Here is a 65000-nt window from a genome sequence, read left to right as displayed (position 1 = left end):
GAAAATAGAAATAATTTTATGAAAAAAGTAGATCCAATATGCAAAGATTTTAAATTTCTTTATGATAGTAAAGATGATTCAATGTTTAATGGATTTTGTGTTTAGAATTCTGGTAAAATGTTAAAAAGGAGTTGGAGGAAATTAGTTGTCATACCTGCAGAAGATTCATCTTCTGAAAAGAATTTGTAAACTTTGGGGAAACCCATCTCTAATCTATTATTAAATTTGTTAATATTTTCAATGAACAATATTGTTAAAATTGCTAAAACGTGTGGATGATGTTCATTCACACTATTATTAATCAATTCCATTGAGACCGACCCTGATGAGAGGTTCTTGTGGCCCATTGGGTTACTGTTGTGTAGAAATGACCCTTAGAAGGTTATTCACAAGTCAGAGGATCAAGAAATAACCAAGATTTTTCCAGAAGATTAGAAAAACACTTTGGAGAAGGCTGTTTCATCTTCTTATATAATAATCTATGTCATTAAAGGGCAATCATGTTACATTGCCTTGGACATAAACAAATGGCGGTACTTGAATATAGTGGAATATTATTCTTCTGTAAGAAATGATGAGCATGATGAATAGAGAGAATCAGGGGGAATACATAAATATTCTTATACAAAGTTAAATAAGCAGAGCCGGGAAAACAATATACACGCTGACTATAATAATTTAAGTTTCCCACAAAAAACCAAAAATATAATAATTTAAGTTGAAAAATCAACAACCACAAAACATTCAAAACTGAATATTGCAAAGTTACATAGAATAAACTTGGCCATAAAGAAGAGATATGAGAAGACAAAGTTCCTCCCCCCACCCCACCCCCAATCCCACCCTATTCCTTTCTAGAAGTCTAGTGGTGTGGAAATGTTCAAATAAAGTAATATTATTTTGATTGTTTTTTATTGTTTTGATATCTTTCACTCATTTTCCCCCTCTTCTTCCTCTTTTTCCTTTTACAACAATTCCTTTACACAAGAGATGGTAGCTCCTTGATGGGGGAGGCAGAGAGGGGAAGAAAGAGGTACTCAGAATAAAATCTATGTGGTATAAAAACAAAAGAAATCAATACAATCTAAAAGCAAAAGAGAAATATTTACTTTTTTTTAAGGCACTTTTGTTATTGACTTAGTTATCTTAAACATTCATCCATTTGAAGTAGCTCATTCTCTGCCAATGCTGGATAAATGAGAAATTGATTTCCTTCATCAGTTATTGTAGATTTGTTTCTATAATAAGGAGCAACATTAGTAAACTTTGGACTCTTTCAGCTCATGCCCTATTTAGCATTGGACATTCTGCACGATTTTCCAGGACTCCCGGGCCTCTTTGTGGCATGTGTATATAGTGCAACACTGAGGTATGAACTTTATGTAATTAATGAAGTGTAATTTTGGAATGCTTTATAAAGACCTTCATATTTCATGAGCTGAGGATGAATTACCAGCAATAGGCATGATAAACTTGCAACTTAGGTATGTATTCTATTCAATACTTCCAGGAACCATGACTTCATCATTGAGTATACTGATACCTTCATAGACATAAATATATTCTCTATATATTTGTCGATGGGCTTTATCAGTTGCTCCAACCAAGAAACATCTCTTCAAGGTCATATATGGTAGATCAGTCTCTTTGGACTTATCCTAGCTGATTATTGGACAATAGTCTTTTGTTGAGACCACACTGGAAGCCTTTCCAACTTAGTCACTCCTAGCAGAGCTAGCATTTTGCTTTTAGAGTTTTAGAAAGTGCAGAGTTGGGGCAGCTAGGTGGTAAAGTGGATAAAGCACCAGCCCTGGATTCAGGAGGACCTCAGTGCAAATCTGGCCTCAGACACTTGACACTTAACTAGCTGTATGACCCTGGGCAAGTCACTTAACCCCAATTGCCTCACAAAACCCCCCCCCCAAAACCAACCAAAACAAAACAAAACAAAAGTGCAGAGTTAGCTCAGTGTCACAAGGGACCCAAGTGTTGTTTCATTATGTAATATTAATCATATCAGAAAGGTGTTTATCCTATCCCCCACCCCACCTCCAGAATGTTAGCAGTTCAGGGGGAGGTTTCATGTTTAATACTGGGACCATCTCCAGTCATCCTGTTGTATATCTTGCCACTGGACCCAGATGGCTCAGGAGGAGAGAGTGAGGCTGGTTACTTTGCACAGCCTTCCCTCACTTAAATCCAATCCAATGCAAGTGATGACATCACCTCCCAATGTCATGGCCCTCTTTGAAAACAAAGGACAACAACAATGGCATTTAATGAAACTCATTCTCGTATAGTATGTTTCCATATTCCCACTGAGGCTTCAATAATAATAATTCAGTGTCAGCAGTTTTTACTTTTCCCTAAAGAATTCACCATTTGTTAAAAACAGATGCCTCAGTTATTTGTCTTAAATATATGTATGGAGCAGCAGCATGAATAGTAGATAGAATACAGGGTTTTGAGGGAGAAAGAGCTCAGTCCAAATTCTGCCTTTGATGTGATTGAAGGCAATTGGGTGGTTGTATTGCATGCCTTCTTGGGTCCCTTCCAGCTCTAGGGCCTGAGATCCCAGAAATAGAATCCAATATCAAGGGTCGATATGAATTGAAAAGATTATTTCCAGTTTCTGTCTTCACAATGTTTATTAAATGGAACAAGGCGAAAAAGGTTTTCCCTTATCTTTTCTAGCACCGTGTCTGCCAGCGTGAATGCTTTAGCCGCAGTAACAATCTCAGATCTCATCAAACCTTACTTCCCATCACTCTCGGAGAAGACTCTGTCTTGGCTTTGTAAGGTGACAAGTAAGTGATCAGGGAATAACTCCACTTTTCCATGTTACATAAAAGAGATGGATATCTGGGTATCAAAAGCTTTCTGGGTCTGGAGATCTGACCCAGTTTGGGAGGAAGAACATTTTTGCACTCTTATGGGATCCTAGATTTAGAACTAGAAAGCAGCTTAGAAGTCACAGAATCTTCTAGGTAGAAGGAATTTCATTGGCCATTCAATTCATCCTATGTCTGAACTGGTGTCCCTTCTCAATTATACTCATCAAATGATTACCTTGAAGACTTTTGAAGGGAAGGAAGAAAGGGAGGGAGGGGGAAGTCAAGGAAGGATGGAAGGGCAAGAAGGGAGGAAGGAGGGAGGGAGGGAAAGAAGAAAGGAAGGAAGGGAAGAAGGAAGGAAAGAGGAAAGGAAAGAAGGGGAAAGGTGGGAAAGAAAGAAGAGAGGGAAGACAGGGGAGGAAGGAAGGGAGGGAGAGAAAGAAGAAAGGAAGGAAGGGAAGAAGGAAAGAGAAAAAAGGAAGGAAGAAAGAAAGGAAAGGAAGAGGGAGGGAAGGAAGGAAGAAGGGAAAGGCAAGAAGAAAAAGGGAAGGAGGGAAGGAAGAAAAGAAAGGAAGGGAGGGAATGAAGGAAGAAAAGAGGAAGGAAAGGAGAAAGGAAGGGAAGAAAAGGAAGGAAAGGAGGAGTAAAAGAAGGGAGGGAGGGAGGAGGAAGGAATAGAAGGAGAAAAGGTAGAATCTGACATTTATTAAGTCTTTTATTATGTGCATGACATGGACAGCTAGGTGGCACAGTGGATAGAGTGCTGGTCTTGGAGTCAAGAAGACTAATCTTCATAAATTCAAATCTGACTTCAGATACTGACTAGCTGTGTGACCCTGGGCAAGTCACTTCACTGTGTTTGCCTCAGTTTCTTCAAATGTAAAATTAGCTGGAGAAGGAAATGGCAAACCATTCCATCATCTTTGCCAAGAAACACCCCAAATGGGGTCAGGAAGAATCGGATGTAACTGAAACTACTAAACAGCAACAATATGTGCACGATTATCTCCAGTGCAGCCCATTCCACATTCAGATAATTATTATTGTTTTTTAGATTATCTAATAATTAAAGAGTCCTTCCTCCTCCCCCCCCCCCCCAGTCAAGGCTGACTTTTTTCCTCTTTGCAACTTTTGGTTGCTTGTGGTTTTGCCCTCTGGAGACAAAAATCTCTTCCAGGTGACAGACCCTTAAATATTTGAGTAGACTATTAATCCCTTTCTAAGTTTCCTCTAATTCCACAGATTATTTTGCTTGATCCTCACCACGACCATGTGAGTTAGGTGCTATCATCATTCCCATTCTGTAGAAGGGGAAACAGACTGAAAGAGATTTAAGTGACTTGCAACGGACCAAACATTGAAGAAGTACTTGAGGGAATATTTGAACTCAGGTTTTCTTGACTCCAGTTCCAACTTTATTCACTATACAGTCTATCTACCTAAACATCCTTAAGTTATCTGTCAAACTGCCTGATTTAACAGGTGAAGAAACTGAGGTTCAGAGAGATTAAGGTAATGACATACAATCACATAGTAAGAGCAGAGACAAGATTCAAACTCATGTTTTCTGAGTTCATATAGAAAAGGGCAGAGACTAGAGGCAGAGACATCAGTTCAGAAGCTTTACGTTAGACCAGTCAAGAGGTAACAAGGCCTGCACTAGGGTGGTTGGGGCTATGTAAGTGGAGAGAAGGGGATGGATGTGGGAGATATTCTAGAAGTTTAATCAATGGGCCTTGGATGTTTATTGAATTTGGAGTATGAGTAGTGTGACTATAAAGAAAGAGGCAAAGCCAACTGAGATTTAAAATCAGGATGATGCAAGAGGATGGTGGTTTCCCAAATAGAAATAAGGAACTTTGCAGGAGTAAATATTTGGAATCCCACAATGATGTAATTTCATCAGCTACAAATGAGGAAGAACCAAGCCAAGGATTTTTATAAATGTTGCTTCTATTATTGCTAAGAGCCAGGGAGAAAAATGATTTTTTTTCAGGTATCTTTCTTTATTCCTTCCTTCCTTCCTTTCTTTTAAAATAATAAACATTATTTAAAAATAATAAACATCATTTAAAGGTTTAAATTCCAAATTTTATCCCTCCTTCCCTCCTTTTCCTTCCCCCTCCCTGAGACAGTAAGCAATCAGATATAGGTTATACATGTGCAATTATGTAAAACATTACCATATTAGTTATTTTGTATAAGAAAACCTTGAATAAAAGAAAAAAATGAAAGAAAGTGAAAAATAGCATGCTTCAGTCTGTGTTCCATCAATATCAGTTCTTTCTCTGGTGGTGGATAGTATGTTTCATCAATTGTCCTTCGGGATTGTCTTGCATCCTTGTATTGCTGAGAATAGTTAAGTCTTTCATAGTTCTTCATCAAACAATATTGCTGTCTCTGTGCACAACATTCTGCAGGTTCTGTTCACTTCACTATACATCAGTTCATACAAGAATGACTTAGTTTTGAAGAAGTGTCATGGAATAATGGGTAGCCTGGTGCCTGGAACATAGTAAGCACTTGATAAATGCTTGCTGACTTGACTCTTGTTGTGTCAGCCTCAACCAATCAATCAATAAACGTTCATTAAGTGCCTACTATGTGCCAAGCACCATGCTTGGTGATGGTAATGCAGACATGGAAGTGAGACATTTCTGGCCCCCAAGGAGTTTGCAGTCTGCTAGGATGAAACCAATCCTATCACCTTTCCTCTGGACTATTCTTAATATTCTTAATGGGTCTCAGGGTGTAGGGTCCTAAAAGTTATGTGTACTCAGGCCTCCTCCTCCTCCTTTCTTGTTGGTCTACCTCCCTTAAGGCTCTTCCCACCCGTCTGTCCTCCATACAGCTGCCAAAGTGGTTTTCCTCAAAGTCTAGGTCTGATCACATCACTCCCCTACTCAATAATCCCCAAAGGCTCCCTATTACTTCTAGGTTCAAATATAAACTCTTCACAATTGTATCCAATTCTGTCTTTACAATTGTCTCACACATCATTCCCCTTAATGCACCCCATGTCATGTCCATTTTGATTAATTGCCTTTTGTCACATGGGGTGGTTTTTCATGCTTGGAATGCTCTCGTTCCTCTCTGCCTCTTATAATACCCAACTTCCTTCAAGACGCCATACCTTCTGTAGGAGGCCTTTCCTAATCCACTTCACTGCTAGCATCCTCTCCTTTAAAATTACCTCTATAAATTTGCCTTTATGCACGTGTTGTCTCCTCTATTAGACTATAAGTTTCTTAAAGCCAGAGAATGTTTTTGCTTTGTCCTTCTATCCCAAGAATCTGACATAGTGCCTGACACATAATAAGCACTTAATAAATGCTTATTTATTGATTTATTTTGACTAATCCTCAAGTACAACCCAGGGGGGTTATTCATCAATTTTGCATATACTTGTTAGGAAAAACGCATCATATGTTTTCACTGATCTATATGGTTATGCCTCAGGCCAATCCAATTTTTTACAGGTTTTAAATCTTTGATGAATGTATTCCATTGAGAATATTTAATTATGTGCATGAAAATTATATTGACTTTACGTCTGCTCCTCCAGGTCTGCTCTTTGGAGCCCTATGCATTGGAATGGCAGCCTTAGCATCACTCATGGGAGCTTTGTTACAGGTAAGAGTTGATCATTGGCAGAGGTCATCTTGGTTATACATCGTATACTCTAGCTTTTGCTCTTTTGTGTTTTATTGGAATGGCCTTTGCCCTGTCATGATATTGTCCTAAAGCTCTCTTCCCTTTCTTAGCAGAGTCTTAGAAACTGTTGTTTACACTAGCTATCTCTACCTCCTCTTGTTGATTTCTCAACCCTTTGCAGTCTGGATTCTGACCTCATTACTTGACTGAAGCAACTTTCCATAGTTGCCAATGATTTGTTAGTTGATAAATCTTACGGCTTTTTTTCTCAGTTGTCATCTTTCTTGGCTTCTCTGCTGCCTTTGGCACTGCGGACCATACTCTCTCTTCTGTGGCCTCTCTTAGATCTCCTCCTACCTGTCTGAGCTCTCCTGTTCAGTGTCCTTTTCTGGTTCAATTTCCAGATCATATATATTGTTGGTATCTTCCAAGCCTCCATCCAGTGACTCCACTACATGCCTTTTTGTTGTTTTTGTTTTGTTTTTACTACATGCCTTTAACATGCTTTCCAACTTATATTTTCTCTCCAGCTCATAGTACCCCATTAAACCACTTTTCCATTTTGGAAAAGCCAACACCTATTGTCATTCTGTTACTGATCTCTAATCCATTCTTTCCTATCCAAATTGCAAAACTAGCTACTTCTTGAGAATCTGCCTCTCACAGCTAATCCATGATATTTTATTCTCATAGGTAGTACTCAGTATCTTTGGTGTGATTGGTGGACCCCTTTTGGGCTTGTTTTCTTTGGGCATCTTGGTCCCTTTTGCCAACTCAATGGTGAGTATGAATATGAATATTGTGTATTCCTCTAAAGTGCAGTGGAAATTAGTGATTTTCCCCAAAGGTAAAAGTGCAAATTCCAGCTCCTTTCCTAAGGGTCCTCTTCCACACTCCTAGCCCCACTTCCTTTTTTCCTTTCAAGTTCTAAAGCACTTCAGAGATCACTGCTTGAATGAGATAGTTATATAGCTCCCTGTGAGGAAGCCTGCTCTTTTCAGACTCAGAGAGGGTGACTTGTCTATGATCATACAGAAGCTAAGTAACGGTGAGGCTTTTGTGCTCTTTCCACTATAGTGCTCCTTAGGTATACACTAATGTAATTATGATGCATATACTTCCTTATATATGTCCTATCTCTCCCAGGTTAAATGTGAGCTCCTTGAGATCAGGGGCTGTCTCACTTTTATCTGTGTATCCTCATTGCCTCCCATAGCACCTGGTACCTTGTAGGCACTGAATAAATGTTGATTGATAAATACATGCCAGGTACTATTCTATGTTCTAGGGATTGACACAGCCTAAAATTAAAACCATCTCAGAATTCTTACTTCTATTCAATTATATCTCTTTTTTTTCTTTTTCCTTTCTTTTTTTTTTTTTGGTGAGGTAGTTGGGGTTAAGTGACTTTCCCAGGGTCACACAGCTAGTAAGAGTCAAGTGTCTGATGCCGGATTTGAACTCAGGTCCCCCTGACTCCATGGCTGGTGCTCTGTCCACTGCTCCACCTAGCTGCCCCTATTCAGTTATATCTCAAGATGACTCCATGGATTTGAGCCTTGGATGACTGGTCAAATACCATCATTTGATAGAGATAAGGAATTTGTAAGGGGCTGCTGCTTGGGGAGAGGTGATGGATCTGTTTTCAAGTGTGGTGGGTATAATCTTGAGTCAAATTTCACAAAATCATAGTCATAGAATTTCAGATTTGAGAGCAACCTCACAGGTCACTTACTAGACCAAACCATGCCCGAACACAAATCCCCTTGGCAGCATTCCCAGTAAATGAATAAGCCTTTCATCATAGAGCTCTAGTGAGGGCAATCCCACTACCTCTCAAGGCAGGTGATTCCACTTTTGGATAGGTCATTTGGGAAGAAATTGACCTCAATCCCCCACCCATTCCTTTTTCCTTCCAAAAGTTTGTGTGTGTGTGTGTGTGTGTGTGTGTGTGTGTGTGTGTGTGTGTGTGTGTGTGTGTGTAGGGGAGGGGAGGGGAGGGGAGGGTAAGGAAGAAAAATAAAGAAATTTACATGATAATTTTATTGTATATTTGAAAGGAAGAACATGTTGTACATAGTAGATTTGCAGTTTCATGTGCAATCATCTTTTTTTATTATACCATATTATGAAAATCCTTGTTTTATTCCATAAATTAAAACAAATTTTTTTAAAAAGGAAAAAATCCAAAACTATTATTTTCCTCTCAAAAGCACTTCTTTTTTGCAGGGGGCATTTGTAGGGCTTGTTGCGGGATTTATCCTTTCTCTTTGGGTTGGAATTGGAGCTCAGCTTTATCCTCCCCTTCCAGAGGCAAGTTTACAATTGAGCCTCATGACAGATGGTTGTAACATAACCAGCTTCCACCACCAGAGGAACTGGACTGCAGCTACAGGAACACCAGGTTCACCAAATGCTTTTCAAGGTCACCACGCTGAAAGGTATTGGAATAAATTTTACAATGTAACTTAGAAAACAGTAACTAAGTGAGAGAAAGGTAGAACATGGAAGATTCCTTACAACTCTCATGACTTTGCTTTGGGGCTCACTGATGTACACTTTGTTTTGCTTGACTATCAATATTTTAAGGAACACCCTGCAAAAAATACAATTCTTAACCCATCAATACTTGCTCAAACTATTTGACCTTCATTCATGTCTTTCCATAAGTCCTACCTACACCTGAGGAATTCGCTTTTTTTTTAGCTTGCATTGAAAAATTTTGAATTTAATCTTTGTCATTGTTATTGTTGTTGTTGTTGTTGCTTTGTTTTCTTTTGGGTGGGGCAATGAGGGTTAAACAACTTGCCCAGGGTCACACAGTTGAATTTAATTTCTTAATGGAAAAAAATTATTTTCTCTCCTGCCCACTGAAAAAAGAACAAAAATAATAAAAACTCTTGCAATAAATACAGACACATACCTACACACTTGAGAGAGAGAGAATGAGAGTCAGGTCTTCCTGACTTCAATTCCCACCCTCTATCCACTGTGCCATATATGACAAATGATGTCATAAAAAAACAATCCCACCTTCTGCAAAAAGCCTTTTCTGATCTCTCTTAACATTACTGCCTTCCCTTTAAGATTATCTCCACTTTATCCTGGCTGTATCTTGTTTATTCATAGATAGATACATGATAACTCCCTCATTAGACTGATCACCTTCAAAGCATGGACTGTTTTTTTTTTTTTCTTGTTTGGTTGTTTTTATTTTGCCTTTCTTTACATCTTCATAACTTACCATAGTGCTTGACACATAGTAGAAGTTTATTAAACATACACATACGCACACATTGGTATGCAATATAGTTAAGCAAAATAAATTCTCTCATTGGCTGTATCCAGATATATGTGTCTCATTCTGGATACTGAGTCCACCTTTCTGTCAGAAGGTAGATAACATGTTCCATTATGAGTCCTCTGGAATTGTGGTTGATCATTGTTTTGATCAGAGTTCTTAAATCTTTTGTATTTGTTTTTTCTTTACAAGACTATTGTATATGTTGCTCTCTTGGTTCTGCTCATTTCACTTTGAATCTGTTAATACTAGTCTTCCCAGGTTTCTCTGGTACCATATTTTTCATACCTTCCTATAGCACGATCGTATTCCATTATTTTCACATTTCCACATGCAATCATTTGTTCAGCCATTCTTTAATTGATGAGCACCGGGGGAGTCAATTTAACATAGTGGAGTGCTTTTTTTTTTTTTTTTTGCAGGCAATGGGGGTTAAGTGACTTGCCCAGGGTCACACAGCTAGTAAGTATCAAGTGTCTGAGGCCGGATTTGAACTCAGGTCCTCCTGAATCCAGGGCCAGTGCTTTTACCACTGTACCATCTAGCTGCCCCCCCTCTTTTGTGCTTTTAATGTGTATTTATTGTTTTTGTTTTTTGGTTTGTTTGTTTTCGCAGGGCAGTGAGAGTTAAGTGACCTGCCCAGGGTCACACAGCTAGTAAGTGTCAAGTGTCTGAGGGCAGATTTGAACTCAGGTCCTCCTGAATCCAGGGCTGGTGCTTTATCTATTGTGCCACCTAGCTGCCCCCACTTTGAATGTTTTATGGAACATGATGGCTGTCTATTGTTTTTTATACAAGATCTTTAGATTAATTTTATAATGAAGCTTTCCTCCCACTTCTTTCTAGAACTCCCCTAATGGATAACTGGTATTCTTTATCATTCCTGTACTTCAGCACTGTTGGAATGTTGGTCACTATATTTGTGGGACTAATTGTTAGCCTCCTAACAGGTACCTGTTTCTGTGTTGCTATTCTTTTGAGATAACTTTTGCATGGCAATTTATGGTCACTTGTATCAATTATTCTTTATTGTGATTTTGGCAATATAATATATGAATTTTTTTCTTTACAGATAGGGAGCCTGAGATTCATTTCAACAATGAGCATTTATTAAACACCTGCTGTGTTTGGGGCAACTAGGTAGTGCAATGCATAGAGTTCCGGCCCCGGAGTCAGGAAGACTTGAGTTCAAATCTGGTTTCAGATATTTACTAGCTGTGGTTTGCAGGTAGTATTCTAAAGGAGAGTCATGCTTCAGATAAGGATTGGATTAGATCGGTGGGGTCAAATCTAGATAGAAATGGGGCCCAGTAAACTGTATATGTAATATGATCTCATTTTAGTGTGTGTGTGTGTGTGTGTGTGTGTGTGTGTGTATATAGTGTGTGTGTATATATATATATATTATATATATATATAATATAGTGTGTGTGTATGTATATATATATATATATATATATATATATATATATATATATATATATATTTGTTTTGTTTCGAGGGTAATGAGGGTTAAGTGACTTGCCCAGGGTCACACAGTTAGTAAGTGTCAAGCATCTGAGGCTGAATTTGAACTTAGGTCCTCATGAATCCAGGGTCAGTGCTTTATCCACTGTGCCACCTGACTGCACTTCCCCCACAATTCTATTTTTTTTTTTTTACATTTTTGCAGGGCAAGGAGGGTTAAGTGACTTGCCCAGGGTCACACAGCTAGTGTCAAGTGTCTGAGACTGGATTTGAACTCAGTTCCTCCTGAATCCAGGGCTGGAGCTTTAACCACTGCACCACCTAGCTGCCCCCCCACCAATTCTATTTCAGTCTGGTTTGGATTGCACTAAGGAATGTTGTGGGCTGCATTCTGTCCAATGGCTCTGTGTAATTATAATGAAAGAATTTACATTTGGATCTGAAATTCTGAAGAATTATTTCACATAGTAATTATTTGTACAGTTATTTTTCCAAAATTACAATGTCTGTTTTTCAGGAGGAAGGAAACAGAATACTGATGATAGAGTCCTACTAACCAAAGATGATTTTTTATCCAACTTTGATTGTTTCAGGAAGGTATGTCATGCTTCATTTTTCTTACAATAGGAGTGGATTATATGGTAGGAAATATAGAAATATGGTAGAAATAAGAGACAATCACTGATCCTTGGATGTCCTTCACCCTTTTGGCAGTCAGTCTTTTGAAAACTGTGGGTGCCCATTCTCAGAATCATGCATCAAATTAATAACATAGGATTACAAACGAAACTTATTGTGTTGAAATGCAGTTATCCAATTGCTGTTTGTTCTCAAAGAGAACTGTGACATTGGGATGATGTGCTGCTCCAAATTGGATTTAAGTGAGAGAAGACCGTGCAGGGTCACCAGCCTCACTCTCTCCTCCAGAGCCATCTAGGTCCAGTGGCAAGAGATACATCAGGATGACTGGAGATGGCCCCACATATTTAAGTGACTTGCCCAGTGTCACATAGCTAATAAATGTCTGATGTGAGATTTGAACTCAGGTCTTCCTGACCCCAGGGCCACTGTTTTATTCACTGTGCTACCTAACTGCCCCATCAGTTGCCAAAATATCCAAAAAGCCAAAAAACATGTTCATGTACTCCAGGATAAAAATCCCTGCTCTAAGGATATCTTCACCAAAGTCTCACTTCAGTGGGGGTCATAGATTATACCATCTCCTCTCCTGCTCCTGACAAGACTCGCAAACATATGAGAGCCTGTGGTGACTTGGGTCATTGGATTTATCTACATAAATGTCAGTCAGTCAGTCAAGAAGCATTTATTAAGCACTTACTACATGCCAGACAGGGCAGCTAGACAATAGAGCTCTGGCCCTGGAGTCAGGAGGACCTGAGTTCAAATCTGGCCTCGGAAGCTTAATATCTGTGTGACCCTGGGTAAGTCATTTAGCCTTGTTTGCCTCAGTTTCCTCATCTGTAAAATGAGTTGGAGAAGGAAATGGCAAACCACTCCAGTATCTCTGCCAAGACAACCCCAAATGGGGTCACAAAGCGTCAGACACAATTGAATAACAAAAATGTGCCAAGCACTATGCTTAGCTCTGAGAATAGAAAGAGAAAAGATGCTCCCTGCCCTCAAGGTGCTGACATGTTAGTGCAGAAGACAACACGCAAAACACTATGTATGTATAATATAATATTAAATATAGGATATATGTTTGTGTGTGTATGTGCATATGTGCTGCAGTGTTGGGCTTGGAGTCAGGAAGACCTGAGCATATATCCAACCTTTAACACCTACTGACTGTGTGACCCTTGGCAAATCCCTTAACCTCTATTTGCCTCAGGCTCCTCATCTATAAAATGGGTTAATATAATATTAAAAAAATTTTTTATACTTCCATCAGTATTCAGGTGCTAATAGTTCTTTCTCTGTAGATGGGTTGCATTTTTCATAAGTCTTTCAGAGTTGTCTTGGATCATTGCATTGCTGAAAATAACTAAGCCATTCTCAGCAGATCATCTTACAATATTGCTGTTATTTTTTATACAGTGCATTTCACTTTGTATCAGCTCATGCACGTCTCTCCAGGCTTTTCTTTCTTTTATTTTGAGGGGCAATTGGGGTTATGTGACTTGCCCAAGGTCACACAGCTGCTAGTAAGTGTGAAGTGTCTGAGACTGGATTTGAACTCAGGTCCTCCTGAATCCAGGGCTGGTGCTTTGTCCACTGCACCACCTAGATGCCCCCTTTCCAGGCTTTTCTGATAGCATCTTGCTCATCATTTCTTGCAGCACAATAGTGTTCCATCCTCATCTCATCTGGGCTAATATAATATTGTGCCTAATTGTTGTGAGGATCAAATGAGACAATACTTATAAACCATTTAGCACATTGCTGGCATACAGTAGGTACTGTATAAATGTTAACCACCACCACCATCACCATCCTCAGCAGCAATATTAATGTCATAATTATCATCATATACATATGTGTGTATAGTAATACACACATCAAAGGAGGTAACCCTAAAGGAAAAAGGTAATTAAGTACCTCTTGGACCTCTTCATCTTTAGTGTCCATGGTGCTTTGGCATGTTTCAAGTATGATTCCCTCCTCGAACTCAGTTCCTTTAGTGCTGAGCAGGAATCGGTTCACAGTATATATCTCATTTGAGGATGCAGGTACAAATGGGATGCTCCTCTTTTTTGTCTTTGGACAATTTGTTGGAATAAAATCTTTGCAACTATCCAGATAGCCATTGATTGTATCACTTCTGATGCAGTATGGTTTAATGATACATGTCTGATCTGTATTGTACCCTTTTTATAATAGGAAAGCAATTTAAGTAAATTTTTTATTTTTAAAAGACCATCAAAAGTGTTTAGTTGTGTATGAATACATCTTCTCCCCTTCCCCTTGTTCCATTCCTTCATTCCTTTATTACACTTCATTTTCTTAATCATAAAATTATTTTATTATTTTCCAGTTACATGTAAAGATAGATTTCAACATTTGTTTTCATAAAATTTTTAGTTCCAAATTCTTCTCCCTTCCTTTCCTCCCCCTTCCCCAAGACAGAAAGCAATCTAATATAGGTTATTTATGTACAATCACATTAAACGTGTTTTTTCATAAGTCATGTTGTGAAAGAAGAATCAGAACAAAAGGGAAAATCCTCCAAAATAAACTTCATTTTAAAATTTTATTCATTTCTTTCTTTCTTTCTTTCTTTCTTTCTTTCTTTCTTTCTTTCTTTCTTTCTTTCTTTCTTTCTTTCTTTCTTTCTTTCTTTCTTTCATGAGACAATTGGGGTTAAGTGACTTGCCCAGGGTCACACAGCTAGTAAGTGTCAAGTGTCTGAGGCCGGATTTGAACTCAGGTACTCCTGACTCCAGGGCCAGTGCTTTATCCACTGCGCCACCTAGCTGCCCCTAATAAACTACATTTTTTTGTTTTGTTTTGTTTACGGGGCAACAGGGGTTAAGTGACTTACCCAGGGTCACATAGCTAGTGTCAAGTGTCTGAGGCTGGATTTGAACTCAGGTACTCCTGAATCCAGGGCCAGTGCTTTATCTACTGCGCCACCTAGCTGCCCCTTAAACTTCATTTTTTTTTTTTTTTTGGCAGGGCAATGAGTGTCTGAGGATGGATTTGAACTCAGGTACTCCTGAATCCAGGGCCGGTGCTTTATCCACTGTGCTACCTAGCTGCCCCTTAAACTTAATTTTTAATGCCTCATCTTGCTAGGGAGTTAATTCTGGGTCCTCAAAGGCTAATGGAGCCAAACTCTGGTGGGTCCACTAAGCTGGAATGGTTTCAAGAATGGGCCTAGGGATTTGTTTTTTCTTTCATTGGGAACTTGCTTAGGTAAATTCAGAGAGCTTCATACCAGAAACTTAGTCACCAAGAGAAGATTTTTGCATGCTACTGTAATTCATGATGACCACCTACTGAGGCAGAGAAGAGTTGTGATCTGCTGTAGGGAAGGGAGAATCTAGGCTGGTGGAGCCATCCATCTTAGAAGTAATCACTGTTAACTTTTCTTTTAGGAGAAACGAGTTTTAAGCCAGCAGCTTAATGTGGTAGAAGATGATGGAACTAAACAGCCTGACTTCAATGAACCAACCAATCAATCAACACAACTTTAAGGGACAACTATAGTTTGGTTCCTATTGGTGTGAATAACAAATCTGTGAAGTGGTCACCTTATTTGAATCTTCATTGCAGATTTCCAATGGACTGGAGAACCAATAACCATTGTTTACATATAATTATTAACTTAGAATAGTACAAATTCAAGTACATTGTGTCCTTGCCCATCGCTGTTTCAATATATCACTGGTTGTCATAAGAAATCAAATTTGAATTTTTGGGGAGTTGTGTGGAAACCACAGATGACACACAAAGGCCAGCAGATGACACAGAAAAAGTAAAAAAAAAATCCTCAAAAATGCATAAAATATGTGTATGGTATTGTATAGTATCAACATTTTATTTTGTAATACCATAGTAATTCAAACTTCTTCCTTTGGTATAAAGGGAGGACCAAAAAATTTTACAAGGATTTTCCAGATTACAGGGGTGCTGTTTCCTTAACCCCCCACGCCCTCCATGGGGAAGGGATAACTGTGATGCATAGGATAGCCACAAAGGATAATAACATTTTTTAAAAAGATAACTTTGAAAGACTTGATTTAAACAGTGACCAACTATGTCCCTGGAGGACCTATGATGAAGCATATTACCAACCCCATGAGGGAGAAGTGGTGGCACTAGGTGCAGAAATACACATTTGTGGACATGGTCATGGTGTGGATTCATTTTGCTATACTATATTTATACGTTATGGAGGAGGGGAGAGGAGTCAGAAGGGGTGGTAATTAGCAATAGTAATGCCCAAAAAAAGGGCCATTTTAATACTTTTGAAACACCACAGAAGAGAACAGACAAAAAGGACAGCTTTGAAAGTTGAATGTAGAAATTGTTATATATTCTTTGGAAAAAGAAAGTGACATGAAATGTAGAAACCCTTTCCTATAGAATCCTCTTTTGTTGTGTTCTACTGTGCATAATGCATTTATTGTTTAAGTTCAGAATAAAATGATAAAATTTAAAAGAGAAAGCAGAAATATCTCTTCCTTAGTTGCCAGGTATGATCAATACTGAGCTTTAACAACAGGTGCATTTAGCTGGAGGGATCAGAAAAGAACTCATGTAGGAGGGAATGTTTGAGCTGAGTTTTGGAAGGAGACATAGAATCTTCGGTGAGGAGGAAGTAGATTCTGGTCATGGGGAATAGCCAGTGCAGAGGCACTGAGATAGAAGATGGAATGTGGATTTTCATCTACATTGTCCTTGGTGTAACACAGTATTCAACCTAATCTTCCTAAAAGAAATGATTGTTTCTCATTATGGAGGATTTTCTTGGAATGCCACTGTCATATAGGAAGAAATTCAAGAGGAGAGTTAGGACTAGAATGAAACCAGGACTCAGACTTTATATTGGTTCTTCATATGACTGACTTCAAATTTCTGGGAAACCTTTGTTCACCTGCCAGTCTGAAAACATGGGAGCCAAAGCAGGATTCATCCATAGAAATGAACACAATGCTATAGAAATTATGAAAAGCTTTAGAACATTATATCTCTCTCACTCTGCTTTCCTTAGAATTAAATGTTTCATGTGACTAGTTTACTGTATATTTTCCCCAAGGAGACATTTGCTGCTTCCCCTAGCAAACCAGTGATTCACCAGTTTTCACCCAGACAGAAACATGTTATTTTTACAAAAGGAGAATTGTGCCCTTAGTAGTAAAAATTGTATGTCTTTTAACGGAGTCATAAAAATGTTGGATGAATTAAGGATTACCACAGTCTCCAAAGAAATACGGTTGTGGATTGCCTAAAGAACAATGGTGGGTGTGAGCAGGCATGTATTACCAAGGAATGATGTCAGGGAAGTGGTTACAGGAAGGTATCAGGGGAAAAAGTGAGGGGTGGGGGGAATCATGAATGAAAAAAAAAAAGATGATTGGGTCATCCACCAGGAGTGGGAACATAACTTGAGGAGAGCTCTTGAGCTCTATAGGTATTCCCCAAGTGTAAAGGGATATAGACACACGTTCTCTAGGTACTTTGGTTAGTTATTCCATGAAAGATTTGGGGATATGAATGTGTCCCTCAGGATGGGCAGACATGTTTGGGTCTGCATCACTGGAGGGAGTAACCCCATTGGGAGATTTTAGATCCATCAATGTATCAAAATAAGCAGAAATCTACCACTGTAAGTAGATACCAGAGGAAATCGATCTCATCCAGAGAAAAGACATCAGAGGAGGTAGAAGCCTCAGAGGCAGTTTTAGAGATGAGAGCTGTAGGGTATAAACTAATGAATACAGTCATAAGCACATCATACCACTTTCCACTCCAAGCCCTTCCCATTCTATCCTTAACTCACACTTCCCAATCTATATCTGACTTCTTCAAACTAAGGATCTCGATCACAACATGATGATTTCCAGTGCAGAAGACCACATCCTGGTTTATGATGTCAATGATAGTTGAGAGACCAGTCTTGACCAGCAGAAGTAAAGAGGATTCTAAAGAAATTAGTTCCAACCACCATGAAATGCCATTTACTCATGTATTTTCCAAACCACACGTGTACCTGACCTAGCATTTAGCACAGTGCCTGGCATATAGTAGGTGCTTACTAAATGTTTATTGACTGACTACCAAGAATACTAAGGAAGGAGGCATAGAATAGAAGGAAGAATGATGGACTTGGAATCAGAAACATCAGTTCAAATGCCTGCTCTGACCCTCAGGGCTCTTGGGCAATTGGCTTAACCTTTCTGAGCCTGTATTTCTCCTTCTGTAATATAGGTAGGACTAGATGATCTATAAGGTCTCTTATGACTCAAAATCTATGATCTTATGTCTTCTACAGTATTACTGACATGGTCATTCAGTCCTTATGCAATTCAAATATCAATGTGTATTTTACATAATTGTGGGTGGGTATAGGAAACAAGCCTTTATTAAGTGCCTACTATGGTTTAGACTGTACTAAGTGCTATAAAAATATCTTATTTGCTCTTCACAAGGAGGTAGAGCCTATTATTATCCCCATTGTGCAGTTGAGAAAATCAAGACAAAAGAAGGTTAAATGACTTGCCCAGGATTACATATCCAGAAAGTTTCTGGGGGCAAATTTCTTTTATTTTTTTAATCATAAAAGTATTTTGTTATTTTCTAGTTACATGTCAAGATAGTTTTCAACATTTGTTTTCATAAGATTTTTAGTTCCTACTTTTTCTCTCTCCCTCCATTCCCTCCCCCCTCCCCAAGACAGCAATCTGATACAGGTTATATATGTACAATCGCATTAAACATCTTTCTGCATTAGTCATGTTGTGAAAGAAGAATCAGAACACAAAGGAAAAACCTCAAAAAAGAAAAAAAAAAACAACCAAAAAGTAGAAACAGTATAGTTCAATCTGCATTCAGAATTCACAGTTCTTTTTTCTGGATGTGGAAAACATTTTCCATCATGAGTTCTTTGGAATGTTTTGGATCATTATATTGCTGAAAAGAGCCAAGTTGATCACAGTTGTTCATCACACAATGTTGCTGTTACTGTGTACAATGTTCTCCTGGTTCTGCTCACTTCACTCAGCATCAGTTCACTTAAGTCTTTCCAGGTTTTTCTGAGATCTGCTTGCTCATCATTTCTTACAGCACAATGGTATGCCAATTACATTAATATACTACAACTTGTTCAGCCATTCCCCAATTGATGGCCATTCCCTCAATTTCCAATTCTTTGCCACCAGAAAGGGAGCTACTGTAAATATTTTTGTACATGTGGGCCCTTTTCCCTTTTTTATGATCTCTTTGGGATACAGACTTAATAGTGGTATTACTGGCTCAAAGGGTATGCACAGTCCCATAGCCCACAGTTCCAAATTGCTCTCTAGAATGGTTGGATCAGTTCACAACTCCACCAACAATGCATTAGTTTCTGAGGCAAATTTCAAGTCTTCCTGACTTCAGTGCTCTGTCCGATGCACCACCTCACTACCATAGGGTAGTCCTAGTTATAACTTTGTTTTTTTACTTTGCAGGTTTTCTCATATTTCTGTGTGTTATTCATCTTTGTCAGCCCCTTCATATTTGTCCTTAGGTTCTTCATTGACCCATTTGGCATTAGTTTTAAAAATCATTGCCAGTAAATGCAACCTTCAGTCTCTTTTCCTCCAGATCCCAGCCACTGACCTGTGGGCAGGGAAACCTGCCATCCCAATAGTAGAAGTCACACTAATCTATAGGCTTCTATTAAGATTTCACTTCCTGGGGCAGCTACGTGGTGCATTGGATAAAGCACTGGCCCTGGATTCAGGAGGACCTGAGTTCAAATTGTGATGAAATAATGGGATTTAGCAGATACTCAAAGACCCACCTGGAGATTAATCAAGACTGATTAAATCAAGTGAGAGTGATTGACTGCTGATTAAGCCTACTTCAAGTTAATTGGATTGTATCAAGTTAATTGGATTGTGATCATACCTGGCTATCCCTTAAGAAGGTATAATTCTCAGAAACTAGACTATGAACTCAACTTGAGAACACCTTCAAAGACAATGGATTTGGATGATGCCAACCAATAACCTTGAAGCAGTGTGTAAGGACCGCCTCTGTTCCAGATCTATAAATAAGCTTCCAAAAACAGCTTGAGAAGGAGTAGCCTTTTTTTACCGGCTTGGCGGGACTCCTGGTAGCGCGGCACAGACGGTCTGACTCACTCCAAAGGTGGCCTAAATCGGTTTGGTGAGTTTTTATAAGGAATATAGACTAAGCCTAGATTTAAGACGATTTGTACTGTATTTCTATTTTCCTATCCTTCTAATCAACAACACCTTGTATACAATAAAGGCTCTATCTAGAAAACCAGAAGCTTCTTCCATTTACTAGTCTGGGAGATAAATTAAGGGAAGGGTTAAGTAGGGGAGATTTATGATCTAATATCCAATTTTAAATCTTACAGTTTGGCGACCACGAAGGGATCTTAAGGACCCTCCCACCCTCCCTAGTTTGGCCATAAGCCGGCTAATTCGGTGGATTTTCCAAATACCCCCCCCCCCCACGGACTTTCCCTTTGTCTAATCTCCCTTAAAGACTTTAAGCCTCTAAAAGTCTTGCTTTAAACAGAAAAGCCAGCCCAGTTTAAAGGGCAAGATGCTTGAATATTCTACTATCCCTTTGATTTTTCTCATCGGAATGTATTGGGACAGCATAACATCCCGACTTAGAGGAATAGTTTACTCAATGGTCCTTCATAACATTATTGGTTTTTTCCTCATTCAGGCAGCAAAAAGTTTTTTGTATAATAGTATACGTGAGAATCTTTGGGAAAATACGTTTAATATAAGTAGAAATTTTATGCCTGCAATTGAAATACCTTTTAATACCACATCCATAGTTCATACGACTAAGGATTTTATTTTTTTTTGTTTATTTTTTGTTATTGTTATTATCATTGTTATGATATGGGGGAAACTCTCACATATGGAGAGAGACCTCAAAATGGCTGTTTCTACTAGAGATGATCCAAGTTCAGAATCAGATCAACAGAAACTACTCCCTCTGCAGGAAGCTATAGAACATAGTAAAAAGGGAGTGCCAATTCAAGTCAGAAAATATAGCCCCTTTAGACCAAGTGACTTGAGCGCATGGAAATCTTTCATCCCTAGTTTTGAGAAAAATCCAAACACTGTAATTTCACAGTTAAGGACTATATTTAATGCATATCAACCCAGTTGGGCTGATGTTACTTGCCTTTTGGAAACTTTACTGTCCCCAACTGAGATTACAGATATTATCTCAGCAGGAAATGCCCTTGTTGCGAAAGGTAAGGCCGATGTGGAATGGCCTCTAAAGGATCCAGAGTGGAATTATAATGATGATAGGGATTTCCAAAGATTAAAAGATGCTAGAGAAACACTTCTGAAGGGAATGGAATCTTGCTCTAGAAAACCGGAAAACTGGCAGAAATTTTTAAGCCTACCTCAGGAGGCTAATGAAAGACCAAACAGATTTTATGATAGACTTTGTGAGGCCGCTAGACAGTACACCAGATTAGATCCAGTAGATTTAAGAGATTCCTATATCGTTCTCAACACATTTGTTTATAATTCACTGCCAGAAATACGCAGATACTTTCTGAAACAATGTCCAGACTGGAGAAATCTCACAGTAGATAGAATTAAGGAACTTGCAAATTATGTCTTTGACTCACGTGAGGAAGATCCAGATCACCCTAAACAGAGCATTCTGGCACCAGCGATTCCTAGTCAGCCATGTGAACACCGGAGCAAGGACACTAAGGTGTGTTGTTACTGTCGTAAGGAGGGGCATGAATTGAGAGAATGTAGGACTTGGAGAAGAAATTCTAATTCTAATTACAGGCGAAATCAAAATAGAAATAGATCTTTTCGGAGGAATACAGAAAGGCAGTATCAGAATAATGGTAACCAAGGTCCCCCTCAGAAGAGGACACAGGAATGACGGTGTCTTGGGGAGGAATGGAACATAGATAATGAAAGCCATATATTCCCAGATCCGGATTTTTTGAATGCACTTGTGCCAGTCCATTCACCTCCCCAGAGTAATGAACCACATGTCACCTTAAAAGTGGGGGAAACTTATTATGATTGTCTGCTAGACACAGGAGCCTCTAAATCAGTATTAGTAAGCAAACCAGATGCTGGGTGTAGACCTGTAGGATTTTTGAATGTAGTGGGAGTCTCAGGAAAGAGCCAGAGAGTGGCAAAATTGAATCCTCGCATGGTATCTATGGGGCCCTTAACAGTAGAACATTCATTTTTACTCATGCCTGATGCCCCTGTAAATTTATTAGGTCGTGATCTCCTTTGCAAGCTTAGAGCAACCATATCTTGTGCTCCAGATGGGGCTGTCTCCTTACAATTGCCAGAGGATACTGTTCATTTATTACCAATTTTACTTACAGAAGCTCAAGGAACAGCAGGGGAGGTATCCAAAATCCCCTCTGACATTCCTGAGTCTTTATGGGCCTCATCCCCTAATGAGGTGGGGCTCCTTAAGTCTGCCATGCCTGTTACCTTTAAAGTTAAGGGGGGACCACCCCCCTCCATTCCACAGTATCCATTGTCTAGGGAAGCAATAGAAGGGATCACCCCTATAATTGAGGCTTTGAAAAGCCAGGGTATTATTATTCCATGTCATCACTCTCCATGCAATACTCCCATTTTGCCAGTTAAAAAACCCAAGCCTGGGCCAGATGGTAAACCTGTTTATCGTTTTGTGCAAGATCTTAGAGCGATTAATAATTATGTTATTCCTAGACATTCCATAGTTCCAAACCCGGCTACGATAATTTCATCGATTCCCTATGAATCTACATGTTTCACAGTGGTAGACCTTTGCTCTGCCTTTTTCTCCATACCAGTACATGAGGACTTCCAATATTTATTTGCTTTTACCTGGAAAAATAGACAGTGGACCTGGACTAGACTCCCACAGGGATTTGTAGACAGTCCCACATTATTTTCCCAAATTTTACAGCAGGATCTGGCCTCTATTACCTTTAAGGGCTCCATACTAGTACAATATGTTGATGACTTACTTTTGGCCTCTCCTAATGCTGAAATTTGTCAGGAAGATAGCCGTCACTTACTGCTGGAGCTGCACAAGAGAGGACACAAGGTTTCCAAGACAAAGGTACAATGGTGTTTGCCCCAGGTAGAATATTTAGGATTTATTTTGGCTGCTGGAACTCGCTCTGTCTCTTCTAAGCGAGTCCAGGCCATTCAACAACTCTCTGCCCCCACTACTAAGAGGCAGTTGAGAGCCATTCTGGGAGCAGCTGGGTACTGTAGACAATGGATACCCTCTTTTGGTGAAATTACTAAACCCCTCATAGCTCTTACAAAAAGTTCTGTTCCAGACATTTTACAGTTGGATCCCCAGCATCTCTCAGCCATAAAAGAATTAAAACGGGCCTTGTTATCAGCACCTGCCCTAGGACTGCCAGATTATAGTAAGCCTTTCACTCTCTTTGTGCATGAACAAAGGGGGGTGGCTTCTGGAGTCCTGACTCAGTCACTGGGGCCTAACCAACGTCCTATAGCCTACTATTCAATTCAGCTGGACCCTGTAGCGGCTGGAGCGCCACCTTGCCTTAGAGCAGTGGCGGCCACAGCGCTTTTGGTAGAAAAAGCCTCTGATTTGGTCCTAGGTAACCCTCTAACTGTGCAATGCCCTCACGAAGTGGAGGCTCTCTTACTACGTCACAGGACACAAGCCTTTTCAGATCAAAGGCTGGCTAAGTATGAAATAACCCTGTTAGGTAATGAGAATATCACTTTAAAACGCTGCACAGTTCTTAATCCAGCAACACTACTCCCTAACTTACCATTCTCGGGGGAACCGTTACATGACTGTGCTTCTTTAGTTGATATGGCTGAAAAACCCCGTGATGATCTTTTTGATACACCTTTAGAAAATCCTGATCTTGTCCTCTATACAGATGGTTCCTCATTTATGAGAGAGGGAACCCGTTTTACTGGAGCTGCTGTAGTTTCTGATTATGACACCCTCTGGGCAGCTTCTCTGCCTTCCCATTTTAGTGCACAGGCTGCTGAACTTGTGGCTCTTACACAGGCCTGTAATATAGCTAAAGATAAGAGTGCCACCATTTTTACTGACTCGAAATATGGCTTTGGCATATGCCACTTTATTGGTATGATTTGGCGTCAACGAGGCTTTCTAACATCCTCGGGCAAGGCTATTGCCAATGGGGACCTTATCAAGGACCTCTTAGATGCCCTAAAACTGCCTTCTTCCCTAGCCGTTGTACATTGCCCTGCCCACACAGGGAATAGTGATCCTGTTTCAAAGGGAAATGCACGAGCCGATTCTGCAGCCAAGCTTGCTGCATTAGAAGCTCCTGAACATGTATTTAACCTTTCACCTTCTGAGGATATTCCTTCCAACCTAACCTATGACGATTCTGAAGTAGAAAAGTGGAAAAAGAAATTTAAGGCGAAACAGATCAATGGCATCTGGGTGTCTCCGGAAGGTAAGCCATTTCTTCCCCGGAAATTCTACCACCAGGTATGCCTCTCTGTTCACAGAAAAGGCCATTTTGGTACACAAGGCATTGTAGACTCTATTAAGAGAACCTGGATAGCACCAGGTGTGACTAATACAGCATCTCGAATCTGCTCGGGCTGCTCCACATGTCAGTCTTATAATCAGTATGCTTTTAAGGCCAAAGCTTATGGAGGGCGTCCTCTAGCATATACACCTTTTGAGCACTTACAAATTGATTATATTACTATGCCAAAAGCAGGACATTATAAATTTTGCCTTGTTATAGTTGATCAGCTCACTCGGTGGGTGGAGGCCTTTCCCAGCCCCCGAGCCACAGCTGCCTTTGTTGCCAAAATTCTTCTTAAAGAGATAGTACCTCGTTTTGGCCCACCAGCCCGCATCGATTCTGACAAAGGCACACATTTCACTGATTCGATTTTATCCCAAATCTACTCTTTCTTGGGAGTGACTCCAAAATTCCACACGCCCTACCATCCACAAAGTTCAGGCCAAGTCGAACGTATGAATAAAGAGCTTAAGAGTATGATTGGCAAATTATGTACTGAAACCCATTTGAAATGGCCTGATGTTCTACCATTGGCATTATTCTATCTACGAAGTAGACCAAGAGGAGAACTTCATATATCTCCTTATGAAATGCTTTTTGGTCACCCTCCTATCCAAGCTAAAACTTTTTCCCCAGTTTATACATCACTGGTGGGAGGTGATACTTCTGTTGCTTCCTATATACAGGAATTACAGACCAGGCTACGTGAACTCCATGAGGCAGGAGCTGTGGTCCAGGCAGGACCATTAGACTTTTCATTGCATAACTTCAACCCAGGAGATAAAATATATGTAAAGAATTTTCAGAAAACCAGTGGAACTCAACCTGCCTGGGAAGGACCTTTTCAGGTATTATTGACAACTCCTACAGCCATTAAAATTGGTGAAAAAGACTCATGGATTCATTGCTCTCATATAAAGCCTGCACCATTCATAGGTGAAGAGATTTCAGATAGACCTGAGGTAGACGCTAAAGAGGTAAAAACCCTAAAGATAGCAACTGTTAAAGAGCAAAGAGAGTTCAGAGGAAAAAGGCAGTTCCCATTTAATAATCCCACTGATCAGTTAAATGCTTTGGGACTCAGTCTTCGTAAAGTATCAGGAGACAGAAATTGCCTTTTTAGGGCTTTAGCAGACCAGCTAGAAGGTCACTGTAGAAATCATCTCAGACACAGACAAGAAGCTGCTTCTTATATGATTAACCATAGACAAGAGTTTGAGTCTTTTATAGTAAATGACTTCCCTTTTGAAGAATATGTTGATGAATTAAAGAAATTTGGAAAGTGGGGAGGAAATGATACAATTGTAGCATTTGCTAAGCAGCATCAGCTGAATGTTGTGGTTCATCAATTAAATCAGCCTTTATTGAAAATCAGTGGCACAGACAAAACTGATGCTACAGAACTCCACATTTTCTACCATAAAGAACATTATGATAGCATTAGAAAAATTAATGACAATTCAGAAACCCCTGCCACTTTGACATGCACAGAATTGGAGAACCAGTTGAAACAATGTGGCATACCCCAAATTCTGACTGCTTAAATACTTTAACCTTAACAAGCTTTTCCTTCTGCAGGTAAACTGTTTTTTTTGTTTGTTTGTTTTTTTGAACCATGAGTTTAATGAGTCTGTTTATGGTATTATGTTTAAAACCTATTGCTTGATTTATCAATGGACATATTGAATATTGACTCATTTCTTTTTGATGAAATTGTTTATCACTTTAAGTATCTGTTACTGTCATACTAGATAGAGAATTCATGTATAAGATAATGTGTTTACTTGCTAAAAGATTATGTAATAATGTCTAATATTATCAGTCATTTACATTCATATATCATTTACATGTCATTGTGACTATGTACATTGTGGGTATGATTTGGAATTATTGTATATATTACAAGTACATCATCAGTTATGCAGCATAACATGCATTTTTACCATCATACTGTCTTTGGTGAAATTAATATGAGATTTATGAATTATGGAAACTTATCATCTCAGAGACTAACTGCTCTTACAATGAGTTTGATATAGGCCCTGTAGAGAATATATGTACAACAGGAGGAGAGACAGGTACATGTAAGTCTATGGTTTGCTTATGATGGCAACTATATAGACCACAATTGCTGGACACAGTCCAGTTTCTTCCTCTCTCCCTTCTAAAAGTTTTCTTTTTCTTTCACTAAGTCTGATGGCATAGTCAGAATCCATCCACCTATGGCCTACTGGATGTCTCGAAACCATGAGATGTGGTATGATAACCTTTCCATAACATTTTCAGGTGACATAAACACGTTACTAAATTTGGCTTTGATCCAGACACATGGTGGTAAGAAGTGTTATAGATTGCATAACTACCTCAACTCTCTATTATATAAAGGAGGGAATGTAATGGAATGTACTAAATTTGATCATTGACAACGCTATGCTAAGGTTTAGTAAAAAATCCAGCAATTCAGTTAAAGAAGAAGAATCCAGCTTTCCAGACCAGAATCCAGCTTCCTCCTGATGACATCTTACCACTCCAAGAAGACAAGAGAACTGAGAAAAGACTTCCAAAGACTTAATTATTTTTTACTGTTTCATCAAGGAACACCTGTTCCTAGAAGAAACAAAGGGGGGAATGTGATGAAATAATGGGATTTAGCAGATACTCAAAGACCCACCTGGAGATTAATCAAGACTGATTAAATCAAGTGAGAGTGATTGATTGCTGATTAAGCCTACTTCAAGTTAATTGGATTGTATCAAGTTAATTGGATTGTGATCATACCTGGCTATCCCTTAAGAAGGTATAATTCTCAGAAACTAGACTATGAACTCAACTTGAGAACACCTTCAAAGACAATGGATTTGGATGATGCCAACCAATAACCTTGAAGCAGTGTGTAAGGACCGCCTCTGTTCCAGATCTATAAATAAGCTTCCAAAAACAGCTTGAGAAGGAGTAGCCTTTTTTTACCGGCTTGGCGGGACTCCTGGTAGCGCGGCACAGACGGTCTGACTCACTCCAAAGGTGGCCTAAATCGGTTTGGTGAGTTTTTATAAGGAATATAGACTAAGCCTAGATTTAAGACGATTTGTACTGTATTTCTATTTTCCTATCCTTCTAATCAACAACACCTTGTATACAATAAAGGCTCTATCTAGAAAACCAGAAGCTTCTTCCATTTACTAGTCTGGGAGATAAATTAAGGGAAGGGTTAAGTAGGGGAGATTTATGATCTAATATCCAATTTTAAATCTTACAAAATGCAGCCTCAGACACTTGACATTTACTATCTGTGTGACCCTGGACAAGTCACTTAACACTCTTTGCCCCACAAAACAATTCACCATTCTCTAGACACCTGAAAAGTGTACCTAAGTACTGAATCTCCCCCCCCCCTCCCCAAAGTGGATTTGTCCCTGCCCTGAAGGAATTTATATTTGAACAGCGGAGACATACATATAGAAGTATATACATAATGTTTACAAAATGAATACAAGTTAGTTTGGGGAGCAAGTGAACTGGAAGCTTGGGGGAGGAGGGGAACTCAGATAAGACTTCATGAAGGAGATTCAATAGAGTATTTGAAGAAATCAGAGATTCCAAGAGGAAGTGGGTTCAGCCGCAGCCTGGGCACAGACTAGATGCTGTCATCATTTGTTGAATGTATTCATCATAATTTATCTTTTTTTAAATTATAAAAGTATTTTGTTATTTTCCAGTTACATGTAGAGATAGTTTTCAACATTTGTTTTTATAAGATTTCTAGTTTCAAATTTTTCTCTCTCCCATCCCTCCCCCCTCCCCCTTCCCCAAGACAGCAACATAATTCGTCTTTTTTTTAAAAGAAGCTTGATACCATTTATTAAACATTTGTATATATTGTGTAATTCTTTTACAACTTTAATCAAATTTACACAGTTTTATCAAGTTTTATGATTTATGAGTGTTAGTGTTACATTGAGTTAGAAATTCCTACTGTCTTTTTTTTTTTTAAACTCTGTTCCCTCTCCTCCATGAAGGAGAAAAGAAAATTATCTCATGGCAAATATCTTACTAGAGTGAATGCTTTGGTAATTAGAAAAATAGCCATCTTTGTTAATGTCCGACAGAATTGCAGCTTTAAGATCTAATCTTAGTGAAAGATTAAAATCTTTGTAAATAAATTCTAGATTACTAAAGATTGCAATCCCAGAGGATTACATTTTTTCAGATAGAGTAGATTCTGGTGCACATCTTTTTTCTCTTGCCACTTTTCAGTGGTTCTCTGCTTCTGCTAGTCTTTGTTGACATACATATAGACATACATATAGAACATAACAGCAGCTTCTGTGACTTGAGTTTTGGAATTAATTTTAGACCACTTGGAGTGAGGGTTTTGTTTTTTCTAAGCATTTGAGCCCTTTTAGGAAATTTTAAAAACGAACAGCCTAAAAGCTGAAACATTTTACAAGTAGTCTCCTTATTAGTTTGACAGCAACAGGATATAAAGAGTGTAGCCAACCAGAAGGAAAGGGATGAGTTTTTGGTGTGTATCTCTCTATTTCTGAACCTCAGTTAGGGAGGGGTCATTGTTGGTTTGCTTTGTAAAAACCATGGGAGGAATTACTTAAAGAAAAAGGGGGAAGTTTGGTCATACTAGCTTTAATTTGGTTTCTTAGCTCTACAAGTGCCATTCAGATCTCAAAGGGTATTTAGGTGGCATAGACAGGAAAATGAAGGTAATAGTTTTGTTTATAACTTGTTTAGAAATTCATTTAGCACTTTATTTTGCCTTGGGAAGGTATGTCTCTGAATATTTGAATCTTCCATGCCTAATTCTTGACTCAGACTTTGTCTTCAACAGGGCAAAGGGGAAAAAAAATACTTTAGAGTCAGTGTGGGGTGACAGTTTCCTTTCTGAAACCTTGTACCCATTTATCAGTGACAATCAGCTGACTCTCAGGATAATAGAATTTTATCACCTACCTGATTAGGCCAAACCCCTTATTTTACAGAGGAAGATACTGTGAGGGAAAAATCTATCCTCTTCTCAATTCTCAGGAACTCAGCAGCGAGGTGACAAAGGCTTTATTTTCTTCTCATGAGAAGGAGGCACCCTAGTGTGCAGCTAGTGGGTGCCATAATTTGTCTTAATAGGATCTCACCTCACTCGTTATTAGATGAGTTGTTGGCAAGTGTGTAAGCCAATTCTTTGTAAATTAGATAATCTTGGAACTACTCAGATCCTAATTCAATTACACACATGGTTTTGACCTTTGGATAAAAGCCAGACAGATGGGGCCTTAATAAGGCGAGGGGACGGTTTAGGACGGGGGACTGGGGATTCTTTTCCCATAATGTAGGTAGTCGCATAGGTAAAACATAAAACTTGGACCTACATTCTTTCCCTCTCGTCCAGATTTGCATCCTACTGCCCCAATCGAGTGGTCAAAACTTTCATTTCCTTCTGGCTAGTTAGGAAAAGTTCAAGGACGCAGGTCTCCTCACAGTGAGCACCAGCCCAAATACCCGGCTTCAAGCCTCCTCAATCCTCAATGCAGCAAGCAGGTAAGTAGGCTACCCAGCCTTAGCGGAGCGCTCAGACGGTTCTTCCCAGACCCGATCTCCTTCCACCTCCTGAGTGGACAGCTCCCTTCCTTGATTCAGAAGGCGTCTCAGAAGCAATCTTCACACCCCTAGCACTACCCTCATAGTCCAGCCTGGGTTCAGAGGAGGGCAGAGGCACCACGCTCCAGTAACTTGAGCCTCCTTAGACAACACCTGGAGGAGCTGGGCTAACAGAGACCAACAGACGGGCGCTCAGGACGCCAGCCCTGCCTGGCCCGGACAGACGAAATCTCCGGAGCAAAGCAGTGCCCAGGACACGGGCTCTACCTGTTTGCAGAGAAGAAAGTTTGCGCAGAGTAGCCATGAGCATCCATCAGGAAACTGGGACCTTCGGGGTGTGGGACTATTTGGTGTTCGCCGGTATGCTGTTCATCTCAGCAGCCATTGGCATTTACTATGCCTTCTCCAGAGGTGGCCGGCAGACCCCGAAGGAATTCATGGTGGGAGACCGGCAGATGACGGCGATGCCAGTGGCGCTGTCTCTCACAGCCAGCTTCATTTCGGCCATCACCGTTCTGGGGACACCCTCTGAGGTCTATCGCTTCGGGGCCATATTCAGTATGTACGCTATCAGCCAAGTCTTAGTGGTCCTCATCACTGCAGAGGTTTTCCTCCCAGTCTTTTACAAGCTGGGCATTGCCAGCACCTACGAGGTAAGGAGACATCTCTGCACACTGCCCTTCCTTTCTGTGCTTAATAAATATGTGGCAGAAAGCTCATTACACTGAGGTTTTAATTTAGAGCTGGAAGGGCTGATAGAGGTCATGTAGGCCAATCCTTTTTAATGCACAGGAGACAACTCTGGCCTAGAAGAGTGACTTGCCCAAGGTCACACAAGTAGTAAGTGCCACAGTGTCATTCCAAATCAAGAACTTTTTTATGTCCCCTGTGCTGCCTTCCCATATATCAAAAGCCATCTCCTTTGCTTCTCCACCATTTCTTGGGGAGGGGAGCACCAAAAAGGCAGAAGGACCTTGGTTAGTTATTTGTCCTCAATCCTGTTGGCTCAGAGGGAAGTGGGTTGCTTTGTTTTAAGCAGCCATACAAACCCTCTGCCCCTGAAATGTGAACCTTTGCTCCAGAGACACCAAACTCTAAATCACAGTTAGAGTGGACTGTGAAAATAAAATTACTATCCCAATTGAGGGAAAAGGGATTGTGACCTGGGCCAGGAGTGAAGAGAGGTGGGCTTTGACCTAAATTTTTTCATTTTGGTTTCCACAAGACAATGAAGCCCTAGTACCCATCTCAATGTCACCATCTGTGTCCTCCCTGTGAAGCTGTCCCTACATAAAACACCTTTCTGGCTTCTCCTTTCCCCATATGTGAAAAGAACAGTAAGAAAAATAACCCTTACCTTATAGCTACCTAAAGGTAGTGTGGCTCAATGGATAGCTATGGAGTCAGGAAGATGGGGCTGTGGTTGGGGGGTGGGGTGTCAAGTCTTGCCTCTGACTGTGAGCTCTTCCATTGTACTGTGAGCTATTTGAGAGTCAGGGCTGTTGTTTGCCTTTGTATCTGCAGAAGTTAGTCCAAAGCCTGGCTCATTGTAGACCTCAGTAAATGCTTATTGGCTAATTAAAATATTAGCTGTGTGACCCTGAGCAAGTCACTTAACCCAATTGCCTCAAACATCCTGGGCCATCTCCAATCCGGATGTATACCTTGCCACTGGGCCCAGATGTCTGTGGAGGAGAGAGTGAGGCTGGTGACATTGCACAGCCATTCCTCACTTAAAGCCAATTCACTGCAAGTCATGACATCACCTCTGACACCTCAAAACTGGATCTGAAAATATCCCTCTATCAAAGAATTACTTACACACATGATCCAATCAAAATTTAAATAAAAGTTTTCATTATCTGACCCACAGAGGTATGACTGGGAGAAGTTTAAACTTCAAGTCCCCAAACAAAGGGGAAAGTGATAATTTTATAGAGGAGAGAAGGTGGTGGGGGGAGAGACTTAGGACTGAAAAGTTATAGCTTTTTTGGGAATGAGGATGCTAACTACTGGGGAGTGGGATACCTTAAATAGTAAATAGACCACTTTCCTAACTTGAGATTGTTGTCATTACCTGGTCCTGATGACATGGCAAACACAACTGGCTCCCAATTAGGCTTATGCTATAAATTTCAAGGCACCCAACTCTCTGGGTGTCCTTGACATGTCTGTTTTGTTATCTGTTTGACTAACCACTATCTGGTTAATTAACTTCTTTGCTTTTCCAAGGAAAGAGTAATCTCTAACTGATCCCAGCAAGTTGATCGACCATATTTCTCCACAGTCAGAGTGTCCTCCTCAGGGTCAGAGTATCCTTAACTGGACCCAGGCCTACTAGACTGCCACTACATTTCCCCACTTTGTCTTTGAATAGCTAAGGGAAAAGAGGGCAGAGGTCTGTCTCCTATAACTGCTTAATTCTGAGTTCAAACTTAAGGCCAACCAAGCTAGTATGTATGGGATCTCTGTGAATTTTCCCTTGTGCCTTCAAGGTAAATCCAATTGTAAAATGGACTTGTGGTCCTGTTTAATGGCCCAAATTCTTGGGATTCCAACTGATATTACAGCCAGGCAGTGTTACAATAAAAGACCTTGCTTTTCTTTTTCAGGTCTGTAAGGTCGAATTAGTCTAATTGTTCAAATTGCATCCCAGAGGGGATTCCCTCCATATATTTTCTCCCTGCTCCATGGGAAGCTGGGCTGTGTGAGGTGCTAGCTACCCAGATATCATCCCCATGTCCAGGGAGATATTGACACCAAGTTGGTGCAGGTAGATAGGTTCAGGAGGGTTACAGCCTTTTGAATCAGGGCTCTGTAAAAATCTATGTAAAATATTTGATTAAAACAATAACTTCAAATAGCTTAGTTAACAGTATTAGTTCTTATTCACAGTACTTCAGAACATGGGGTCAGCAGACCAACTTCCTAACCCATTCATTCTTTTTTTAACAGTATAGGTTTTTTTTCAAACAACATAGAGATTATAAGAGAAATTGCTTTTCAACCATATCTAATGCAATTGTTTACCAAATTTACAGTATAAGAAAATTTAGAAATATAATACCTTAAAACAATATTAGGATTTTTTTAAAACTTGAAACAAAACCAATTAATTACCAAGCAGGTGTTCTTAATTTAGTTGTGTCTACTTTTGCTCTATACTTTACACAGAAAATCATTTATGTAACATTTGCCCTATGGCAAGCAATTTATAGTCATGTGATCCTCACAACAATCCTGGGAGGTAAGCTCTATTATCATCCCCTTTACAGAAAAGTAAACTGGGTCACACAGCTCCTGGATTTCTTAATACCAAATAACAAATCTTTTTAATGTTAAATTCTAATTTGCCATAATAATCCTGATAGGAGAGCACACATTCAGACCATGTTATTTCCTTTAGGGCAGATTTTGGCTTAAATCAAATCAACTGTGGATTTATAATAGTTAATGGTAACACTTTAATTTCTATTGCCCAGTATTCTGCATTTGTAAAAGAAAAATATTTTCATTCATAAATTCACATAATACCTTTGTGAAAGGCACATAGTAACAATTTCCTTGCTATGTAAAAAATTGTTTCCTACTTTTCTCTAATGAGCTAGGATCTCTGCCCCTACCTTTGAAATTTATCAGATAACAAATTGAAGTTCAAATGTGCAGACTTTTTCCCCCTTTTGTTACAGAAGGTTTTTTTTTTTTGTCACAAGGCTTTTGTGGCCTGCAGGTAAAGGGAATTAATGCTGACAGGGCATGGCCTATTTTACAGGGATTGACAAATTCTCAATTTGGATAGCACAAGGAGATATTTAAGATTCCATATAATAAGCGCATTAACAAATAACCAATATCTTTACCATAACCAAAATTTGTTACATTAGATTTAATGTCTTCCTAAAAATTTATCCTAAGAATGATTAAGTAGATGCTTATCTAACCTTACTTGTTGGAAACTGAAGACAAAGTCTGAAAAATCCTTCTTAGGAAAGTATATATCTATCTATATCCATCTCCATCTCCATCTCCATCTCCATCATCTCTATCTGTACCTGTACCTGTACCTGTACCCCTACCTCTACCTCTACCCCTACCCCTACCTCTACCTCTACCTCTACCTCTATCTCTATCTCTATCTCTATCTCTATCTCTATCTCTATCTCTATCTCTATCTCTATCTCTATCTCTATCTCTATCTCTATCTCTATCTGTCTCTCTCTCTATCATGTCTATTTCTATCTCTATCTCTTTAACTATACCTATATATCTTTATCTAGATCTATGTCTACATCTACATCAACATCTCTCTATCTCTATATACATATTTTAAATAAAAATATTTTCTTTGCAATTTCTAGCTCTTAAAAACCAAATCACTGTACTTTATTGAGCATGTGGCTAGATCTTAAAGCCTTAAAATACAAATGAGGATATTTTTAAAGATTCTTGCTGTGCCCACTTCACAGAAAACCATTATTACTATTACAACAGTCTTTTGCCAATCCATAACCCAAAAGAATTTTAAGAATTCACATTCTAACAATATCTCTAGTACAATGAACTATTAAACTATTGGGCAATTTTCTTTTACATACAACTGAGGTAACAGCTTAAAACTATAAAAATTATAAAACTATACAAATTTCCTGATATAGCATCATCTTAATAAATTTTATTTAAAATGAGACCAGAATTGATTCAATTACAACTGGATCTATTTTCCAAATGATATCATACAGAACCTCAATTAATAATGTCATCTTAGTATTATTTCACACAAGAACCATTTATTCCAAGCATTTCATATTTTCCTGGTTTTTTTAATAGACATTCCACTACAAAAGATTTTTTGGGGGGGCAGGGCAATGAGGATTAAGTGACTTGCCCAGGGTCACACAGCTAGTAAATGTCAAGTTGTCTGAGGCCAGATTCAAGTTGTCTTGAATCCAGGGCCCGTGCTTTATCCACTGTGCCTCCTAGCTGCTCCCCACTACAAAAGATTTTAAAAATGGCAGTATATGACAGATTTTACTTTAGTTTGTATGATTCCCCAAATTTCTTAACTACATACCAATCAAATTCAATAATCTTTTTGATGATTTGATGGCACAAAACGTTTCTCTTGTTGGTAAGACCATTACTGTCCTATATCATTAATTGTCCATTCACTTTTTCCCTCTTGAAAAAAAAACACCTGCAGTATTAATGACATTCCATGATTATGTAGGAAAGCTCTGCACTGTTTCTGTTTTGCAAGAGCTCATTAAGATAAACACCCCTGAAGATACAGAAGCCATTCAATAACAATAATAGCTTGTCTATTGAGCTTGAAGGTTTGCATACCTTACAAAAGTTATCTCATTTGATTCTCACAACAACCCTGGGACATAGGTACTATCATCACCCCCATTTTATACATGAGTAAACAGGTCAAATCACTTGACCAAGGTCATACAGCTAGCAAGTGTCTGAGATAGAGTTTGAAGTTAGGTTTTTCTGACTCCAAGTTCAGCATCCTATCCACAATACCAGCTAGCATCCTTTTAGCATGTCCCCCCCCCCCCAATGTTTCTGTGACAGAAGCTGGCTTTTGTTTCTCACTATAATGATTGAAAAACAACCTCCTTTCACTTCAGTTAGCATTTGCCTACACAGGTAAAGAAAAGACAAATACAAAATTGTAGCTATGGAGGTGGTCATTTGCATCACTTATCTGACTTGACCTTTTACAGAGGAGGTAGCTGAGGCCCAGAGAAGTGGCTTGATCCAAATCATACATGTAGTATGTGCTACACAAAGTAGCTGATCTGGAATTTGAACCCAGGTTCCCAACTCCAAATCCTGTACTTTCCTTCCATAGATATCTTCTGATAGAGAGCTGTGATACACACGCACGCACACACACACACTCACATACACACACATTGGTTATGACTGGTCAGCTAGGGAAGCAGCTGTGCCAATCGAAAGGACAGTAGACTTGGAGTCTGAGGACCTGGGTTCAAATTCTGCCTTTGCCACTTACTATCAGAAAGACTTTGAGGTCAGATATGATCTTTGAGGTCCATTCTTGTTAGAAATCATCACAGCTCAGAATTAGCTCAAAGACCTTAACCTCCTCAGAGTGGGCTCATGGAGGGAATAACATTCATACCCAATTGGGAGGAGTAATCTATTTAATCCTACAGGAAAGTAGGAGGGGAAGACGATAAGGAAGGAAGGGTGAAAAAAGGGACTGCAGAGCGGGGGAGAGGATAGTCAAAAGGAAAACACTTTTGAGGAAGAATAGGTAAAAAGAAGATAGAAAACAGAGTAAATATGGGAAGGGAATAGAATGGAGGGAAATAGTTATGATGATTGATTATAATGGCAAAACATATGGTACCTAGTTTCCTGGGCTATTATGAAGAAAATTCTCTGTCAAGTTTAAGGTACTATATACAGGTTATGATGAACAGGATACTATCAGAAAAACCTGGAAAGACCTACATGAACTAAAGCAGAATGAAATGTACTGTATACAAAATAATAGCAATAGTGTAAGATGATCTGCTGGGAAGTAAGTGGTTATTTTCAGCAAGGCAATATAACTCTGAAGGACTTATGAAAATTGCAACCCATCTACAGACAAAGAACTGATAGTATCTGAAAACAGATGGAAATACATTAAAAAATTTTTTTTCTCTTTGACAGTTCCTTAATCTGAAATTTTGGCATTTTTTGACTGTTTTCTCTTACAACCTTGCTAATGTGGGAATATTTTTCATGACTACTCACGTATAACTTATTTTGAATTGCTTGAGTTCTTGTGGGTGGGGAGTGGGAATGGAGGGAGGAAGAGAAGTTGAAACACAAAGTTTAAAAAAATTGATGTTAAAATTTGTTTTTACATATATTTGGGAAAATAAAATTCTATTTTGCAAAAGAAAAAAGCAATCTATAATGCAATGATAGTGTGGGACACTGTTACATGAAACTATTGATCATGCATATTAACCATTTTACCTTTTAAATTATTTTTTAAGTATTTAGAGCTTCGTTTCAACAAACACATTCGCCTCTGTGGAACAATCCTCTTCATCTTTCAAACGGTTAGTAATTCTCCAGTCCCTTTACACACACACACACACAGTGTTTTGGGAAACTAAACACTTTGGTTTAGTTTAGTGTTCTGTCCATAACATCTGGGATGTTTTAAGGAGCTGAGTGGATTTATGGGATGTTTAAATGAAAAATGAAAAGAAAAAACAATGGGGAAAAGCAGCCTCTCATTGCAGGGCACTGACCATAGATATTCTTAAACAACTTTCAGAAAACATTCTTATTGGAACCATAATTTGTTGATCAATTGCCACTGATGAATGAATTTCAGGAAAGCATTTACAATGTTCCAGACCTGTGTTAAGTGCTGGGGATACAAGGTGGTCTATTCCACAGCTGGACAGCTCCAACTGGGGGACATTTCACCTTTGGCAAAGTCTGCCCCTCTGCAACTGCTTGCTACAAGCAAGCAAAAGTGGCCGCTGACTTCAGGAAACTTACCTTCTAATAACAAAAGACAATCTGTATGAGAAGCTAGAGTTGGAAGGACAGGACAATGTGGAGGGTACACTCCAAGTAAAATTGTTTGAAATTGGCTGGGAAGTAGCATGATTGTCCTGGGTTTAATCAAGATAAGATGAAAGCTTACCAATCAGAGCCTGGGTTGCCAGTCTGAATTCTTATGGGAGAAGAATAAAGTAAGAGTGTGACTTGGAGATGACTATGTGTATAAATTTATTTTGGGTTTTGATTAAACATCAAATCAACATACAAATTAATGAGTGGGTTCAACAGTGAACCCACTTGTTCCTGAGAAATGAAACTTAGTGACCTAGAATAGGGAATTAGGGGTTTGAATGAGAAGCTCTTCCTTCACTCTATACCCCAAATATAAATGCAACCATAGGAAGATGGGGAGTGGTATATTTGAATACTAAGAAGACTGTAATAAAACGGTTTTATATATTTAAGAATTCCATGTCCATATTCCACATTCTGGCTTGACTTTTCTAGATTCTATATACTGGGATTGTTATTTATGCTCCAGCTCTTGCTTTGAATCAAGGTAAGTTTTTGCACATTTAATAGTCCTACATGGGGTTAATTTTGAATAAGCTTTTCCAAATGGAGGGAGTGGCCCCAGGGCCAAAGGAGTATTGAGATGTGATTTTCAGAGTTGATGTGATTGTGCAGGAAGATGTGTTTCTAGAGATAATGGTGAAGTCCAGGGGAGCAGCCAGGTGTGAAAGGATGAATGAGGTGGTTATTCTGGGTTTCCACCTCAAATGGAAAATCTGGGAGGAGCCTTCTCAGATGCACAAAGACTAGTTGCAGAGCCAGGATATGAAACCAGGTCCTCTCCCTCCTTAAGCAGCCCTATTTGAACTGCAAATATGTTTGTTTTGTGAAATCTTAATGGAAAAAAGAGAATCTTAAAGAAATTTGGGATGTGGGGTGTGGTTCTTGAGAGCCAGTACACAATTCATGGGTATTAATTTGTATTTCCCTTTTTTTCTTCAGTCACAGGATTTGACCTGTGGGGTACAATCATTGTCACAGGAGTGGTCTGCACTTTCTACTGCACAATGGTATGCCTACCATTTATTTCCATTGGTTCATGTCTCATGAAGTCTACATAACTACAAATTCTAGGACTCAGGCACTGTTCCTCTTCTTTAATTATACATGGATGGAAAAATATATACATGGATGATAGGAAGTATTCAGAGGGAAAAAAGTTTATATTTCTTTATCATGTTTGATGAATTTGTGTGTGTGGTGGTAGTGGTGGTGTTAGTGGGGCAAGAATACTCAGGTTAATTTGGAGGGAGTTAGGGTCTTGTTACAGTGCTATGCATTGAGGACAGTGTGGTATTGTGAGGTAATCCCAGAGGTGTGGAGCCAAGATGGAGGAGAAAAAAGGCAGGGACTCAACTGAGCTTTTCCAAATTCCCCTTCAAATATCTTTAAAATAATGTCTCAAAATACATTCTGGGGCAGCAGAAGCCACAAAAGGATGGGGTGAAACAATTTTCCAGCCCAAGACAATCTTCTAAGATGACAGGTCTGTCGCACAGGGGTGAGAGTGTAATGCAGTTCAGTCCACGCCATGCCAGGACAGTGCAGACCAGGCCTCGCATACCAGTGGGGAGACCATCCTTCCCCCTGTGTCCCCACCACTGGATTCAGAGCCAGAAGACTGGACTTCACACCTTGGCTACACCCCTTACTACAAGTGTGTTAACTTAGACAAGTTATTTAACCTCTCTAGCCCAAATTTCTTCATTTTAATATTGAGGTATTGGATTAGGTGACCCCTTAAGGTCCCTTCTAGCTTCTATGAGTCAATGATCAGACTGGTAATATTTTAAATGTACTTTCCCCAACAAAGGGTGGTTTCAAAGCTGTCATCTGGACAGATGTTTTCCAAATTGGAATCATGGTGGCAGGACTTTTTTCTGTGATCATCCGGGCTGCTGAGATTCAAGGTGGGATCAACAATATTCTAAATGATTCCTATCATGGAGGAAGATTGAACTTCTGGGAGTAAGTTTTCATTTGTCCCTTTGTGTGTGTGTGTGTGTGTGTGTGTGTGTGTGTGTGTGTGTGTGTGTGACAGAGAGAGAGAGTATATGAATGTTTTTATATCTATGTGTGTGTGAGCATGTGTGTTTATATATGTAAGTGAGTGTATGAGTATGTGTTTATTTGTGTTGTTTGTTTACTTATATGTGTGTATTTATATGCATGTGTTATGTGAGATTTAAAATTGGATATTAGATCATAAATCTCCCCTGCTTAACCCTTCCCTTAATTTATCTCCCAGACTAGTAAATGGAAGAAGCTTCTGGTTTTCTAGATAGAGCCTTTATTGTATATAAGGTGTTGTTGATTAGAAGGATAGGAAAATAGAAATACAGTACAAATCATCTTAAATCTAGGCTTAGTCTATATTCCTTATAAAAACTCACCAAACCGATTTAGGCCACCTTTGGAGTGAGTCAGACCGTCTGTGCCGCGCCGCCAGGAGTCCCTTCGTGGTCGCCATCTGTTAAGGGCTAAAATTCTAGCTAAACTGTCTAAAATATCTAATGAGTGGTCGCCAATAAATTATAAGCTTTAGCAAGAGTTAGACTTTTAAGCATTTATTAAGGAGAATAAGAATTTGGTAAAGAGAGAGAAAAAGGCCTAGATTTCTATCTATTAAAGGGAGAGCACATTTCTAGCTCCCTTCTCCACCAGAGTCCAGAGGAAAAGAGACCGAGACTGAGCGCCAGTCTCTTCCTTCCTCCTCCCACTAGCCCGCGTCACTTCCTGACTCCTGGTCTTGCCCTCAAAGACCTTCCCTTCATGGGCAGAACTCTTCTACAGTAAGTATCCAGCAGGTGGCATCATTCCAATCGTTACAGTTATTAGGATAAATTTTCAGTGGAAACAGTAGTTATTTGACAATTTAATTAATTTTCTGTTGAATTGATTTATTTGCTTTTTTGAATTTTGAATAACACATTTTAAATTTAAATTTTAGGCGGCAGCTAGGTGGCACAGTGGATAAAGCACCGGCCCTGGATTCCGGAGGACCTGAGTTCAAATGTGACCTCAGACACTTGACAATTACTAGCTGTCTGACCCTGGGCAAGTCACTTAACTCTCATTGCCCCGCAAAAAAAGCAAACAAACAAACAATAAATTTAAATTTTAACCAGAAGGGGCACCAGCTATTATTCACTGTTGAGTGCTGCAGTTTCTGGATGACACTTTCTCATATCAGTAGAGAAGTAGAGGAGCTCAGCTTGCTTGGTCACATCAGTTACCTAATTTATCTCCATTAGACTTTTCCTGTGAGATCACATGAAAAATATCATGTATACATCAAAGCCTTGAATGCCAGAATTAGAAATGTAATCTTTTCAAAGAATATTTTATAAAGTCAAAAAATGAACTGGAGTGGTGTATATCATGAGATGGTGGTTATATTGAATTTTAACAAGAAATATCAATATATTAAAATTTAAAATAATTAACCTTACAAGGTTTAAAAAATTTTGTAGCATTTGTAATCCTGAAATTATTGAATCTTAAGACTGCAATCGGACTTCTCCGACACCCTGTCTTATCTCGTTTGATCCTCACTACAACCCTACCCATTCTATAGTTGAAACTGAGGCTCGCAGAAGTTAAGTGACTGGCCTAGAGTCACACAGCTAGTAAGTGTCAGAAGGTGGATTTGAGCTCAGGTCTTCTTGCCTCCAGGTGCAGACACTCTGTGGACTATGGCACCATCTGGCTGCCTAGAAAAAGGGCCTTAGTTTTCTTTATTTTTTTCTTTCTTTCTTTCTTTCTTTCTTTCCTTCCTTCCTTCCTTCCTTCCTTCCTTCCTTCCTTCCTTCCTTCCTTCCTTCCTTCCTTCCTTCCTTCCTTCCTTCCTTTCTTTCTTTCTTTCTTTCTTTCTTTCTTTCTTTCTTTCTTTCTTTCTTTCTTTCTTTCTTTCTTTCTTTCTTTCTTTCTTTCTTTCTTTCTTTCTTTCTTTCCAAGCCCTTACAGTTTCAAAGTTCCAAGGGATGATTTTTCATTTCATTGGGCTTAAATAAGAATGGTTTCCACAATGTTAGACTCTGTGCAATAATTGTCTGACATTTTGTCTCTTTCTTTTTCTTTTGACATTTAGCTTCAATCCAAACCCTTTGCAAAGGTATAGCTTCTGGACAATTGTCATTGGGGGGACCTTCACATCAACCAGCGTCTATGGCACCAGTCAATCCCAGGTCCAGAGGTACATCGCTTGTAAAAGCAGGTTCCAAGCAAAAATGTAAGAGAGACTCTGGTCTCAACAGTCTTTCAATGTCCTTCAATTTTTATAAAGGTCTTTTAAATTCTTTATATAATGGTAAATAGGGCAGCAAGGTGGTGAAGTGGATAGGGCACCAGGCCTGGCATCAGGAAGACTCATCTTCCTGAGTTCAAGTATGGTCTCCAACATTCACCTGCTGTGTGACCTTGGGCAAGTCACTTGACTCAATTTGCCTCGGTTTCTTCATGTGTCAAATGAGCTGGAGAAAGAAATGGCAAAGCACTCTGGTATCTTTGTTAAGAAAACCCCAAATGGGGTCAGGAAGAGTCAGACACCACTGGAAAACAACTGAAATGGTAAGTAACATAGCAAAAATAATAATATAATAACATAAAAATAACATGATGTTAAATGCAGATGCTGCTAGTGAGGGCAATGATGCTGCTGACAATGGTAGTGATTATGGCAGTGATGATGGTGCGAATGATGGTGATGGTGATGATCATTGTATTGCTAAGAAAAGCTAGGTCTTTCATAGTTGATCATATTACAGTGTTGCTGTTACTGTGTACAATGTTTCCCTGGTTCAACCCATTTCACTTTGTATCAGCTCATAAAAGTCTTCCCATGTTTTTCTGAAACCATCCTGTTTCTCATTTCTTATAGCACAATAGTATTCCATCATAATCATATACCATTATTTGTTCAGCCATTCCTCAATTGATGGGCATCCCCTCCATTTCCAATTCTTTGCCACCACAAAAAGAGCAGCTATAAATATTTTTGTAAATATAGGTCCTTTCCCTTTTTTCTTTAAAAATATCTTTGGGGATATGAACAGGCAGTTTTCAGAAGAAGAAATCAAAGCTATCTATTGCCATATGAAAAAATACTCTAAATCACTATTGATTAGAGAAATGCAAATTAAAATAACTCTGAGGTACCACCTGACACCTATCAGATTGGCTAATATGACAAAAAAGGAAAATAATACATGTTGGAGAAACTGTGGAAAAATTAGGACACTAATGCATTGTTGGTGGAGCTGGGAACTGATCCAACCATTCTGGTGAACAATTTGGAACTATGCCCAAAGGGCTATGGGACTGTGCATACCCTTTGATTCAGTAATACCACCACTATGTTTGTATCCCAAAGAGATCATAAAAAAGGGGAAAAGACCCACATGTACAAAAATATTTATAGCAGCTCCCTTTGTGGTGGCAAAGAATTTGAAATTGAGGGAATGCCCATCAATTGGGGAATGGCTGAACAAGTTGTGGCATATGAATATAATGGAATACTACTATGCTGTAAGAAATGATGAGCAGGCAGATTTTAGAAAAACCTGGAAAGACAAGTGAACTGATGCTGAGTGAAGAGAGCAGAACCAGGAGAACACTGTACACAGTAACAGCAATATTGTGTGATGAACAATGGGGATAGACTTGGCTCTTTTCATCAATGCAATGATCCAAGACAATTCCAAAGAACTCAACATGGAAAATGTTCTCCACATCCAGAAAAAAGAACTGTGGAAGATGAATGCAGATTGAACCATACTGTTTCTACTTTAAAAAAATTTTTTTTGTTATTGTTCTTTTGAGGTTTTTCTCTTTTGTTCTGATTCTTCTTTCACAACATGATTAATGCAGAAGCATGTTTAATGTGATTATACATGTATAACCTGTATCAGATTACTTTCTGTCTTGGGGAGAGGAGAGGGAAGGGAGGGAAGGAGGTAAATTTGGAACTAAAAATCTTATGAAAACAAATGTCGAAAAACTATCTTTACATGTAACTGGAAAATAATAAAATACTTTTATGATAGAAATAATATCTGTGGGATACAAACCTAGTGGTGGTATTGCTGGATCAAAGGGTACACACAGTTCTATAGTCCTTTGGACATAGTTCCAAATTGCTCTCCAGAATGTTGGATCAGTTGTACTGTAGGGTTTCTAAAGAAAGCAGCTAGTAGAGAGTGAAAAGAAAGAACTTGAACTCAGGTTGTCAAGGTCCAAGTACAGTGGCTCTACTCTTAGGCTATGATGCAGCCTACAGTTTTGATGACAGAAAGATTGTTAAGTCAGAGCAAAAACCCATTTTTGCATCCAACTAATGATAGTGTGTTTTTTGTTTGATGGTTTGTTTTTTGGTGAGGCAATTGGGGTTAAGTGACTTGCCTAGGGTCACACAGTAGTAAATGTTAAGTGTCTGAGGCTGGATTTGAACTCAGGTCCTCCTGATTCCAGGGCCAGTGCTCTATCCACTTGCGCCACCTAGCTGCCCCATGATAGTGTGTTTTTACTTAATGTAACATGGAAAGAAAACTGCTAATGCTATGCTTCCCTCCCCCCATGCTATCCTTCCTTTTACATTCAAATGGTGGAATTTTATTTTATTTTTTGTTTTAGGTCTCTTTATATAAGTCTTGTAGGACACTGGATAATTCTTATCTGCACCATACTTTGTGGGCTTGTCATTTATTCAAGGTACCATGACTGTGATCCTTGGACTTCAAAGAAAGTATCAGCACCAGACCAGGTTCAGTACTGTTGCTCTTTTGTGAATGCATTAGCCAAATTAATCAAGCATATTATGAAATGCCTATACTTATTCCGATAAAATCCTCCATATTAAGCAAAAACCATATGGGAAGGCTAGAAACTTATTTTCATGAGCTGTTATAAAAGATTTAGTAAATTTGTACTTGCAAAGTTATGGCTGACTCTATCAGATTCCTTTATGTCTTGGCGAGGGGGGAGAAGAAAAATTTTGAACTAAAAATCTTATGAAAACAAATGTTGAAAACTGTTTTTTCACGTAACTGGAAAATAATAAAATGCTTTTATGATTAAATTAAAAAAAGAAATAAGAGTTATAGCTGAATGAGGCATCCTGGATCCAAAATTAAAATGCAAAGACAATTTGGGGGGGCAGGGCAATGAGGGCTATTTGACTTGCCCAAGGTCACACAGCTGATAAGTGTCAAGTGTCTGAGGCTGGATTTGAACTCAGGTCCTCCTGAATCCAGGGCCAGTGCTTTCTTCACTGTGCCACCTACCTGCCCTGTGAAGACAAATTTTAAGATCATCTGGTTGACAATAGTTAGACTAGATGGATCCCAGTCATGTTTTAGAAATTAGTCTAATTACAAATAGGAAAGCAATGAGCAAATCACAGAGCCATTTAGCAGCATTGAAGCTTTTCTACCAATCAGCAAACATTTATTAAGCACCTACTATGTGCCAGACACTGTGCTAAGCACTGTATCCAAAGAGAGCCCTTATGGTTCTACAGAACAAGTTTTAGATTTGGATGCTCCAGAGAGATCCTGAGCTAATACAGTTTAGGAATAGTTGCTTTAAAAAGGTGATATCGGGGACAGCTAGGTGGCGCAGTGGACAATGCACCAGCCCTGGAATCAGGAAGACCTCAGTTCAAATCCAACCTCAGACACTTGACATTTACTAGCTGTGTGACCCTGGGCAAGTCACTTAACCCTCATTGCTCTGCTAAAAAAAAAGAAAAAAAATAAATACATAAAAAAGGTGATATCAAGTTTTGGAATAGAGCTAAATAATTATCTGAAACATTTATTTATATGAAATAGCTCATTCTCTGACAATGCTCAGATAACTGAGAAATTGATCTATTACCTTTATCAGTTACACAAACAAACAAATGTATTTTTTGACAATAAGAAGCAAACTTATTCAATCTGGAACTTTTCCAGCTCATGCCCTATCTGGTGATGGACATTCTGCAAGATTATCCAGGACTCCCAGGCCTGTTTGTGGCATGTGTATATGGTGGAACATTGAGGTATGAACTTTATGTAATTCACAAAGTGTAATTTTTGGAATGCTTTGTAATGACCTCCATATTCTCATGAGTTAAGTTGGATTTTAGATATAAGAATGATAAGCATGCAATTCACGTATGTATTCCATTGAATACTTTAAAGAATCATGATTTCATCTATGTCTATATGATAAATGAGATTATATATTTAAAGTATGCCTGGGGGCAGCTAGATGGTGCAGTGGTTAAAGCACCGGCCCTGGATTCAGGAGTACCTGAGTTCAAATCCGGCTTCAGACACTTGACACTTACTAGCTGTGTGACCTTGGGCAAGTCACTTAACCCCCATTGCCTGCAAAAAAAAAAAAGTATGCCTGGAACATAGTAGATACTAAGTAAATGCTAGCTATTTTGTTATGGTTATCATCATCATTATTGTTATGTAGTGAGTTATCCTATTCCCTTTGAGGTTCCAATAATAATGACTAAATGTCAACAGTTTTCCCCTCAAAATTTACCAAAAATTGGTAGCCTAATAACTTATCTAAAATATATATATATGGAGGAGCAGCATGGCATAGTTAGTGGATTGAATTGGTTAAGAACATCTAGATTCAAATTTTGCCTCTTGTACTTTCTAGCTTTGTTACCATGGACAAGTCATAACCTCTTTCTACCTCAGGCAATGCTCTAAAACTTTAAGATATGGAAGTATTGTTTGTGTTGGTGGAAGGAATTCCTTCCTACTCCAATGAAATTCCAGGTTGCTGATTGAAAGAAAAGACTATATTTGGACTCTTCTCAGAGCCCTAAAGGCAGAGAGTGATTCCAGTTTCAGGCCTAACAGCTTTGTGGCCCACACCTGCCAGTAGGGGGCCTCTCGGCACACAAGGCTCTGAGGGCCCTAGGCTCCTTAGGCCTGAGCAGGGTCTGAAGAAGGGCCTGGGTTTTGTGGGAGTCTGGCTGGAATGGGAGTCCATCTGGATAGCCCGAGGTGATCCCCACATGACTCGGAGCTCAAGCCCTGACTTGAGTTTTGTTTTGAAAGGTTATGCTTACACCAGCACTGTTTAGTGGGGAATAGGGACAATCTTACTCCAGCATAGGGTTGGGGCCTATGGCCGCAATCTGATTGGTTGGTGAACGGAGCAATCTGATTGGTCAAACCCCAAGTCAGGTTTTCTTTCTTGAAGAGTTATGTAAGTTAACACAGTATTGTTCTGAGGAGGAGCTGACACTCTTCCCCAAAATAAGCTTAAGGCCTGGTATGGTAGTTTGTAAAATCTGATTGGTCAACTGGTACCACCTGACTAGTTTCTAGGACTGGATGGGGGGCGGGGAGTGTGTAACTGAAGGGTAGTGAAATGCCTTAATGTGATTGGTTGGAGGGGACCGCTTGAGGGGTATAAATAGAGGTGAGGGACCTCAGTTCATTGAACTCTCCCTCACATTCAGAAGAGTGCCCATCTTCATCAACTGCTGCCTGCTTGGAATTTTTGAACAGAGACCTGCTAGCAGCACTAGGGCTGCCAACACTAGAACTGTGCAACACTATGAATGGTTAGCTGCGTTTCTAACACCGATTTATCTGTGCACAGGTGTGACTACAAAATGAAAAGGAAGGAGAGACAGCAAGCAAGCTAAATACAGGATAAATAGGGAATAATTAAGAGAGGGAAGGTACTAGAAACTCTACACCAATAAAATCACAGATTGCCCTGCCCCTTTTACTCCTCAAATAAAAGTTTAGCATATTTTAAGGAAGATGAACTATAATAGTCCTTTCATTAGGAAGATGAAAAAAATCAACCTTTTTGCCTTCATCGCGATCAGTTGTGCCTTTCTGGGAGAAGAGAGATAGTTGGTGTAGTAGAAAGAGAATCAAATTGAAAATAGAGGACCTTTGGTTTAAAAAATTCCAGGTCTGCCACTTGTTACATGTGACCTTGGTCAAGTCAATTCCTTTCTCTCTGTAAAATGAGGGAGGTGGGGTTGGACTGGATGATCTCTAAGAGTCCCTAAAGTTCTAAATGTATGACCATACAGCCTTCCAGGAGCACAAGGGCAGTATTAACAATGCCACAGCAGAATGTAAGTAAGCTCCCTGAGTGTAAGGACTGTTTTCTATTTCTGTCTTTGCATCTCTAATGTCTTACATGGTGCCTAGCCTGTGGAAAGAACTCAGTGAATGTTTGTAGGATTGGATTGAATTAAATCAAATCCTGTGGTACTATGGAAAGAACACCAACTTCCTTTTTCTAGACCATTTCCTTATGTGTAAAATGAGAGGATTGGACAGAATGGTCTCTTCCAACACTAGATATATGATCTTATTTGAGGAATCGGTAGCCTTTGTTTGTCTTCTACTGCTTGGTATTATTATTCTTTGTCTATAAAATGAACTGGAGAAGGCAATGGCCGAGCACTCCAGTAATCTTCACCAAGAAAAGCCCACATGAGGTCACAGAGAGTCAGACATGACTGAGAATGATTGAACAACAACAACAAGGGGATAGACAAGATATTATTATACTGAAAGACTATGGACAAAAGCTTTACTGTGAGAAATACTTCTATTTCTAGGCAGAAAAATGGAGCATGTCTGTGTGTGACCCTGAGCGAATCACTTAGCCCTGCTTGCCTCAGTTTCCACATTGGTACATTGAATTGAAAAAGAAAATGGCAAACCACTCTAGTTTCTTTGCCATGCAAACCCCAGAAGGGGTCATGAAGAGTCATATGACTGAAAATTACTAAACAACAACAACAAAATCTTCTTAAAATGCTTTACAGTAATAAGGTTTTCACTTGTCTCCTTCAGCACCGTGTCCTCCAGTATCAATGCTTTAGCTTTAGTCACGATCGAAGACCTCATCAAACCGCACTTTCAATCACTCTCAGAAAAAACTCTGTCTTGGTTTTTGAAAGGAACAAGTAAGTGACCACTGAAGTTTTATGGTTTTATCTGTAAACCTTTTTATATCCATCCTCAAAAACTTGGATGGATGTCTGCCATTACAAAAACAATTCTTTATTTCTACAGGTCTGGCTTAATTTAGGATGGTCAATTATTTTTGCAACAGCATGCAATCAAATTTAGAAGTGTCACAGAATCATAGCCTCTATGGAGTTGGAAGACACTCCATTGGTCAGAGGGTCCTATTTGTACCTAAAGAATGCCCTGTATAGCTTACTTACTAAGTGATAATCCAGCATTCACTTAAAGACCTTAAGTGATGGGGAACCTACTACCCACAATTAAGTGCTACACATGCACTCAAAAATTATCATGCAACAATACCATCTTCTTAGGGCCTTGGGCCTGTTGAAAACAAATCAAGTTCACAACATCCCATCCCTTGGTCATGGTCTTATGATGGCTACACCAGGACTAAAACCATGTATTATGCTGAATTAACAAATAAAATATTCACTACTCCCAACAAAGGAAAAGAAAGCAATAATAGTTCCAACCACCATCATGGTGTTGCCAAATCACAAATTGCTCAGAAGGTCACAATGGAGACAAAGGCCAGTTGATGATAGAAACTAGAAAACAAAACTGACCACCAGAACCAGGAGCCCTTGTAAGTAATTTTGTGCCAAAACACCTACAATAAATTATACCTGGAAATGGAAACTAAAAGTTTATCATCTCTTTGCTTGAGACATCCTTTGGCCCAAGATGATAGCTCCCTTCCTCTCACTCTATTAAAATTAGATATTTACGGGGACAGCTAGGTGGTACAGTGGATAAAGCACCAGCCCTGGATTCAGGAGGACCTGAGTTCAAATCCGGCCTCAGACACTTGACACTTACTAGCTGTGTGACCCTGGGCAAGTCACTTAACCCCCATTGCCCCGCAAAAAAAAAAAAATTGCAAAAAAAAAAAAAATTAGATATTCCCTAGTTCTCTGGCTAACCTCTTTCCATTTCAGGTACATCTATCTCTAGGGAAGTGAAACCACACCATTTGGCCCAATGTGTAATGATTCCCCTAATTTCTCTAGTGTTCTATATCCAATTTCCTCAACTTTTAATCATAGGCTAGGTATAATAATTAACTGGAAAACCCAACCTCACCATCAGAGACAGAATTGAGTTTAGCAGAGAATTATTAGGGAATGCAAAAATACAGTGGGTAGAACCATTTGCAACCCAAATATCAGAACATTTAAGAGTATCCACATCCTCATAAAATAGTATCTGGGTGTCAAAACCTAAGAGTTGTATGGAAAAAAAGAGCTCACTGAGAATAAACACTTTTAGGTTAATGAAAGGTGCCTGTGGGCCTACACTTAGAGTACTATTGCCCAAGGCTCTTGGCTTTGGGCTCCTGGGCTTTCTCTATTAGACTATGAGGAGAGATAGTGGCCAAGATGGTAGTGGTGTTTTGACTTCTCTGGAACTCCTGCCTCTTCTTCAGACTGCCTTGTTGCTTCAGCTAGGCTGACTTGCCTGCTCTATGTGTGGCACTCAGTTGGAAGTTGGCAGGGATAGCTGTCTCCTTTTCCACAGGAGTTGCTTCCTAGGATGATAGCTATGAGAGTTCATCTGGAAGCAGGACCACTGCTCTGAAGGGTATTGACACTCCCAGAGATCAATAATTCAATAAGACAACAAGAAATATTAGAGCAAAAGACTAGAATAGAAGAAAACATAAAATATCTACTACTAAAAATAATTAATGTAAGATATCTACTACTAAAAACAACTGCTTTAGAAAATAGGATATGTAGAGATTGTTGACTTTAATGTCTTTCTTTCTTTTTTATTTTGGCAAGGCAATGCAGGTTAAGGAACTTGCCCAGGGTCACACAGCTAATGTCAAGTATCTGAGGCTAGATTTGAACTCAGGTCCTCCTGAATCCAGGACTGGTGCTTTATCCACTGTGCCACCTAGCTGCCCCCTAATGTGTTTCTTTAATAATATATTTAATGTATACTAAATACTGTATTTCTCTAATAGTTTATTTAATGTATGCCAAATTATTTGAGTGTGTTGGAAGTGAGATATACCCAACACTTTTTTTTCTAATTCAAAAAAGAGTGAGATTTGTAGGATTCATGCTCCCACTACCCACATCACTTGTTTGTATACTCTTCTTCAGAAGTATACCAATTTGAGAAATAGTTAAGATACATCTAATTTTGACTCATTCATCCTCTAATATATTCCTCTGAGAGGGGTAGGGCATATATGAGATACTATAGTTGTGTCAGAAATAGAATGTCAATAAAAACATAAAAAAATTTAAAAAGAGTGTGGACCTGTGATCTCATTGATAAGCATGACTCCTTGAAAGGATACAGATTTGGGGGCGGCTAGGTGGCACAGTGGATAAAGCACCAGCCCTGGATTCAGGAGGACCTGTGTTCAAATCCAGCCTCAGACACTTGACACTTACTAGCTGTGTGACCCTGGGCAAGTCACTTAACCTTCACTGTCCCACCAAAAAAAAAGAGAAAGAAAGGATACAGATTCATATTTGCTCCACAAAATCCTTAGTCAAAATGTTTTGGTTTTGAATATTTTAAATATTTAATTCAATGATACCGGTGCAAAGGTTGAGGTAGTTTCCACCTAGGGAGTCTCTATAAAAATAAAATCACAAATCCAATCTTTTTTCTTCTTCTTCCAGGCCACCCAGTTACACACAGTAGTTCTGCATAGAAGAACTCTGTTACTGGTGATATAAGTTTAAAAAAAGTGATATAAGGTTTTTCTTAAGCACAAATGTTTGTGAAGGATTAGGCTAACAATAGTCCATAGGCTTATGATCTCCACAGTTAATTCCAGGTATTCTTTACTCAACATACTCTAGTGTTTCAACTAATCCTTAAGCATAACACAAGGGTTTATTGATCAACTTTGCACCTTGCTTTTCCTATAGGAAACAACATCCCATTTTTAACCCCTTTGCCTGCTTTAATCTCTCTGGCCATCCTTGGGCCCAGTCTGATTATCTACTTGCTTGAAAGTTGTGATGAATTGATTCCATTGGAAATATTAATTAGGTACATCAGGATCTGAGCCTGACTGACTTTCAATCTATCCCCCCAGGTGTGTTGTACGGAGCTCTGTGCATTGGGATGGCAGCATTGACATCTCTCGTTGGGGTTTTATTACAGGTAAGAGTAGACTTCCTGCAGTCCTGTTAGTTATAATTATGTGTCTTTTTTTAACCTTAATCATCAATCAACAAACATTTACTAAGGGTCCTCTATGCATGAAGTATTATGCTCAGGTGCTGAGAATTCTAATACAAATAAACAATTCCCTCTTCAAAGGAGAAGGGAGTAGCCATATAAGTGTATACAGGAAAAATGACAAAGTAGATCTTTATAAAGCAGTTTAACATAAGGTAGTTTGGGAGAGGGGGCATGAGGAGCTGAGGGGATCAGGAAAAGCTTTGTGCAGAAAGCAGTGGTTGAACTGCCTCTTTTTTTTTTTTTTTTTGGTGAGGCAATTGGGGTTAAGTGACTTGCCCAGGGTCACACAGCTAGTAAGTGTCAAGTGTCTGAGACTGGATTTGAACTCAGGTCCTTCTGAATCCAGGGCCAGTGCTCTACCTACTGCACCACCTAGCTGACCCCTGGAACTCAACGTTTTTAAAATGTATATTAAAATTTATTTTTGCATGTAATTGGGGAAATAAAATACTAAATAAATTAAAAGAACAAAAGAAAATGGGCTTCTTGCAACTAATTTGTGACTTTTTTATTCTGTTCTTAGGCAGCACTCAGTATCTTTGGTATCACAGGTGGGGCCCCTTTTGGGTTTGTTTTCTCTGGGCATCTTGACTACTTTTGTCAACTCAATGGTAACTATAATGGGTAAAAGTGAATCTAAAGTCTTTATCTAAAGTGCAATGGAAATTAGCATTTTTTTCACTGGTAAAAATGTAACCCATGATAGCTCATACCAGTGGCTTTTCTGGAAGTTTAAAAATGCTTTTCTGACCCATTTGGAATCTTAGAATTGCAGATTTAGAGCTGAAAGATTCCTTATACATCATAAAAACCAGAGGTGTTAAATACTCAATCCCACTCCCAGTTATAAGTATATTTAACAAAATAAATAACATGTAATAAAATATAAATACTATCATATTTTAAAATTCAATCTGTACCCTGTAGGGATCCTTTGTATTTGAGTTTGCCACCACTGATCCAGACCAACCCTCTCATATCACAGATGAGGGGACTGAAGCTTAGACAGCTTACTCAGCCTCCCCAAGCTTTCATGCATAACAAGTGACCAAATATAGGTTCAAATTCATGTCTTTTGGCTCACAGGTCAGCACACCTTCTACGCTTCTCCTCCATTATTTTAATGTCCTACAGGCAAAAAGCTAGTGGAAATCATATTTATACACGTTAAACAGCAACAATATCTGTGCACCATCTTTTTCTATGTTTTAAATATTGGTAGTTGCTCATTCAGTTTATTTTTAAAAATTGTGTCTGACTCATTGTGACTTTTCTTGGCAGAGATACTGGAGTGATTTGTCCTTTCCTTTTCCAGCTCATTTTACAGATGAGGAAACTGAGGCAAATAGGATTAAGTGACTTGCCATGGGTCACACAGTTAATAAGTATCTGAGACTAGATTTGAACTCAGGTCCTCCTGAATCCAGGCCTGGCACTCTATCCATTATTAGCTGTGTGACCTCTCCCTGCCGCCCCCACAGACAAGTCATCTAACCTCTATTTCCTCTTCTGTAAAATAGGAATTATTAATATTATCTACCTACCAGGATGTATGAAGGTAAAATAATATTTATAAAGTACTTTGTAAATCTCAAACCATCCTCTAAATGCTGGCTTATTACCACCACCACCATCATCACTATCATGCTACCATCTAGGGGCTTCACTCCAACTCCAAGCCATGCATGTCCCACAACCCTGACCTTTAATCAGATGTCGCAAATTCCTCAATGTCCAGCATTTTGCTGCCAATGACAGTGACACCTTTGACCTCTGCAGGTCATCATGGAAATGCTTCACTTCAAGCAATGGTATTGTGGGATGGTGGAAGGATCACTTGAGTGGAAGTCAGAGGCCCTCTCTCTCCACAATGCCATGACACTAGTTAGCCTTACATTTGTGAAGGGCTTCTTACTTTTTCAAATGCAGGTAAGTGGCTCTGTGGATAGAACACTGGGTCTGGAGTCAGGAAGATCTGAGTTCAAATTTGACCTTGGATGCTTATTAGCTTCCTAGTGTGACCCTGAACAAGTCACTTAACTCTTCATTTGTCTCAGTTTCCTCATTTGTAAAATGACCTGGAGAAGGAAATGGCAAACCAGTTTAGTTTCTCTACCAGTAAAACTCCAAATGGGGTTACAAAGAGTTGGACATGACTAAAACAATTAAACAACATCAATCTTACTTTTTCATATATGTTATCTCATTCGTTTCTCACAGCTAACCTACAGGGTAGGTAGGAAAACAACAACATTAACATTAATAATAATCCTGATATGTTTAATGTGATTGTACATATATAACCTATATCAGATTGCTTTTTGTCTTGGGGAGGGGGGAGGGAAAAGGGAGGGAGAAAAATTTGGAACTCAAAATCTTGCCGATGGGAATTTTTTCTTCAGCTTCATAGAGGTAGGAAGTTAGAGTCAGGATTCAGCTCCTCATTTTACAAATTCCAAGCTGAGACTATCAGGTTAAGTACCTTTCCCAACATCACCCAGTGTAACAATCAGAGCCCCTGTAACCACTCATTCAAGGTTTTCACCTAGTAATCTGTGTACCATTACAGTTCAATGAGCATTTGACTCTTGGGCATCTAACACAGTGCCTGGCACACAGTTGGTGCTTAATAAATTCCAGGAACTCTACTAAGCTCACATGATACAAACATGAAATGCATCCCTATTGTTAAGGAGTTTACATCCTATTATATCTAACAATGACCAAGGTTTTGAGCCTGGGTGACTGATCAAATCCTGCCATTGACAGAACTAAGGAACTTGTGAGAAGCAGCTGGTTAGGAAGGGAAGATGAATTTGTTTGGATATAGTTAGTGTAACCATCAACTGAATTTCCCAGTCACAGAATTTCCAAGTTAGAAGGGATAGACATCAGAGGCTATCTTGTCCTATCCACACCAGTCCAACAAAATCTCCTATCCAACTTTCCCAAGGAAATGATGATCAAGCCTTTGTGTGCAAATCTCTAGGGAGAGGGAACCCACTACCTTCCAAGGCAGGTCACTTCATTTTGGAGCACCTCTTTTGCGAGGAAGTTGGCCTTTTTGTGATCAATATTCCCCTCATTCCTTTTACCTTTCAAGGATAACTATTCCTTTTTCAAATAATATTTTATTCCCCCAATTACATTTAAAAACAATTTTTTAAATTAAAAAAAATTTTGAGTTCCAAATTCTATCCTTCCTTCCATTCCCTCCCCCTCCCAGAGATGGTAAGAAATTTGAAATAGGAAAGAAATAAATAAAGAAAGAGTAATGAAAGACAGAAGGAAGGAGTGAAAGAAAAAGAAAGGAAGGAAGGAAGAAAAAAGGAAGAAAGAAAGAAGGAAAGAATAAGAAAGACAGAAAGAAAAAAAGAGTAAAGAAAGAAAGGAAGGAAGAAAAAGAAAGGAAAGAAGAAAGAAAGAAAGAGTAAAAAATAGTGTGCTTCAGTCTGTATTTTTCTTTGGAGGCCAATAACATTTTTCATCACGAATCCTTTGGGATTTTCTTGGAGCATCGTATTGCTGAGAATAGCTAAGTCATTCACAGTTCTTCATTGTACAATGTTGCTATTACTATGTACAGTGTTCTCCTGATTCTGCTCCCTTCCCTTTGTAAGATAACTATTTCTTGATGTGAGATGTGCAAATTTAGAAACATCTCCACTCCATATGTTCATATGGGCTACTTGTGCTCAACTATTGGTAGAGCATTCCAAGGTCATATTGGTTTGATCAGCCATAGTTGGAAACACTGTCCCTTAACCCCAACATATTGATGCCATTTTGGTCCTCTTTGAGAATGAAGGATAATAAATGTAAGTGATCTTCAACATATATACAACATTTATACAGCTAAGTAATCCCATAATCCTAGAGTATGAAGGACAATAACCAACCAATTTCTTGATTCTCAAAAGCACTTCTGTTTTGCAGGGAGCATTTGTAGGGCTCACTGCTGGATTTGTCATTTCCCTTTGGATTGGAATTGGAGCTCAGCATTATCCCCCACTTCCAGAGAGGACTTTACCACTAAGCCTCAATACCTATGGCTGTAACATAACTGACTTCCACCACCAGGCGAACTGGAACTCAACCACAGAAACACCATTTTCTACAAGTCCTTTTCAAGTTCATAGTGCTGAAAGGTATTGAAATAAGTTTTATTATGTTACTTTAAAAAATCACACTACATGAGAGATAGGAAGAAGAGAGAAGACTCCTGGAAACATTACTGGATTTGAGTCAGAGGTCCTAGGTTTACATCTCTGCTATACCATTCACTAGCTGTGTATATTGGATAAGTCACTTAAGGTCTCTAGACTTCACCTGTAAAATGACAGGATCAGACTCAATAATGTCTATGGGCCCAGTCTAGCTCTAGATCTATAATCCTTTGTCATATGCTTTAGGCTGACGATGCTTAAACACTTGAATGGACCTGGCATCGTATGTTGGAATACCTTCCAACCGTGCAGATCCCAGGGTATCCCTGCCTCCTCATCCTGTCTATGTTCCCCAATCAATTCCACACAGGGACACCCACCTGAAAGGGTAGGGTCCTTCTTCTCAGTTCCTTAAGACTTAATGGATTCCATGGGAGCACGTGGCCTGTTCATTACTTATACTTCACTCTGTAACGATTGGAATGACGCCACCTGCTGGAGACTTACTGTAGAAAAGCTCCGCCATGAGGTGAAGGTCTCTGAGGGCAAGACCGTATGTCATTTTTTTGGCTTCAGGAAGTAACATTTGCATGGGGGAGGAAGAAGGGGGAGCCTGGCGCTCTGACTCACTCTCTTTCCTTTGGACTCTGGTGGAGAGCGGAGCTAGGAATGCTCTCTCCCTTTAATAGATAGAGGAATCTAGGCCTTTCTCTCTCTCTTTACCAAATTCTTATTCTCCTTAATAAATGCTTAAAAGTCTAACTCTTGCTAAAGCTTATAATTTATTGGTGACCACTCATTAGATTTTAGACAGACTAGCTAGAATTTTAGCCCCTTTACAACTCTTTTAAAAAGGTATTTTATTTTTAATTTATGGAATAAAACAAGCATAACATAGTACAATAAAGATGATTGCATATGAAACTGCAAATTTGCTAGGCACAACTTGCTATTCCTTTCAAATATACAACAAAATTATTATGCAAATTTCTTTTTTTCTTCTCCCTTCTACCCTAGAGATGGTTACCATTTGACACAAATAGGTATATATATATCTATATATATATGTGTGTGTGTGTATGAAAAATCATTCTATACATATTTCTAGTCATCAGTTCTTTTTCTGGATGCAGATAGCATCTTTCTTCATATGTCCTTTATAGTTAATTTGGATATTTATAATAGACAAAATAACTTATTTGCTCAAAGTCATCTTTTTTTTTTCTTATTGAATCTGATTTTTTTGGGGGTGGGGCAATGAGAGTTAAGTGATTTGCCCAGGGTCACACAGCTAGTGTGTCAAGTTTCTGAGGCCGGATTTGAACTTAAGTCCTCCTGAATCCAGAGCCAATGCTTTATCCACTGAGCTACTTAGCTGTCCACCCCCTTTTTTTCTTAAAACTATATGGCTCTTACTGTATACAATGTCCTCTTGGTTCTGCTCATTTTGCTCTTCATTATTTCATGCCAGTCTTTCCATGTTTTTCAAAAACCATTGAGCTTATCACTTATTATAACACAGTAATATTCCATCACAATCATATATCCCAGCTTCTTCGGACATTCCTCAATTGATGGGTATCCCTGTAATTTCCAATTCTTTGCCACCAGGAAGGGAGCTATAGACATTTTAGAACATGTAGGTTTTTGCCTGACTCTTGCCACACACCCACAGACAAATGAATGACAAAGCCCTTTGTTTTCCTTCTAGAACTCCCCTAATGGATAATTGGTATTCCTTATCATTTATGCACTTCAGTACCATTGGAACCTTGGTCACTCTACTTGTGGGAATCATTGTTAGTCTCCTAACAGGTACTTGTTTCTAGTTACCGTCATTTGAGGTAACATTTACATAGCAATTAAAAGTAACTTGTGTTGATTATTTTTGCTACAGTTTTGTTAGTGGAATATATAAATTATTTCCATGAGAGATATACTATTAATTTAGTGCTTATTATGTTCCCAAGCAACAGGCTTAAAAATACAAGCAAACAAGATAGTCTCTGTGCTATAATACAAGAATCTTATATTTTAGTGGCATGAACTGAATTAATTAACAATCTAGGAGCTGTTTAAGAAAGTAAAATAAAGTCTCTGAGATCCCTATAAAAACCTGAAGTAAAACATCATGTTAGATTTTAAGTTAATCTCTTAAAAGAACTTTAAAACAGTTTAAAGTAACTAGGAAAAACAAGAGTTATGAAAATGTTGAAAAAAAGAGGGATAAATTGCAAAGTATTCCTGCTAGGCAAATTATGCTCAGTGAATGTAGTATTTCTAACTTCTTCAAAGTGAAAATAATCTGGGAGCATGCACCCAAGACAAAATATTCACAAGTATTTCAGAAGGTTCCAACTATTCCATGAGTTTTGGATATAAAGCAACTAATTACTTTTTTACTATATTATATACAATATAAGACAACACCCACTGTTGCAAAATGCTTGTGCTCTTTAGTATTTAGAAAATCATCCCATGTGTCCCCACATCCCCATTGATACCTACAAAACCACTAGATTTAATTGAGTAACAAATTTCTTTTGGGATTAGAAATCCAAAATTGGCTTTATTTCACAGACTAATAACTGCAATTCTGTTTTCTAAAAATGTTTTTCAGGAGGAAGAAAACAGAGTTTAGACGATAGATTGCTTCTAACCAAAGAAGATTTTTTATCCAACTTTGACTTTTTAAAGAGGGTATGTTGCCTTTCATTTTTGTTATGTAGACACCTGCATTTTACAGTAATAATGTCATGGCTTTTTCTCCTCTGGAAATATGGGGCAAAGGGACAAGTAATGATCTTCTGATAGCTCCACCAAAATTTCATTCCATCGAAGTGAAGGTGACCTTGGTTAAAGACTGTGCCAAATGGGATGAGAACTCATGCAGATTTTATTGATAATGGAAGGCTTGGTGCCTAGTCTCCAAGCCAAGTTTAGCCAAGTTTATAGGGGCAGCCAGGTGGGGCAGTGCATAAAGCACTGGCCCTGGAGTCATGAGGACCTGAATTCAAATCTCACCTCAGACACAAGTCACTTAACCCTGATTTCTATAAACATCCAGGGCCATCTCCAGTCATCCTGATATATATCTTGCCACTGGACCCAGATGACTCTGGAGGAGAGAGTGAGGTTGGTGACCTTACACTGCCCTCCCTCACTTAAGTCCAATTCAGTACAAATCATGACATCACTCTGATATCATGGTCCTCTTTGATAACAAAGGACAAACAACAACAACAAAGGCAAGTTTACAAGGTTTATCATTAGGAAGTTGGCTATCAGATGATGGTTTCTTTTAGTCATAGCAACTTATGAAATCATATATTAAGGGTATGGAAACACATTGTATATCATAATGGAGAGAACCAGCTTTGAAAACAGAAAGACATGGGCTCATGATGTATGTTGGGAGAGTCACCCTAGCAAAGTCTTTTACCTTCTCAGTGGCCAAGGCAGGGCTCCAAAACTGTAAAGTTGCAGAGCAGCTGAAGATCTGAATTGGTAGAGGGAATTTCTTCAGTGGGAATCCCCTACACCAATAAAATCACAAATTTGGATCCCTCCCCAATAAATTAAGGGGTGGCCAAATTACAAGTAGAGAGAATATCTCTTTGTAAAAGAACTTTTGTGATGTTTAATGATACTTGTATGTTTTGTATTATTCTCTTATTAGGATAGGAAATGAGTTTAAAGAACTTCTTAAAGAAGTAGAGGCTCATAATTTGAAATTATGTATATGCACAACTTCTCCTTTTCTCTCTCCTGCCATTCTTCCCTTACAATCCACCCTCAGTAGCTCATCATGGTAGGAAGGAGATTTTGAGTTCTCAAAGACAATGGTGGATAAACTCTGTCCATTTAAGAATTCCAATTAATTAATTAAAATTAATTAAAATGAGTTCATTTAAATTCTTAGTTTGAGAATTGACTTACTGTAGAAGAACATCAACTTTTTTTTCTGAATAGTTTTCTTAGTCTTCCCCCCTTCCCTCCCAGCCCCCCACAGTAACTATCTGGTTTCACAATTTAAATCTCCCCCTCTGGAATGGCTTCGAATATGGGTTTGCTGACAGTTTTGCTGTCAATCCAAGGCCAACCTTGTTAACTTCAAAGAGATTCATCACCAGAAGGATGGAGGTGATCTTTTGTGATCAAAGCAGTTCATAATGACCACCTATTAAGGCACATAAAGGCAGAGATGTGCTGGAGAAAGTTTCTACTGGCTTAAATTTCCAATGTGAGAATATCTGCCTTGGAAATTGGCAGACATTATAAACCAGGGCTTTATTTATTGTTGATTATTTTAAGAATGTGTTGCAGAAAGTGTTAATAATACAGATTAAACTGAAAAGCCTGCATTGGTACTTTTTTTTTTTTTGGAGAGCAGGTTGTTAAACATTTATTACCACACCACTTCATGTAGGGGTTGCAATCCACCCTAGGGGAGATAATAATACACAGATGAAAACCAACCCTCCTTGGAGCATTGATGTAATCAGTGAACTTTTCTTTTAGGAAGAACTAATTTTAAATCCTCAATCTTACAAGAAGGAAGATGGTGGAATTGATAACTGTGCCTTCAGCTGTGTTGAAATGCACTCCACAGATGAGAGTGGAAAAATCAGCGGGCCATATTGATGCAGGATGATCTCGATTTCTGTGTTGGGGTTTTGAAAATACTTTTCTAAATGTATTAAATTGAATTTACATCTAGTGTTTGCATATGCTTTTTTTTTTTTTTTTGGTGAGGCAATTAGGGTTAAGTGACTTGCCCAGCGTCACACAGCTAGTAAGTGTCAAATGTCTGAGGCCAGATTTGAACTCAGGTACTCCTGACTCCAGGGCTGGTGCTCTATCCACTGTGCCACCTAGCTGCCCCTGCATATGCTTTTGATTTTTATTTCCTTACCTGTTTTTTGGCCTTTGTAGGGACCAATTTTTAATTGGGGGCAATATTTAATTGCCGCAATATTGGGGCAAGGAAGGAAACCAACAGCCTCCCTCAAAACAGAGCAGGATTTATTTAACAAGAACAAACAGGATCAATAGGATTAAGGGAAAGGAAATAAAACTGGGAAAGGGAAATTACACAACCTGAACACCACCACCACCCAGGAATCAACTGAGAACACACAGCAGCATCCTGTCGCCTTCCGGCTTCCAGCTAGAATGGTGAAATCCTTCCTTCTTCCCAGCAGACCCCAGGCTGACCACACACAGCCCCCAGCCAATTGGCTGGCCACTCTGACAGTCACATGACTGCCCTCATTGGGCTTGCAATCATTATAATTTTGCCAGGCCCATGTAGGCGTCAGCAAGTGGTGATGACATGAGGTGCCAGCACCATGGCGACAGCTACAACCAGTGGGTGGAGCACTGTGCTCAGATCATTCCACTGCATCTAAGCAAACTGAGGTCCCTGAAAATCTCACAATCATTTAAATTTGGAAAGTTTTCCAATGCTCAAAACCAGTGACCTCAAATTCAAATTCAAGTTCAAATAGAAAAAGGGGCCACTAACCCATACATAAGGATCCCTGTGGGCTGCAGATTGACTTTAGTTTTCAAATGTAACATTATGTTTTATTCTATTTTTATTTATTTTGTTAAATATGTCCCCATTGCATTTTAAATCTGCTTCCCTAAGAGTATTGTGTGTTCCATGTAGCCCAGTGACTGAATGGTGGACACCTCTGTTCTAAACCAAGTAGTTTCAGTCACGTCCAACTCTTCCTGACCCCATTTGGGGTGTTTCTTGGCAAAGATGGTGGAATGGTTTGCCATTTCCTTCTCCAGCTAATTTTACACCTGAGAAATTTTTACATGACCCCAGCCATGTAGGTATATAAAATAGGTAGACATAACCTTTTACTGTTGCCAAATTTTTTGCAACCCCCACATTCATTTATGTGATCCCATATGGGGTTGGGACCCAGAATTTAAGAAGTTAGGCTGTAAACAACTCTGAACTGATGTCCCTTCTCAATTATACTCAACAAATGATTACCTTGAAGATTTCTGAAGGGTAGGAGGAAGGAAGGAAGAAAGGGAGGGAGGAGGAAGTCAAGGAAGGATGGAAGGGCAGGAAGGGAGGAAGGAGGGAGGGAAAGAAGAAAGGAAGGAAGGGAAAAAGGAAAGAGGAAAGGAAGGGGCAACTAGGTGGTGCAGTGGATAGAACACCAGCCCTGGAGTCAGGAGGACCTGAGTTCAAATTCGGCCTCAGACACTTAACACTTACTACCTGTGTGACCCTGGGCAAATCACTTAAACTCAATTGCCTCACCAAACACACACACACACACACACACACACACACAGTATGTATATATATACATACATACATATATATATATATATTTCAAGAGGAAAGGAAGGAAGGAAAGAGGAAAAGAAAGAAGGGCAAAGGAGGGAGGAAAGAAGGGAAGGAAGACAGAGAGGAGGAAGGAATGGAAGGAGGGAAAGAAGAGGAAGAGAAAAGAAGGAAGGAAGAAAGAAAGAAAGGAAAGGAGAAGGGAGGGAAGGAAGAAGGGGAAGGCAAGAAAGGAAGAAAGGGAAGGAGGGAAGGAAGAAAGAGGAAAGGAAGGGAGGGAATGAGGGAAGAAAAGAGGAAGGAAAGGGGAGAGGAAGGGAAGAAAAGGAAGGAAAGAGGATGGGAGAAGGAAAGGAAGAGTGAAAGAAGGGAGAGAGGAAGGAGGAAGGAATAGAAGGAGAAAAGGTGGAAACTGGCATTTATTAAGTCTTTTATTATGTGCATGACATGGACAGCTAGGTGGCACAGTGGATAGAGTGCTGGTCCTGGAGTCAAGAAGACTCATCTTCCTAAATTCAAATCTGACCTCAGACACTGACTAGCTGTGTGACCCTGGGCAAGTCACTTCACTGTGTTTGCCTCAGTTTCTTCAGATGTAAAATTAGCTGGAGAAGGAAATGGCAAACCATTCCACCATCTTTGCCAAGAAACACCCCAAATGGGGTCAGGAAGAGTTGGAAGTGACTGAAACTACTAAACAACAACAACATGTGCACCACTACCTCCAGTGCAGCCCATTCCACATTCATTTCCCTCCTCCCCTGAATAAAAGCTGATTTATTTTCCTCTTTGCCACTTTCAGTTGCCTGTGGTTTTGCTCTCTGGAGACAAAAATCTCTTCCAGGTGACACACCCTTAAATATTTGAGTAGACTATTAATCCCTTTCTAAGTTTTCTCTAATTACAGAGATTATTTTGCTCGATCCTCACCACAACCATGTGAGTTAGCTATTATCATTCCCATTTCTGTAGAAGGGGAAACAGTCTGAAAGAGGTTAAGTGACTTGCAATGGACCACACGTCTTTTTTTTTTTTTTTTTTGGTGTGGGACAGTGAGGGTTAAGTGACTTGCCCAGGGTCACACAGCTAGTGTAAAATGTCTGAGGCTGGATTTGAACTCAGGTCCTCCTGAATCCAGGGCTGGTGTTTTATCCACTGTGCCACCTAGCGGTCCTGGACCACAAATCTAAGAAGTACTTGAGGGAATATTTGAACTCAGGTTTTCTTGACTTCAGGTCCACTTTTATTCACTATACAGTCTATCTACCTAAACATCCTTAAGTTATCTGTCAAACTGCCTGATTTAACTGGTGAAGAAACTCAGGTTCAGAGAGATTAAGGGAATGACATACAATCACATAGTAAGAGCAGAGAAAAGATTTGAACTCATGTTTTCTGAGTTCACATGCAATGGGGCAGAGACTAGAAGCTTTATGTTAGACCAGGAAAGAAGTAACAAGGCCTGCACTAGGGTGGTTGGGGCTATGTAAGTGGAGAGAAGGGGATGGATGTGGGGGATATTCTAGAAGTTTAATTAATGGGCCTTGGATGTTTATTGAATTTGGAGTATGAGTAGTGTGACTATAAAGAAAGAGGCAAAGCCAACTGAGATTTAAAATCTGGATGATGCAAGAGGATGGTGGTTTCCCAAACAGAAATATAAGGAACTTTGCAGGAGTAAATATTTGGAATCCCACAATGATGTAATTTCATCAGCTACCAAATGAGGAAGAACCAAGCCAAGAATTTTTATAAATGTTGCTTCTATTATTGCTAAGAAGCAGGGAGAAAAAACATGACTTTTTTTCAGGTATCTTCCTTCCTTCCTTCCTTTCTTTTTTAAATAATAAACATTATTTTTAAAATAATAAACATCATTTAAAGTTTTTAATTCCAAATTTTATCCCTCCTTCCCTCCCTCTCCTTCCCCCTCCCTGAGACAGTAAGCAATCAGATATAGGTAATACGTGTGCAACATTACCATATTAGTTATTTTGTATAAGAAAACCTTGAATAAAAGAAATAATGAAAGAAAGTGAAAAATAGCATGCTTCAGTCTGTGTTCCATCAATATTAGTTCTTTCTCTGGTGGTGGATAGTATGTTTCTTCAATTGTCCTTTGGGATTGTCTTGGATCCTTGTATTGCTGAGAATAGTTAAGTCTTTCATAGTTCTTCATCAAACAATATTGCTGTCACTGTGCATACATTCTGCAGGTTCTGTTCACTTCACTGTACATCAGTTCATACAAGAATGACTTAGTTTTGAAGAAGTGTCATGGAATAATGGATAGCCTGGTGCCTGGAACATAGTAAGCACTTGATAAATGCTTGCTGACTTGACTCTTGTTGTGTCAGCCTCAACCAATCAATCAATAAACGTTCATTAAGTGCCTACTATGTGCCAAGCACCATACTTGGTGATGGTAATGCAGACATGGAAGTGAGACATTTCTGGCCCCCAAGGAGTTTGCAGTCTGCTAGGATGAAACCAATCCTATCACCTTTCCTCTGGACTATTCTTAATATTCTTAATGGGCCTCAGGGTGTAGGGTCCCAAAAGTTATGTGTACTTGGGCCTCCTCCTCCTTTCTT

At 39.1% G+C, this 65000-nt stretch overlaps 2 protein-coding genes across 2 annotated transcripts in view; both read left to right on the top strand.

The window, feature by feature from the left end:
- Positions 1 to 15413, top strand: part of LOC122729044 (sodium-coupled monocarboxylate transporter 1-like) — a 42036-nt gene extending 26623 nt beyond the window's left edge. Inside the window, exons 8-15 of the mRNA XM_043967710.1 lie at positions 1281 to 1369; positions 2695 to 2807; positions 6400 to 6467; positions 7182 to 7268; positions 8718 to 8929; positions 10636 to 10739; positions 11774 to 11853; positions 15315 to 15413. Coding sequence (XP_043823645.1) covers positions 1281 to 1369; positions 2695 to 2807; positions 6400 to 6467; positions 7182 to 7268; positions 8718 to 8929; positions 10636 to 10739; positions 11774 to 11853; positions 15315 to 15413 — 852 coding nt within the window. The remainder of the gene's footprint in view (positions 1 to 1280; positions 1370 to 2694; positions 2808 to 6399; positions 6468 to 7181; positions 7269 to 8717; positions 8930 to 10635; positions 10740 to 11773; positions 11854 to 15314) is intronic.
- Positions 15414 to 30372: 14959 nt separating this feature from the next.
- On the top strand, positions 30373 to 60734 carry LOC122729042 (sodium-coupled monocarboxylate transporter 1-like). The gene is given in 16 exon segments (XM_043967709.1): positions 30373 to 30723; positions 37096 to 37161; positions 38126 to 38177; positions 38633 to 38700; positions 39504 to 39658; positions 41781 to 41921; positions 44321 to 44450; positions 45643 to 45731; positions 48532 to 48644; positions 51776 to 51843; positions 52448 to 52477; positions 52479 to 52535; positions 55861 to 56072; positions 57802 to 57905; positions 58711 to 58790; positions 60612 to 60734. Coding segments are annotated over 16 exon segments (1839 nt in total).
- The last annotated feature ends 4266 nt before the right edge of the window (positions 60735 to 65000 follow it).

The sequence above is a fragment of the Dromiciops gliroides genome, chromosome 5 (genome assembly GCF_019393635.1).
Source record: "Dromiciops gliroides isolate mDroGli1 chromosome 5, mDroGli1.pri, whole genome shotgun sequence".
NCBI lineage: Eukaryota > Metazoa > Chordata > Mammalia > Microbiotheria > Microbiotheriidae > Dromiciops > Dromiciops gliroides.
Note: the sequence above shows the minus strand (reverse complement) of the source record. Positions and strands in the feature narration are given on the sequence as shown.